The sequence below is a fragment of the Dendropsophus ebraccatus genome, chromosome 9 (assembly GCF_027789765.1).
Source record: "Dendropsophus ebraccatus isolate aDenEbr1 chromosome 9, aDenEbr1.pat, whole genome shotgun sequence".
Classification (NCBI taxonomy): domain Eukaryota; kingdom Metazoa; phylum Chordata; class Amphibia; order Anura; family Hylidae; genus Dendropsophus; species Dendropsophus ebraccatus.
The window spans coordinates 120,295,908-120,367,996 of record NC_091462.1 but is presented as its reverse complement, the minus strand read 5'-3'; the positions used below and the strand labels follow the sequence as shown (position 1 = coordinate 120,367,996).

Here is a 72,089-nt window from a genome sequence, read left to right as displayed (position 1 = left end):
TGCGGACGTGCCAGGTGTGTATTATACCGCGTGTGGGGCTAGGACGTGCCGGTGTGTATTATACCACATGTGGGGTCCGGACGTATCAGGTGTGTATTATACCGCGTGTCGGGTGCGGATGTTCCGGGTGTGTATTATACCGCGTGTGGGGCTAGGACGTGCCGGTGTGTATTATACCACATGTGGGGTCCGGATGTATCAGGTGTGTATTATACCGCGTGTCGGGTGCGGATGTCCTGGGTGTGTATTATACCGCGCGTGGGGCCAGGACGTGCCGGTGTGTATTATACCGCGTGTGAGGTCCAGACATGTTGGTGTGTATTATACCGCGTTTCGGGTGCGGACGTGCCGGAGTATATTATACCTCATGTGGGGCCAAGAGGTGCTGTGTGTATTATACCACATGTGGGATCCGGACGTATCAGGTGTGTATTATACCGCGTGTGGGAACAGGACGTGTCGGTGTGTATTATACCGCGTGTGGCGTCCAGACGTGTAGGTGTGTATTATACTGCGTGTGCGGTCCGGACATGCCGGTGTGTATTATATCGCGTGTCGGGTGTGGAAGTGCCACTGTGTATTATACCGCATGTGGGGCCAGGACGTGCCGGTGTTTATTATACCGTGTGTGGGGCAAGGACGTGCCGGTGTGTATTATACCACGTGTGAAATCAGGACGTGCTGGTGTGTTTTATACCATGTGTGGGGCCAGGACGTGCCGGGTGTATTATACCACATGTGGGGTCAGGACGTGCCAGTGTGTATTATACCGCGTGTGGGGCCAGGACGTGCCGGTGTGTATTATACCGCGTGTGGGGCCAGGACGTGTCGGTGTGTATTACACCGTGTGTGGGGCCAGGACCTGCTGGTGTGTATTATACCGCGTGAGGGGCCAGGACGTACCGGTGTGTATTATACCGCGTGTGGAATCAGGACGTGCTGGTGTGCATTATACCGCGTGAGGGGCCAGGACGTACCGGTGTGTATTATACCGCGTGTGGAATCAGGACGTGCTGGTGTGTATTATACCGCGTGTGGAATCAGGACGTGTCAGTGTGCATTATACCGTGTGTGGGATCAGGACATGTCGGTGTGTATTATACCTCGTGTGGGGTCAGGACGTGCCGGTGTGTATTATACCGCCTGTGGGGTCAGGACGTGCCGGTGTGTATTATACCACATGTGGGGCCAGGACGTGCCGATGTGTATTATACCGCGTGTGGGGCCAGGACCTGCCGGTGTGTATTATACCACATGTGGGGTCAGGACGTGTTGGTGTGTATTATACCACATGTGGGGTCAGGACGTGCCGATGTGTATTATACCGCGTGTGGGGCCAGGACCTGCCGGTGTGTATTATACCATGTGTGGGGTCAGGACGTGCCGATGTGTATTATACCGCGTGTGGGGCCAGGACCTGCCGGTGTGTATTATACCACATGTGGGGTCAGGACGTGTTGGTGTGTATTATACCACATGTGGGGTCAGGACGTCCCGGTGTGTATTATACCACATGTGGGGTCAGGACGTGTCGGTATGTATTATACCGCGTGAGGGGCCAGGACGTACCAGTGTGCATTATACCATGTGTGGGGTCAGGACATGCCGGTGTGTATTATACCGCGTGTGGGGTCAGGACGTGTCGGTGTGTATTATACCGCGTGTGGGGCCAGGACGTGCCCGATGTGTATTATACCGCGTGTGGGGTCAGGACGTACTGGGTGTGTATTATACCGCGTGTGGGGCCAGGACGTGTCGGTATGTATTATACCGCGTGTGGGGCCAGGACGTGTCGGTATGTATTATACCACATGTGGGGCCAGGACGTGTCGGTATGTATTATACCATGTGAGGGGTCAGGACGTGCCGGTGTGTATTATACCACATGTGGGGCCAGGACGTGCCGATGTGTATTATACCACATGTGGGGTCAGGACGTGCCGGTGTGTATTATACCGCATGTGGGGCCAGGACATGTCGGTATGTATTATACCATGTGAGGGGTCAGGACGTGCCGGTGTGTATTATACCACATGTGGGGTCAGGACGTGCCGGTGTGTATTATACCACATGTGGGGCCAGGACATGCCGGTGTGTATTATACCGCGTGTGGGGTCAGGATGTGCCGGTGTGTATTATACCATGTGTGGGGTCAGGACGTGCCGGTGTGTATTATACCACATGTGGGGCCAGGACGTTCCGGTGTGTATTATACCACATGTGGGGTCAGGACGTGCCAGTGTGTATTATACTGCGTGTGGGGCCAGGACGTGCCGGTGTGTATTATACCACATGTGGGGCCAGGACGAGCCGGTGTGTATTATACCGCGTGTGGGGTCAGGACGTACTGGGTGTGTATTATACCGCGTGTGTGGCCAGGACGTGTCGGTATGTATTATACCGCGTGTGGGGCCAGGACCTGTTGGTATGTATTATACCACATGTGGGGCCAGGACGTGTCGGTATGTATTATACCACATGTGGGGCCAGGACGTGCCGATGTGTATTATACCACATGTGGGGTCAGGACGTGCCGGTGTGTATTATACCGCGTGTGGGGCCAGGACATGTCGGTATGTATTATACCATGTGAGGGACGTGCCGGTGTGTATTATACCACATGTGGGGTCAGGACGTGCCGGTGTGTATTATACCACATGTGGGGCCAGGACATGCCGGTGTGTATTATACCGCGTGTGGGGTCAGGACGTGCCGGTGTGTATTATACCATGTGTGGGGTCAGGACGTGCCGGTGTGTATTATACCACATGTGGGGCCAGGACATGCCGGTGTGTATTATACCACATGTGGGGTCAGGACGTGCCAGTGTGTATTATACCATGTGTGGGGTCAGGACGTGCCGGTGTGTATTATACCGCGTGTGGGGTCTGGACGTGCCGGCGTGTATTATACCACATGTGGGGCCAGGACGTGCTGGTGTGTATTATACCACATGTGGGGCCAGGACATGCCGGTGTGTATTATACCGCGTGTGGGGCCAGGACGTGCCGGTGTGTATTATACCATGTGTGGGGTCAGGACGTGCCGGTGTGTATTATACCACATGTGGGGCCAGGACATGCCGGTGTGTATTATACCACATGTGGGGCCAGGACATGCCGGTGTGTATTATACCATGTGTGGGGTCAGGACGTGCCGGTGTGTATTATACCATGTGTGGGGTCTGGACGTGCCGGTGTGTATTATACCACATGTGGGGTCTGGACATGCCGGTGTGTATTATACCACATGTGGGGTCAGGACATGCCGGTGTGTATTATACCACATGTGGGGCCAGGACGTGCCGGTGTGTATTATACCACATGTGGGGCCAGGACATGCCGGTGTGTATTATACCGCGTGTGGGGCCAGGACGTGCCGGTGTGTATTATACCATGTGTGGGGTCAGGACGTGCCGGTGTGTATTATACCATGTGTGGGGTCAGGACGTGCAGGTGTGTATTATACCACATGTGGGGTCAGGACGTGCAGGTGTGTATTATACCACATGTGGGGTCAGGACGTGCAGGTGTGTATTATACCACATGTGGGGTCTGGACGTGCCGGTGTGTATTATACCACATGTGGGGTCAGGACATGCCGGTGTGTATTATACCACATGTGGGGTCAGGACGTGTCGGTGTGTATTATACCACATGTGGGGCCAGGACGTTCCGGTGTGTATTATACCACATGTGGGGCCAGGACATGCTGGTGTGTATTATACCAAATGTGGGGCCAGGATGTGCCGGTGTGTATTATACCACATGGGGGGCCAGGACGTGCCGGTGTGTATTATACCACATGTGGGGTCAGGACATGCCGGTGTGTATTATACCACATGTGGGGTCAGGACATGCCGGTGTGTATTATACCACATGTGGGGTCTGGACGTGCCGGTGTGTATTATACCACATGTGGGGTCAGGACATGCCGGTGTGTATTATACCACATGTGGGGTCAGGACGTGTCGGTGTGTATTATACCACATGTGGGGCCAGGACGTTCCGGTGTGTATTATACCACATGTGGGGCCAGGACATGCCGGTGTGTATTATACCACATGTGGGGCCAGGATGTGCCGGTGTGTATTATACCACATGGGGGGCCAGGACGTGCCGGTGTGTATTATACCACATGTGGGGTCAGGACATGCCGGTGTGTATTATACCACATGTGGGGTCAGGACATGCCGGTGTGTATTATACCACATGTGGGGTCTGGACGTGCCGGTGTGTATTATACCACATGTGGGGTCAGGACATGCCGGTGTGTATTATACCACATGTGGGGTCAGGACGTGTCGGTGTGTATTATACCACATGTGGGGCCAGGACGTTCCGGTGTGTATTATACCACATGTGGGGCCAGGACATGCCGGTGTGTATTATACCACATGTGGGGCCAGGATGTGCCGGTGTGTATTATACCACATGGGGGCCAGGACGTGCCGGTGTGTATTATACCACATGTGGGGTCAGGACATGCCGGTGTGTATTATACCACATGTGGGGTCAGGACGTGTCGGTGTGTATTATACCACTTGTGGGGTCAGGACGTGCCGGTGTGTATTATACCAATACTTCATAGTAAGATGTGTATAGCATACGAGAAATACCTTAATGTTGCAGCTCTTCAGTGCTCGCTCCAAGTAGTAGCAAGAACGTGTACTCACACAGATGCAGGCTTTACTTTCACTTATATTTCTTTAATCGGTATCTCGTACAGGACAAGATCAAATGCTCACTGGCTGGCGTGTTCTCCTCTCAGTCCAAACCATCCAACCTCGCGGCGGACGTTTCGGAGGACAGGCTCCTCCTTCCTCATGCGCGAGGACGTACAGGTAAGGAACGCCTTAAGACTCTGACAAAGATCACATGATCCAACATTACCAGGATCATCCAAGGTGAAATACCCAATATCTATATACAAACATTATATTGCACATAGTACAGACGCATGATGCACAATGGAAGAGAATACTCAACTATGTTAAATTCCCGCATACATACTATAGAAAGGCTCTGAAGCTGCAGACTTCATTCAGACCAATAGGACTGAGAGTCTCCAGCCTCATAATCCACCATGTTTCCCTCCGGAGTAATCGCTTGCGATTCTCCTCCACATCACTACATAACTCAAGCTGCTCCAATACTTGCCATCTAAGGTCACATACACTGTGGCGGTTTTCAAAAAAGTGGCGTGCCACTGTGGTTTCCCCGAATTCCTTCTTATCCTTATTTTCCTTATTGTCATTAAACTTCCTAATTGCCGACTTGTGTTCATTCAGGCGTATTTTAATTTGTCTGCTGGTTTGGCCGACATAGCCTAGCCCGCATGGACAATTCAACAGGTAAATGAGATTTTTGTCATTACATGTGTAGAATCCTCTTACATCCATTTTTGTCCCCTTACTTGGGTGATAGATCGTGTCTCCTTTAATTATATTGTGGCAATGCTGACAATTCATGCACGCAAATGTCCCTTTTCTACTTGATGCCAGAAAGGTCTGTCTATTTTGTTTCTTTTTCTGTATGTCGCTTTTAACTAGTAGGTTACCTATTGCTCTATTTTTCTTGTAACCGAAAATTGGACGTTCTTTGAAGATTTTACCATACTGGGGGTCACTAGCCAGCAAGCCCCAGTGCTTCAATATGGAATTTTTAATCAAATTTACATGTCTATCATATGTCGAGCTGAATAATAACTTATTATCCCTCTTACTTTCTTTCTTCTTTTGTTTTCTCACTTCACTTCTTTTCATTTTTCTAACTTCTCTTTCAACCGGTTTTAATTCCCGTTCCCTATAACCTCTCCGTGTGAATTTGTTTTTAAGTACCTTTGCGTTTTTTAGATACTCACTTTCTGTACTCGAAATCCTCTTAGCACGGATGAATTGAGATTTTGGAAGACTTTTAAACACATGTGGGGCATGATGACTGCTCCGAAACAATGTATTGTTCCTATCCGTGGGTTTCGAGTATAGAGTGGTATCAAAACCGCATTCACTTTTCCTCACCTCTACATCTAAAAAATGGATGACACTAGAGTGGTATTCAAGTGTAAATTGTATAGAAGGATGACAGGCATTCAGCCTGGACACAAATTGTGCCAAGGCACTCTCACTTTCTGTCCAAAACAAGCACACATCGTCCACATAGCGAACCCACGTGGACGATGTGGGCATGCCACACTCACCAATAAATTTTTCTTCAAATTCGTGCATAAAAATGTTAGCGAGACTTGGTGCTACCGACGAACCCATGGATACTCCATGTAACTGTAAGAAAAAATCATTATCAAACCTAAAATAGTTTCTGGTAAGCACCAAGTCTAGCAATCCCATGAGAAAATTAATCATCCTATTGTCCAATCGGGCATTCCTGCAAAGTTGCTGCCTGACACAGGCCATCCCCTCGTCCTGAGGAATGTTAGTATACAAACTTTGCACGTCTAACGTGCATATAAAATTCACCTCTTTAGAACTTACACTATCCAGGATGTCGAGAAAGTGTCCAGTGTCCCGCAAGCAACGTCCCAGGTTTTTAACTATGTCTTGGAGAAACGAGTCCACATACACCGATAAGGACTGCAGCAGCGACCCGGACCCCGAAACAATAGGGCGACCAGGTGGGCTGCTGGAGTCCTTATGGATTTTGGGAAGAAGATATAACACAGGGACTCTGGGATGATCTACTTGCAGCATTCTAGCGGTCCTTTCTGTAATTACTTCTGATATCAAGGCATCTTTCACATATGTGTCAACCTCTCCTTTAAATTTACCCGTGGGGTCCTGACTTAACTTGCGATATACTTTCTCGTCCGAAAGCTGACGTATGGCCTCAGCGACATAGGAGGTGCGATTCTGAACCACAATCGCACCCCCCTTGTCTGCCTTCTTGATAACTATGGAAGAATCATTTCTTAAATCCTGAAGGGCTTGCTGTTCTGCTCTAGTGAGATTACCATTACCTTTTGGGATTCCTTCCCACTTACTGTGTACTTCATTCAACACCATACGTTCAAACATCAACAAAGATTCATTGTTAACCATAGGATCAAAAGTGCTGTGTTTCTGCAAGGAGATGGGGACCACATCTAACGGAGATGGATAACATCTCTCGGATCTTTGTATGTCAAAAAAATGAACTTTGATCCTCATCTGCCTGCAGAATTTGTACAATTCAACGCGAAAGTCAAATTCAGTAATGTCCTTGGTGGGGACAAAACCTAACCCACGATCTAGAACCTGGAGTTCCATTTGGCTAAGTGGTCTGTCCGAAATGTTCACCACTAGGCTGTACCCTTTACACATATTTCCAGTTCTCTTCACTTTTTCTTTCTTTCTTTTCCTCGGGTTTTTACAACCTCTCTCTTTTCTTTTGTTGTGTTTTGTATCTCCACCTCCTCTGACTGTGAACTCGTCTCTGAATCTCCTGCAATGTCTTTCTGCTTTGTTGTTTTCTCTAAAAAACGCAGTTGTTTTTTCTGTGTTTTTCCTGAGCGACTATCAGCCCCACTTGAAGCCTCTGATAAATAATCTGTGGACTCTGAAGATCTTATATTTCTTTCTTTTTGTCTGTCCTGTCTAATACGCCTCCTCTCTTCCGCCCAGGTGTATATGCGGTTGAGAAGATAGTCTCTCGTGTCTCTTTCAAACTTGGAAATCTTCCCTTGCAATATCACATTCCTTAATTTATCAATGGATTCAGATAATTCATCCTTTATTTTCTGACATTCCTCAAGTGTCTTATTATGTTTGAGTTTTTCTTCAATCTCACAAATTTCAGCATCAACTTTTTTAATAGCTCCTTGTAAGTGCTGAACCGTCAGGAACATTAAGTCTAGCGAGTGTTGGTTATTTAATGCATACCATTTCTGGTGGTATAATGCATCATCATTGTTAGGAATGTGACTTTGCGCTCCTCGGTCTGTGCCAGGCGGCCGAGGAAGCGCTGAATTTTTGTCTGTGTTTGCATAGGAATTGTGTCTGAACTGTGTTTTACTTCAGCCACACCTGCCTTGCCTGTGAGACTTCTGGCAGTGCAGGGGTTACTGCACTGCTAGGTCTGTTCAGCTGAGCTTGGTGCTGGAATCAGGGCTGCTCCAATCAGCTGCTGGACCTAAGCTCTTACCCTGGATAAAAAGCAGTCAGATCCTCAGTTCCCCGCTGGCTATTAGTTGTCACTAGTCCCAGCTCCCCTACTCCTTTCCCAGCGTTCCCTGTCCTAATCCCCTTGCTATTGCTCTGCCCGTGTTCTGACCTCTTGCTTGACATTTGACTATCCGCTCTCCTTCTGATTTTGTACTGCGTTGTCTGTTTGGTTTTGACCCTGCTAGTTGACTATCCTCTATTGTGTTTTGTTTGTCTGTCTACGTTTTGTGTATTCACCTACGCAGTGTAGGGACCGACTCCGTGGTTGTCCGCGACCGTTTAGGGTCGACCGAGGCAAGTAGGCAGGTGACAGTGGGTGGGTTCAGATCTAGGGTCACTGTCTCTTGTCTTGTCTACGCCTGCCAGTCCTGACAGAATAGCCAGCCTTATAAAAAAAAAAAAAAAAAATTTTTTTTTTTGCAGTCACCTTGCATCATGGACGCCATGGAGGCTCTGGTTAACCAGATGCAAGGTCTGAACACGCTGGTTCAGAACCTTGCTGAGCGCGTCCAGGAGCAAGAGACTGCACCACGACAGGTGACCATGACCACCCCTCTACCTCTGGAACCTCCTGTGCAGCTCCCTGAAAAGTTTAAGGGAGACAGGAGGAGTTTCCGAACATTTAGAGAGGGGTGTAAGTTGTTTTTTCGTTTGCGCCCCTGCTCCTCTGGGGGCGAGGACCAAAGGGTGGGCATTATTATGTCCCTCTTGCAGGGTCCTCCTCAGGAGTGGGCTTTTTCATTGTCCCCTGGATCCATGGAGTTGACCTCCGTGAATCAATTTTTTGCTGCCCTAGGGCTATTATATGATGACCCAGACCAGGCGGCAGTAGCAGAGCATCAGCTTACTTCTCTGAGACAGGGTAAGAGACCTGTAGAAGAATATTGTGCTGAGTTCCGGCAGTGGTGTGTACCATCCGGCTGGAACGATCCAGCTCTGCGTTGCCAGTTCCGGATGGGGTTGTCGGATCAGCTTAAAGATCTATTGGTAGTGTACCCTACCCCTGATACTTTAGAGGGGACCATGACATTAGCCATACGGGTGGACAGACGACTCAGAGACAGACGCAGAGAGAAAGACACCCCTGAATCTTCTAAAACCCTGTCCTCTGCTGTTTCTACTCCTAAGTTAAGTCCTTCTTTTCCCCGATTGCAAGATGAACCCATGCAACTCGGGGTTGCGGATGCCAAGATTAGACGGGCTTACCGCCTACAACATAATCTCTGCTTGTACTGTGGAAAGGCCGGACACCGGGTGAGGGAATGTACCTCCAAACCAGAACCACCTCCGGAAAAACTCCAGCGCCTGAGTGACGATCGAGGGGGTCACTCAGGTGCCCAGGTACCTCTTGAAAAGAAAAACAAATTAATGTTGCCTATTTCTTTGTTTTTGGGAGACAAATCTGTTTCTGGTAACGCTCATGTGGATTCGGGGGCCTCGGCCAACTTCATTAATTCTGCATTCTGGTCAGCTCTGGGAATATGCCCGCTTCAGCTTAGATGTCCGTTGACTATTACTGGTGCTGATTTTACACCTCTGGCCCAGGGTAAAGTCAGGTACATTACTCCTTCTATGGAGGTGCAGGTTGGGTCAGTACACAAGGAGATTCTTGATTTTCTGGTCATGGATAACTTGTCTTCTGACATAATTTTGGGTTTGCCCTGGTTGGAACAACATAATCCTGTATTTGATTGGTCCACTAAGGAGTTGATTAAATGGGGTTCTAAGTGTTCTTCTCACTGTATTGCATTAAATGTCACAGACTGCTCTACTATGGAGGGAGAGATTCCTGAGTTTGTAGCTGACTTTGCTGATGTGTTTGATGAAAAATCTGTGGAAGTTCTGCCACCGCACCGTCCGTACGATTGTGCTATTGATTTGATTCCAGGGTCCAAATATCCTAAGGGGAGAATTTTTAATTTGTCCAGACCCGAGAGGGAGGCCATGCGAGAATACATCCAGGATAGTCTTCGCAAAGGTCATATTCGTCCCTCTTGCTCTCCATTAGGTGCTGGTTTCTTTTTTGTGGGGAAGAAAGATGGTGGACTTAGACCCTGCATAGATTACCGTGAACTTAATAAGATCACCATTAAGAATCAGCACCCCCTTCCTCTTATTCCGGATCTGTTTAATCAGATTGTGGGTGCTCAGTGGTTCTCCAAGATTGATCTTCGTGGGGCCTACAATCTGATTCGAATAAGAGAAGGGGATGAATGGAAAACTGCCTTCAATACCCCTGAAGGGCATTTTGAATACCTAGTCATGCCCTTTGGGTTAAGTAACGCGCCGGCAGTTTTTCAGCACTTTGTAAATGATGTCTTTCGTAAATATCTTGGTCAGTTTCTGGTAGTATACCTGGACGACATCTTAATTTTTTCACCAGATTGGTCCTCTCATGTTTGTCATGTCCGTAAGGTATTGGAGTTACTCCGACAGAATCACCTCTACGCTAAATTGTCCAAGTGCCAGTTCGGGATCCAGAAAGTCTCTTTTCTTGGTTATATTATCACCCCTAACTCTTTTTGTATGGACCCCCTTAAAGTGACCGCTATTGAGAAATGGGAACGCCCAACTAACCTCAAGGCCCTGCAACGGTTTTTGGGGTTTGCCAATTACTATAGAAAATTTATTAAGGGGTTCTCTGTCATTGCTAAACCATTAACTGATTTGACCAGAAAAGGGGCAGATCTGGTGAACTGGAGCCCCGAAGCCGTACAGGCATTTGGACAGTTGAAGAGGTGTTTCTCTGAAGCTCCAATCCTTATTCAGCCTGATCCTGAGCAACCATTTATCATTGAGGTGGATGCTTCGGAGGTAGGGGTTGGAGCAGTTCTCTCACAGGGTCCTGTGACACTGACTAACTTAAGCCCTGTAGCCTACTTTTCAAGAAAATTCTCTAAAACAGAGTGTAATTATGATATCGGCAACAGAGAACTACTGGCCATTAAGTGGGCCTTTGATGAATGGAGACATTTTCTTGAAGGGGCTAAGCATAAGATTAAGGTTATAACTGACCATAAGAACCTATTATACCTGGACAAGGCTAAACGCCTTACCCCCCGGCAAGCCAGGTGGGCATTATTCTTTACCCGGTTTAATTTTGAGATTACCTTTCGTCCTGGTTCTAAAAATGTCCGAGCTGATGCCCTGTCTCGCAGCTTTGATGTCAGCAGTGCCCCCAGGGAAGAACCTGAGACTATTTTAACACCAGGAGTGGTCATTGCCACTCTCCAACCTGAACTTGCAGCTCAGGTGGTAAACTCACAGTCCCTAGCACCCAGGAATACTCCAGATGGGAAACTCTTTGTACCTCCTAATCTTAGACTCAGGGTTCTTGAAGAGACCCATTGTTCTGTATTAGCAGGTCACCCGGGCATTGCTGGCACAAAGTATTTGCTCTCACGTTGTTATTGGTGGCCTACTTGGGCCAGAGATGTTAAACTGTTTGTTGAGGCCTGTGAGGTCTGTGCCAGGTCCAAGGTCCCTCGCAGATTACCCGAAGGTCTTTTACATCCTCTACCTTTACCTGAGAGACCTTGGACTCACCTTTCAATGGACTTCATCACTGACTTGCCGCCATCAAAAGGAAAGACTGTCATCTGGGTTGTTGTTGATAGATTCTCCAAAATGTGCCATCTCATTCCCCTTAAGAAACTTCCTAATTCACGTACTTTAGCATCTTTGTTTATCAATCATATTCTACGGCTACATGGGGTGCCAGAGAACATTGTATCTGATAGAGGGGTGCAGTTTGTGTCTAAGTTCTGGAGGGAGTTCTGTGGTCGATTGGGCACTTTATTATCATTTTCATCTGCCTTTCACCCTCAGAGCAATGGGCAAACTGAAAGAGTGAACCAGTCATTGGAACAATTTCTCAGATGCTTTGTTTCTGGTGCCCAGGACAAATGGAAGGAGTATTTGTCCTTGGCAGAATTTGCCCTCAATAATAGGGAAAATCAATCTATCAAAATGTCGCCGTTTTTCTGTAATTATGGTTTTCATCCAAGGTATTCATCTGCGCATGCTGCTGAATCTGTTAACCCGTCCGCTGAAAAGACCTATAGTAGACTGTGCACAGTCTGGGCTCGAGCTCTTGAGAGCTTGGTTAAAGCCCAAGAATCTTCTAAAAGACAAGCCAACAAAAGACGCATATCTGGCCCAGAGTATTGTGTGGGTGACAAAGTGTGGCTTTCCACCAAAAACTTGAAGCTTAGGGTTCCGTCCGGAAAGCTAGCACCTAAATATATTGGTCCATATGCCATTACTGAAATCATTAACCCTGTTTCTTTCAGGTTACAACTGCCAAGAACCATGCGCATTCATAATGTGTTTCACAAATCTTTATTAAAGATGTATGTTACTCCAGTGTTGCCATCTACTCCCCCTGCCCCTCTGGTCGTTCAGGGGGATCTTGAGTTTGAAGTGGAAAAGATTCTGGACTCTCGTCGGGTGCAGAACTCTGTCCAATACCTCATCCATTGGAAGGGGTTCGGCCCAGAAGAGCGAACTTGGGTGGCGAGCAAAGATATTCATGCTCCTCGTCTCATACGCCAGTTCCATGCTCGCAATCCCTCTAAGCCGAGTCCTTTGAAAGAGGGTCCGGAGGCCCCTCATAAGAGGGGGGGTACTGTTAGGAATGTGACTTTGCGCTCCTCGGTCTGTGCCAGGCGGCCGAGGAAGCGCTGAATTTTTGTCTGTGTTTGCATAGGAATTGTGTCTGAACTGTGTTTTACTTCAGCCACACCTGCCTTGCCTGTGAGACTTCTGGCAGTGCAGGGGTTACTGCACTGCTAGGTCTGTTCAGCTGAGCTTGGTGCTGGAATCAGGGCTGCTCCAATCAGCTGCTGGACCTAAGCTCTTACCCTGGATAAAAAGCAGTCAGATCCTCAGTTCCCCGCTGGCTATTAGTTGTCACTAGTCCCAGCTCCCCTACTCCTTTCCCAGCGTTCCCTGTCCTAATCCCCTTGCTATTGCTCTGCCCGTGTTCTGACCTCTTGCTTGACATTTGACTATCCGCTCTCCTTCTGATTTTGTACTGCGTTGTCTGTTTGGTTTTGACCCTGCTAGTTGACTATCCTCTATTGTGTTTTGTTTGTCTGTCTACGTTTTGTGTATTCACCTACGCAGTGTAGGGACCGACTCCGTGGTTGTCCGCGACCGTTTAGGGTCGACCGAGGCAAGTAGGCAGGTGACAGTGGGTGGGTTCAGATCTAGGGTCACTGTCTCTTGTCTTGTCTACGCCTGCCAGTCCTGACAATCATGCAATAGGATAGGGGATAGTTTGCATCTCAATCCCCGCGGAATTCTCTGCACCTTTAAATATTCTGTCAGTGTAGACGCATGCAATACAAGGCTAAGTTGTTTCTTTTTAATAGTCTCCAGATTTTTCACATAATCAATCTTGCATTGCTCTTTGGCTTTATCAAGTGTTAACCCAGCTGAAGTAGCTTGAGTCAGTATGCTTATGCAATCATCTTGAGAAAATGAGAACACGTCAGCCTTATTTTCTGTGAGCTTTGAAATCTCATCAAAGGACATATTCACACGTGCGTAAACCAGTCCAGGTCAAAGCCTTCAGTGGAAATAAGTCTAACAATAAATAACCAACACCGCACTCTCTAGGCAGTATATCAGTCCATGCACATCACAACGGATCCCACTCAATCCGCAATATTCCAGCAATACTTCATAGTAAGATGTGTATAGCATACGAGAAATACCTTAATGTTGCAGCTCTTCAGTGCTCGCTCCAAGTGGTAGCAAGAACGTGTACTCACACAGATGCAGGCTTTACTTTCACTTATATTCACACGGAGAGGTTATAGGGAACGGGAATTAAAACCGGTTGAAAGAGAAGTTAGAAAAATGAAAAGAAGTGAAGTGAGAAAACAAAAGAAGAAAGAAAGTAAGAGGGATAATAAGTTATTATTCAGCTCGACATATGATAGACATGCAAATTTGATTAAAAATTCCATATTGAAGCACTGGGGCTTGCTGGCTAGTGACCCCCAGTATGGTAAAATCTTCAAAGAACGTCCAATTTTCGGTTACAAGAAAAATAGAGCAATAGGTAACCTACTAGTTAAAAGCGACATACAGAAAAAGAAACAAAATAGACAGACCTTTCTGGCATCAAGTAGAAAAGGGACATTTGCGTGCATGAATTGTCAGCATTGCCACAATATAATTAAAGGAGACACGATCTATCACCCAAGTAAGGGGACAAAAATGGATGTAAGAGGATTCTACACATGTAATGACAAAAATCTCATTTACCTGTTGAATTGTCCATGCGGGCTAGGCTATGTCGGCCAAACCAGCAGACAAATTAAAATACGCCTGAATGAACACAAGTCGGCAATTAGGAAGTTTAATGACAATAAGGAAAATAAGGATAAGAAGGAATTCGGGGAAACCACAGTGGCACGCCACTTTTTTGAAAACCGCCACAGTGTATGTGACCTTAGATGGCAAGTATTGGAGCAGCTTGAGTTATGTAGTGATGTGGAGGAGAATCGCAAGCGATTACTCCGGAGGGAAACATGGTGGATTATGAGGCTGGAGACTCTCAGTCCTATTGGTCTGAATGAAGTCTGCAGCTTCAGAGCCTTTCTATAGTATGTATGCGGGAATTTAACATAGTTGAGTATTCTCTTCCATTGTGCATCATGCGTCTGTACTATGTGCAATATAATGTTTGTATATAGATATTGGGTATTTCACCTTGGATGATCCTGGTAATGTTGGATCATGTGATCTTTGTCAGAGTCTTAAGGCGTTCCTTACCTGTACGTCCTCGCGCATGAGGAAGGAGGAGCCTGTCCTCCGAAACGTCCGCCGCGAGGTTGGATGGTTTGGACTGAGAGGAGAACACGCCAGCCAGTGAGCATTTGATTTTGTCCTGTACGAGATACCGATTAAAGAAATATAAGTGAAAGTAAAGCCTGCATCTGTGTGAGTACACGTTCTTGCTACTACTTGGAGCGAGCACTGAAGAGCTGCAACATTAAGGTATTTCTCGTATGCTATACACATCTTACTATGAAGTATTGCTGGAATATTGCGGATTGAGTTGGATCCATTGTGATGTGCACGGACTGATATACTGCCTAGAGAGTGCGGTGTTGGTTATTTATTGTTAGGTGTGTATTATACCGCGTGTGGGGCCAGGACGTGTCGGTGTGTATTATACCGCGTGTGGGGCCAGGACGTGTCGGTGTGTAATATACCACATGTGGGGCCAGGACATGCCGGTGTGTATTATACCACATGTGGGGTCAGGACGTGCAGGTGTGTATTATACCACATGTGGGGCCAGGACATGCCGGTGTGTATTATACCACACGTGGGGCCAGGACATGCCGGTGTGTAATATACCACATGTGGGGCCAGGACATGCCGGTGTGTATTATACCACATGTGGGGTCAGGACGTGCAGGTGTGTATTATACCACATGTGGGGCCAGGACATGCCGGTGTGTATTATACCACATGTGGGGCCAGGACGTGCCGGTGTGTATTATACCACATGTGGGGCCAGGACATGCCGGTGTGTATTATACCATGTGTGGGGTCAGGACGTGTCGGTGAGTATTATACCACATGTGGGGCCAGGACATGCCGGTGTGTATTATACCATGTGTGGGGTCAGGACGTGTCGGTGAGTATTATACCACATGTGGGGCCAGGACATGCCGGTGTGTATTATACCACATGTGGGGCCAGGACGTGCCGGTGTGTATTATACCGCATGTGGGGCCAGGACATGCCGGTGTGTATTATACCACATGTGGGGCCAGGACGTGCCGGTGTGTATTATACCACATGTGGGGTCAGGACGTGCAGGTGTGTATTATACCACATGTGGGGCCAGGACATGCCGGTGTGTATTATACCACATGTGGGGCCAGGACGTGCCGGTGTGTATTATACCACATGTGGGGTCAGGACATGCCGGTGTGTATTATACCACATGTGGGGTCAGGACGTGTCGGTGTGTATTATACCACACGTGGGGCCAGGACTTGCCGGTGTGTATTATACCACATGTGGGGTCAGGACATGCCGGTGTGTATTATACCACATGTGGGGCCAGGACGTGCCGGTGTGTATTATACCACATGGGGGGCCAGGACATGCCGGTGTGTATTATACCACATGTGGGGCCAGGACCTGCCGGTGTGTATTATACCACATGTGGGGTCCGGACGTGCGGTGTGTATTATACCACATGTGGGGCCAGGACGTGTCGGTGTGTATTATACCATGTGTGGGGTCAGGACGTGCCGGTGTGTATTATACCACATGTGGGGTCTGGACGTGCCGGTGTGTATTATACCACATGTGGGGCCAGGACGTGTCGGTGTGTAATATACCACATGTGGGGTCCGGACATGCAGGTGTGTATTATACCACATGTGGGGTCAGGACGTGCAGGTGTGTATTATACCACATGTGGGGTCAGGACGTGTCGGTGTGTAATATACCACATGTGGGGTCAGGACGTGCAGGTGTGTATTATACCACATGTGGGGTCAGGACGTGTCGGTGTGTATTATACCACATGTGGGGTCCGGACGTGCGGTGTGTATTATACCACATGTGGGGTCAGGACGTGCGGTGAGTATTATACCACATGTGGGTCCGGACGTGCGGTGAGTATTATACCACATGTGGGTCCGGACGTGCAGGTGAGTATTATACCACATGTGGGTCCGGACGTGCGGTGAGTATTATACCACATGTGGGGTCCGGACGTGCGGTGAGTATTATACCACATGTGGGGTCAGGACGTGCGGTGAGTACTATACCACATGTGGGGCCAGGACGTGCGGTGAGTATTATACCACATGTGGGGTCAGGACGTGCAGGTGTGTATTATACCACATGTGGGGTCAGGACGTGTCGGTGTGTATTATACCACATGTGGGGTCCGGACGTGCGGTGTGTATTATACCACATGTGGGGTCAGGACGTGCGGTGAGTATTATACCACATGTGGGTCCGGACGTGCGGTGAGTATTATACCACATGTGGGTCCGGACGTGCAGGTGAGTATTATACCACATGTGGGTCCGGACGTGCGGTGAGTATTATACCACATGTGGGGTCCGGACGTGCGGTGAGTATTATACCACATGTGGGGTCAGGACGTGCGGTGAGTATTATACCACATGTGGGGCCAGGACGTCCCGGTGTGTATTATACCACATGTGGGGTCCGGACGTGCGGTGAGTATTATACCACATGTGGGTCCGGACGTGCGGTGAGTATTATACCACATGTGGGGCCAGGACATGCCGGTGTGTATTATACCACATGTGGGTCCGGACGTGCGGTGAGTATTATACCACATGTGGGGCCAGGACGTGCCGGTGTGTATTATACCACATGTGGGGCCAGGACGTGCCGGTGTGTATTATACCACATGTGGGTCCGGACGTGCGGTGAGTATTATACCACATGTGGGGTCAGGACGTGCGGTGAGTATTATACCACATGTGGGGTCCGGACGTGCGGTGAGTATTATACCACATGTGGGGTCAGGACGTGCAGGTGTGTATTATACCACATGTGGGGCCAGGACGTGTCGGTGTGTATTATACCACATGTGGGGTCAGGACGTGCGGTGAGTATTATACCACATGTGGGGTCAGGACGTGCCGGGTGTATTATACCACATGTGGGGTCAGGACGTGTCGGTGTGTATTATACCACATGTGGGGTCCGGACGTGCGGTGAGTATTATACCACATGTGGGTCCGGACGTGCGGTGAGTATTATACCACATGGGGGGCCAGGACGTGCTGTGTGTATTATACCATGTGTGGGGTCAGGACGTGTCGGTATTATAGCACATGTGGGTCCGGACGTGCGGTGAGTATTATACCACATGTGGGTCCGGACGTGCGGTGAGTATTATACCACATGTGGGGCCAGGACGTGTCGGTGTGTATTATACCACATGTGGGGTCAGGACGTGCGGTGAGTATTATACCACATGTGGGGTCAGGACGTGCCGGGTGTATTATACCACATGTGGGGTCAGGACGTGTCGGTGTGTATTATACCACATGTGGGGTCCGGACGTGCGGTGAGTATTATACCACATGTGGGTCCGGACGTGCGGTGAGTATTATACCACATGGGGGGCCAGGACGTGCGGTGTGTATTATACCATGTGTGGGGTCAGGACGTGTCGGTATTATACCACATGTGGGTCCGGACGTGCGGTGAGTATTATACCACATGTGGGTCCGGACGTGCGGTGAGTATTATACCACATGTGGGTCCGGACGTGCGGTGAGTATTATACCACATGTGGGTCCGGACGTGCGGTGAGTATTATACCACATGTGGGGCCAGGACGTTCCGGTGTGTATTATACCACATGTGGGTCCGGACGTGCGGTGAGTATTATACCACATGTGGGGTCCGGACGTGCGGTGAGTATTATACCACATGTGGGGTCAGGACGTGCGGTGAGTATTATACCACATGTGGGGTCAGGACGTGCAGGTGTGTATTATACCACATGTGGGGTCAGGACGTGCCGGTGAGTATTATACCACATGTGGGGTCAGGACGTGCAGGTGTGTATTATACCACATGTGGGGTCAGGACGTGCCGGTGAGTATTATACCACATGTGGGGTCAGGACGTGCAGGTGTGTATTATACCACATGTGGGGTCAGGACGTGCGGTGAGTATTATACCACATGTGGGGTCAGGACGTGCGGTGAGTATTATACCACATGTGGGGTCAGGACGTGCAGGTGTGTATTATACCACATGTGGGGTCAGGACGTGTCGGTGAGTATTATACCACATGTGGGGTCAGGACGTGCCGGTGAGTATTATACCACATGTGGGGTCAGGACGTGCAGGTGTGTATTATACCACATGTGGGGTCAGGACGTGCGGTGAGTATTATACCACATGTGGGGTCAGGACGTGCGGTGAGTATTATACCACATGTGGGGTCAGGACGTGCAGGTGTGTATTATACCACATGTGGGGTCAGGACGTGCCGGTGAGTATTATACCACATGTGGGGTCAGGACGTGCAGGTGTGTATTATACCACATGTGGGGTCAGGACGTGCGGTGAGTATTATACCACATGTGGGGTCAGGACGTGCGGTGAGTATTATACCACATGTGGGGTCAGGACGTGCAGGTGTGTATTATACCACATGTGGGGTCAGGACGTGCCGGTGAGTATTATACCACATGTGGGGTCAGGACGTGCCGGTGAGTATTATACCACATGTGGGGTCAGGACGTGCAGGTGTGTATTATACCACATGTGGGGTCAGGACGTGCGGTGAGTATTATACCACATGTGGGGTCAGGACGTGCGGTGTGTATTATACCACATGTGGGGTCAGGACGTGCAGGTGTGTATTATACCACATGTGGGGTCAGGACGTGCCGGTGAGTATTATACCACATGTGGGGTCAGGACGTGCCGGTGAGTATTATACCACATGTGGGGTCAGGACGTGCAGGTGTGTATTATACCACATGTGGGGTCAGGACGTGCGGTGAGTATTATACCACATGTGGGGTCAGGACGTGCGGTGAGTATTATACCACATGTGGGGTCAGGACGTGCGGTGAGTATTATACCACATGTGGGGTCAGGACGTGCAGGTGTGTATTATACCACATGTGGGGCCAGGACGTGCGGTGAGTATTATACCACATGTGGGGTCAGGACGTGCGGTGAGTATTATACCACATGTGGGGTCAGGACGTGCAGGTGTGTATTATACCACATGTGGGGCCAGGACATGCCGGTGTGTATTATACCACATGTGGGGCCAGGACGTGCCGGTGTGTATTATACCACATGGGGGGCCAGGACATGCCGGTGTGTATTATACCACATGGGGGGCCAGGACATGCCGGTGTGTATTATACCACATGTGGGGTCAGGACGTGCAGGTGTGTATTATACCACATGTGGGGCCAGGACATGCCGGTGTGTATTATACCACATGTGGGTCCAGACGTGCGGTGAGTATTATACCGTTATAACGTCGCGGTGTGGTATACAGGTGGTCTCCACAGTGTTGAACCACACATTACACATGGCGGCTAATCACCATGGTGACCGCATCATTACCACATGACCTGATAGGAAGAAATCTCGTCGTTCCTTCATCTCTATGTGCACTCCCGTTCCCGGATTGTGTACCTGTAGCTTACAGAGGACGTGCCCGGTGCTCGTGCCGCCCACAGCGGCCCAGCGGACTCCGCCCCCATTCCTAGCCGTTCTGTTCACTATTCACTTGTCTATAAAGTTATTGAGCGGAGTTTCACTTCCCCTCGCTGTCAGTCCCGCCTCCCTGCGGTGATTGGCTGCTCCCCGATGTACTGCACGCTGATTGGCTGAGGCTCCACCCTTACTTAGGAGACTATTGCTTCCTTTTCCTTGTTCCGGACACTACCCTAATGGAAGCCGGAAGGCTCTGGCTGCTGATTGGACGGCGGCTCTCTGCTCTGGCCAATCACATTCCTTATTATCCGTCCTTACTGGTTCAGGCATATATCGCACTCTCTGATTGGCTTTTGAGTACTCCAACTCCGTTTCCTTCCCGCCGCTGATTGGTTGTCCTTGTTCCAGTCTTGTCTTCCTATTGGTCCGCTGGCTTCCCTGTCAGACCAGGCCGGTGAGCGCCTCAGCCGCCGGCCTGTTCCGTTGAGCTGCACCGTAACATGGAGCCGCCTCCAGGGCCCTGCTCCTCGCCGCCGGGGCCCCGGCCAGTGCCGCCTCCCCGCAGGGGCTCCGTGGAGCGCCGGTCCCTGAGTCCCCTGAAGAGAGGAGGTGAGCAGCCGGGGGCCTGGGAAGCTGCCGGGGATGGCAGTGCCAGGGGGAGCACATCTGGGACCCCAGAGAGGGCTACAGTCACCCAAAGAGTGCTGATAGTGATGGAGAGCCATGCCAGTGCCCCACCTGCCGCTGTCACCAGCCATGGGCCCTCAGTGCCCAAGAACACCCCTACATCAAGCGGGGGGGCCCCATCGACATCAGCAGGTGGTCGGGGGGTCACACTAATATCCCAGACCACCCTGAGATCGGGAGCATCACCTGCAGCGTCCACCCGGACAGCAGGAGAGCCATCTGAGAACACCCCGACATCTGAGAGCACCCCGACATCAGGAGTGCCATCTGAGAACACCCCGACATCAGGAGTGATAACCGAGAACACCCCGACATCCGAGAGCACCCCGACATCAGGAGTGCCATCTGAGAACACCCCGACATCAGGAGTGATAACCGAGAGCACCCCGACATCAGGAGTGATAACCAAGAACACCCCGACATCAGGAGTGATAACCGAGAGCACCCTGACATCAGGAGTGATAACCGAGAGCACCCCGACATCAGGAGTGATAACCGAGAGCACCCCGACATCAGGAGTGATAACCAAGAACACCCCGACATCAGGAGTGATAACCGAGAGCACCCTGACATCAGGAGTGATAACCGAGAGCACCCCGACATCAGGAGTGATAACCGAGAACACCCCGACATCAGGAGTGATAACCGAGAGCACCCCGACATCAGGAGTGATAACCGAGAACACCCCGACATCAGGAGTGCCATCTGAGAACACCCCGACATCAGGAGTGATAACCAAGAACTCCCCGACATCAGGAGTGATAACCGAGAGCACCCTGACATCAGGAGTGATAACCGAGAGCACCCCGACATCAGGAGTGATAACCGAGAACACCCCGACATCAGGAGTGATAACCGAGAGCACCCCGACATCAGGAGTGATAACCGAGAGCACCCCGACATCAGGAGTGATAACCGAGAGCACCCCGACATTAAAGGCACTACCATCCGAGAGCACCCGAAGATCAGGTCTGACACAATGTGGGACCACTGAGAGATCAGAAGTGCCATTATTGGAGACCACCCGAAGATCAGGAGCACCACCATCAGGGATCACCCCGAGATTAGGAGCACCACTGCCTGAGACTACCCCAAGATCAGCAGCTACTGCGTTCCCAGTACAGAACCAGAACACCTCACAACTAATAATGACCCCAGAACAGAACCAAGGGGATTTACCTAGCGGGTCCGTGGGACACTCTAATATACAGAACACCCCCATCACAAGTATGAGGCTCTCATCCCATGCCATGCTACAGGACAGGGTGGTATCCTCACCTCCAAGTGTGCCAGTTCAGAACCAGCTGATGTCACCGCGACATGAGACAGAAAGTAGAGGGGCGTCACAGCTGACAGATGGGTTACGGCTCAGCTCAGAGGCTCCCTCTAACCCCGACAGTCCACTGCCCCAGCAAGGACAGGGCACACAAAAGCCTCTGCATCAGGATGTGGGGGTACAGGGGGGCTCTGTGTGTGGTATTGGTGTCACACTCACTGATGGAAGTGCCAAGAAGAGCCTCCCAGCCATTGTACATGAAGACGTGAAGAGCCTCCCAGCTATTGTACATGAAGGCGTGAAGAGCCTCCCAGCCATTGTACATGAAGACGTGAAGAGCCTCCCAGCCATTGTACATGAAGACATGAAGAGCCTCCCAGCCATCGGACTAGAAGACGTGAAGAGCCTCCCAGCCATCGGACAAGAAGACGTGAAGAGCCTCCCAGCCATCGGACAAGAAGACGTGAAGAGCCTCCCAGCCATCGGACAAGAAGACGTGAAGAGCCTCCCAGCCATCGGACAAGAAGACGTGAAGAGCCTCCCAGCCATCGGACAAGAAGACGTGAAGAGCCTCCCAGCCATCGGACAAGAAGACGTGAAGAGCCTCCCAGCCATCGGACAAGAAGACGTGAAGAGCCTCCCAGCCATCGGACAAGAAGACGTGAAGAGCCTCCCAGCCATCGGACAAGAAGACGTGAAGAGCCTCCCAGCCATCGGACAAGAAGACGTGAAGAGCCTCCCAGCCATCGGACATGAAGACGTGAAGAGCGCCATAGCAATAATTTCAGAAGACATGAAAAGCACTCCTACCATCATAATGGAAGATGGAAAAAGTGCCCCAGCTGTGGGACAAAAGATTGTGAAGAACACCCTGGCTGTAAGACCCGAAGAGGCAAAGAGTGTCCTGGCTGTGATACCAGAAGATGTAAGGGATGCTTCTGCCCATCAAAAGCAAGAGGAGAAGAAAACCACTGCTGTAAAACCAGAAGACGTGAAGATTACCCCGACCATAAAAACAGAAGAAGTGAAGAGTTCCTCAGCTGCACAGTCAGAAAATAGGAAGAGCGCCTTGGCTGTACGACCAGAAGCTCCGCAGAGCATTACCACAGTCTCGGCTAATTTAGTTACCCAACAGGAAGTTCAGAAGAAACAAGATAGTGGCCCTTTGCTGGGTAATATCACACAGACTCAGGTGAACCCTAATGCTCCGGCATCCAACCCGCTTCCACAGTCAAGCCTTGGGTGGTCATCGCTGTCCCCTGTTCGTGTCCTAGACCCTTCAAGCCCACATAGGAATATATCCTCAAAACCCCCTCTTCCAATCCCCCCTAAATCCAACCTATACCCTGGTCATCCACCCCGTGAACCAGAGACTTCCGCCAGTCATGAAACAGCCTCGCTCTCTAGTTTCAAGTCTAAGGCTCCAGCCCCAGACACCCTTAGCTATCTGGACTCTGTCAGTCTAATGTCTGGCACCATGGAGTCCCTCACCTTGCTAGATGATGCCAGCTCTTTAGGCTCTGATTCTGAAATTAATGGCATGACCTACAGGAAGACTGACAAATATGGCTTTCTGGGAGGAAATCAGTTCAGTGGTAACGGGTGAGTGGCACCCTCTCTAATCTTATCAGCTGGCTAATGGTGGTGCTGGGTGTGCTGGCAATGTGGGGGTGTATGGTGCGTCAGTGATGTGTGGAATGGGAGTTCTCTGTGTTAGTGGAGACCTGAGGAAAGAAGGATTTAGAGGCAGTGATTTCTGACACCATAAGTCACCAGTGCAGCCAGGCGGTACTGTGTCCATCAGAGTGGTGAGGGTGCCTATCTTAGCTTCAGCAAAGCATTTTATACAGTTCCCCATAAAAAGTGACATAGGAGAAGGTTTGGTAGGTAAGGATAGTGACATAGGAGAAGGTTTGGTAGGTAAGGATAGTGACATAGGAGAAGAGTTGGTAGGTAAGGATAGTGATATAGGAGAAGGGTTGGTAGGTAAGGATAGTGACATAGGAGAAGGGTTGGTGGGTAAGGATAGTGACATAGGAGAAGAGTTGGTAGGTAAGGATAGTGACATAGGAGAAGGTTTGGTAGGTAAGGATAGTGACATAGGAGAAGAGTTGGTAGGTAAGGATAGTGATATAGGAGAAGGGTTGGTAGGTAAGGATAGTGACATAGGAGAAGGGTTGGTGGGTAAGGATAGTGACATAGGAGAAGGGTTGGTGGGTAAGGATATTGACAGGAGAAGGGTTGGTAGGTAAGGATAGTGACATAGGAGAAGGGTTGGTGGGTAAGGATAGTGACATAGGAGAAGGGTTGGTGGGTAAGGATAGTGACATAGGAGAAGGGTTGGTGGGTAAGGATAGTGACATAGGAGAAGGGTTGGTGGGTAAGGATAGTGACATAGGAGAAGGGTTGGTAGGTAAGGATAGTGACATAGGAGAAGGGTTGGTAGGTAAGGATAGTGACAGGAATAGGGTTGGTAGGTAAGGATAGTGACAGGAGAAGGGTTGGTAGGTAAGGATAGTGACATAGGAGAAGGGTTGGTAGGTAAGGATAGTGACATAGGAGAAGGGTTGGTGGGTTAGGATAGTGACATAGGAGAAGGGTTGGTAGGTAAGGATAGTGACATAGGAGAAGGGTTGGTGGGTAAGGATAGTGACATAGGAGAAGGGTTGGTGGGTAAGGATAGTGATATAGGAGAAGGGTTGGTAGGTAAGGATAGTGACATAGGAGAAGGGTTGGTAGGTAAGGATAGTGACATAGGAGAAGGGTTGGTGGGTAAGGATAGTGACATAGGAGAAGGGTTGGTAGGTAAGGATAGTGACATAGGAGAAGAGTTGGTAGGTAAGGATAGTGATATAGGAGAAGGGTTGGTAGGTAAGGATAGTGACATAGGAGAAGGGTTGGTAGGTAAGGATAGTGGCATAGGAGAAGGTTTGGTAGGTAAGGATAGTGACATAGGAGAAGGTTTGGTAGGTAAGGATAGTGACATAGGAGAAGGGTTGGTAGGTAAGGATAGTGACATAGGAGAAGGGTTGGTAGGTAAGGATAGTGACATAGGAGAAGGGTTGGTGGGTAAGGATAGTGACATAGGAGAAGGGTTGGTGGGTAAGGATAGTGACATAGGAGAAGGGTTGGTGGGTAAGGATAGTGACATAGGAGAAGGGTTGGTAGGTAAGGATAGTGACAGGAATAGGGTTGGTAGGTAAGGATAGTGACAGGAGAAGGGTTGGTGGGTAAGGATAGTGACATAGGAGAAGGGTTGGTAGGTAAGGATAGTGACATAGGAGAAGGGTTGGTAGGTAAGTATAGTGACATAGGAGAAGGGTTGGTAGGTAAGGATAGTGACAGGAATAGGGTTGGTAGGTAAGAATAGTGATATAGGAGAAGGGTTGGTAGGTAAGGATAGTGACATAGGAGAAGGGTTGGTAGGTAAGGATAGTGACATAGGAGAAGGGTTGGTGGGTAAGGATAGTGACATAGGAGAAGGGTTGGTGGGTAAGGATAGTGACAGGAGAAGGGTTGGTAGGTAAGGATAGTGACATAGGAGAAGGGTTGGTAGGTAAGGATAGTGACATAGGAGAAGGGTTGGTTGGTCAGGATAGTGACATAGGAGAAGGGTTGGTAGGTCAGGATAGTGACATAGGAGAAGGGTTGGTAGGTAAGGATAGTGACATAGGAGACGGTTTGGTAGGTAAGGATAGTGACATAGGAGAAGGTTTGGTAGGTAAGGATAGTGACATAGGAGAAGGGTTGGTTGGTCAGGATAGTGACATAGGAGAAGGGTTGGTAGGTCAGGATAGTGACATAGGAGAAGGGTTGGTAGGTAAGGATAGTGACATAGGAGAAGGGTTGGTAGGTAAGGATAGTGACATAGGAGAAGGTTTGGTAGGTAAGGATAGTGACATAGGAGAAGGTTTGGTGGGTAAGGATAGTGACATAGGAGAAGGGTTGGTGGGTAAGGATAGTGACATAGGAGAAGGGTTGGTGGGTAAGGATAGTGACATAGGAGAAGGGTTGGTAGGTAAGGATAGTGACATAGGAGAAGGGTTGGTGGGTAAGGATAGTGACATAGGAGAAGGGTTGGTAGGTAAGGATAGTGACATAGGAGAAGGGTTGGTAGGTAAGGATAGTGACATAGGAGAAGGGTTGGTGGGTAAGGATAGTGACATAGGAGAAGGGTTGGTAGGTAAGGATAGTGACATAGGAGAAGGGTTGGTAGGTAAGGATAGTGACATAGGAGAAGGGTTGGTGGGTAAGGATAGTGATATAGGAGAAGGGTTGGTAGGTAAGGATAGTGACATAGGAGAAGGGTTGGTGGGTAAGGATAGTGACATAGGAGAAGGGTTGGTAGGTAAGGATAGTGACATAGGAGAAGGGTTGGTAGGTAAGTATAGTGACATAGGAGAAGGGTTGGTAGGTAAGGATAGTGACATAGGAGAAGTGTTGGTAGGTAAGGATAGTGACATAGGAGAAGGGTTGGTGGGTAAGGATAGTGACATAGGAGAAGGGTTGGTAGGTAAGGATAGTGACATAGAAGGGTTGGTGGGTAAGGATAGTGACATAGGAGAAGGGTTGGTAGGTAAGGATAGTGACATAGGAGAAGGGTTGGTGGGTAAGGATAGTGACATAGGAGAAGGGTTGGTAGGTAAGGATAGTGACAGGAGAAGGGTTGGTAGGTAAGGATAGTGACATAGGAGAAGGGTTGGTAGGTAAGGATAGTGACATAGGAGAAGGGTTGGTAGGTAAGGATAGTGACAGGAGAAGGGTTGGTAGGTAAGGATAGTGACATAGGAGAAGGGTTGGTGGGTAAGGATAGTGACATAGGAGAAGGGTTGGTAGGTAAGGATAGTGACATAGGAGAAGGGTTGGTGGGTAAGGATAGTGACATAGGAGGTTTGGTTGGTAGGTAAGGATAGTGACATAGGAGAAGGGTTGGTGGGTAAGGATAGTGACATAGGAGGTTTGGTTGGTAGGTAAGGATAGTGACATAGGAGAAGGGTTGGTGGGTTGATATACCTGGAGGTGTTAGTAATGTGGGGAATTATTTAGTGTTACTAGATATTTGTTCCAAACAATGGAAACTGCAGCTCATTGTTTTCACATGTATAATAATGCACTTTGGAAGGAGGAATCCTCTGTCTGAGTATCATAGCTGTGTTAGTAATGACTTCAGAAGAGAAGGATTTAGGGGCAGTGATTTCTGACACCTCACAGTGCAACCAGGTGATGTATGTATATGTATGATAGATATATATATATACAGCCCAGCATACCATTATATATGTACAACCCAGCATACCATTATATATATATATATACAGCCCATTATATTTATACAACCCAGCACAACTTTATATATACACAGCCCAGCATACCATTATATATATATATATATATATATATATATATACCACCCAGCATACTATTATATATACAGCCCAGCATACCATTATTTAAATAAATATATATATATATATACATATTTATTTATATATTTACAGCCCAGCATACCATTATTTATATATTTATACATATACAGCCCAGCATACCATTATTTATATATTTATACATATACAGCCCAGCATACCATTATATATTAACCCCTTAGCGACCCATGACGTATCTGATACGTCATGGTGCCGCTCGGGGTGTTCAGAGCGGGGTCCCGCCGGGACCCCGCTCTGAACAGTGCTGATCCCGGCTGACACGTGCAGCCGGGCAGTGCCTCTATTAGCCGGCGAGGGTCCTGTTGCCGCGCCGGCTAATTAAGCCTCTAAGTGCAGCTGTCAAACCTGACAGCTGCACTTAGAGGCTTCAGACCTCACGTCCCTGGTGTCTAGTGGGACGGATCTCCCCCCCGCGATGCGATTGCGGGGGGGAGATCCTTCTTTTGCCCGTGCCGGGCCTCAGCGTCGGAATGACGCTGATCCCGGCTCGGCAATAGATTGCTATGGCCTGCAGCAGGCCATAGTAATCTATGACCGATCTGATCGATCTTTGCTGTGTATATACACAGCATTGATCTCTATGAGAGATCAGTGCTGTCTATATACTAGTCCCCCAGGGGGATCAGTGCTGTGTATATACAAGTCCCCCAGGGGGATCAGTGCTGTGTATATACGAGTCCCCCAGGGGGGCTTCTAGTTACAGTAATAAAAAATCCCCTCCCCTAATAAAAGTCCAAATCACCCCCCTTTTCCCATTTTATAAATATAAATTAATAAATAAATAAACATATTTAGTATCGCCGCGTGCGTAATCGCCCGAACTATTAATTAATCACATTCCTGATCTCGTACGGTAAACGGCGTCAGCGCAAAAAAATTCCAAAGTGCAAAATTGCGCATTCTAATTGCGCTAATCTTCTTGCTTTATTGTAGCCAAAAATACAGGAATTCAATCCGACATTACAGACAGGTGAGGGAGGACGTACATATGGTGCATATCAGGCCATGGAGCTTTTCGTGCGCAAGCGCACTTAGTCACGGCTAACAGCTAACAGTAATAGCTCCCACTATAGATGGGACATGCTCTCTATATTCAGCTCCTGCTATTACTGTGTGATAGATGGGACATGCTCTCTATATTCAGCTCCCGCTATTACTGTGTGATAGATGGGACATGCTCTCTATATTCAGCACCCGCTATTACTGTGTGATAGATGGGACATGCTCTCTATATTCAGCTCCCGCTATTACTGTGTGATAGATGGGACATGCTCTCTATATTCAGCACCCGCTATTACTGTGTGATAGATGGGACATGCTCTCTATATTCAGCACCCGCTATTACTGTGTGATAGATGGGACATGCTCTCTATATTCAGCTCCCGCTATTACTGTGTGATAGATGGGACATGCTCTCTATATTCAGCACCCGCTATTACTGTGTGATAGATGGGACATGCTCTCTATATTCAGCACCCGCTATTACTGTGTGATAGATGGGACATGCTCTCTATATTCAGCTCCCGCTATTACTGTGTGATAGATGGGACATGCTCTCTATATTCAGCACCCGCTATTACTGTGTGATAGATGGGACATGCTCTCTATATTCAGCACCCGCTATTACTGTGTGATAGATGGGACATGCTCTCTATATTCAGCTCCCGCTATTACACTGTGTGATAGATGGGACATGCTCTCTATATTCAGCTCCCGCTATTACACTGTGTGATAGATGGGACATGCTCTCTATATTCAGCTCCTGCTATTACACTGTGTGATAGATGGGACATGCTCTCTATATTCAGCTCCCGCTATTACTGTGTGATAGATGGGACATGCTCTCTATATTCAGCTCCTGCTATTACACTGTGTGATAGATGGGACATGCTCTCTATATTCAGCTCCCGCTATTACTGTGTGATGGGACATGCTCTCTATATTCAGCTCCTGCTATTACTGTGTGATGGGACATGCTCTCTATATTCAGCTCCCACTATAGATGGGACATGCTCTCTATATTCAGCTCCTGCTATTACTGTGTGATAGATGGGACATGCTCTCTATATTCAGCTCCTGCTATTACTGTGTGATAGATGGGACATGCTCTCTATATTCAGCTCCCGCTATTACTGTGTGATGGGACATGCTCTCTATATTCAGCTCCTGCTATTACACCTTGTGATAGATGGGACATGCTCTCTATATTCAGCTCCTGCTATTACACTGTGTGATAGATGGGACATGCTCTCTATATTCAGCTCCCGCTATTACTGTGTGATAGATGGGACATGCTCTCTATATTCAGCACCCGCTATTACTGTGTGATAGATGGGACATGCTCTCTATATTCAGCTCCCGCTATTACACTGTGTGATAGATGGGACATGCTCTCTATATTCAGCTCCCACTATTACACTGTGTGATAGATGGGACATGCTCTCTATATTCAGCTCCTGCTATTACTGTGTGATAGATGGGACATGCTCTCTATATTCAGCACCCGCTATTACTGTGTGATAGATGGGACATGCTCTCTATATTCAGCTCCCGCTATTACTGTGTGATAGATGGGACATGCTCTCTATATTCAGCACCCGCTATTACTGTGTGATAGATGGGACATGCTCTCTATATTCAGCACCCGCTATTACTGTGTGATAGATGGGACATGCTCTCTATATTCAGCTCCTGCTATTACACTGTGTGATAGATGGGACATGCTCTCTATATTCAGCTCCCGCTATTACTGTGTGATAGATGGGACATGCTCTCTATATTCAGCTCCTGCTATTACACTGTGTGATAGATGGGACATGCTCTCTATATTCAGCTCCCGCTATTACTGTGTGATGGGACATGCTCTCTATATTCAGCTCCTGCTATTACTGTGTGATAGATGGGACATGCTCTCTATATTCAGCTCCTGCTATTACTGTGTGATAGATGGGACATGCTCTCTATATTCAGCTCCCGCTATTACTGTGTGATGGGACATGCTCTCTATATTCAGCTCCTGCTATTACACCTTGTGATAGATGGGACATGCTCTCTATATTCAGCTCCTGCTATTACACTGTGTGATAGATGGGACATGCTCTCTATATTCAGCTCCTGCTATTACACCTTGTGATAGATGGGACATGCTCTCTATATTCAGCTCCTGCTATTACACTGTGTGATAGATGGGACATGCTCTCTATATTCAGCTCCCGCTATTACTGTGTGATAGATGGGACATGCTCTCTATATTCAGCACCCGCTATTACTGTGTGATAGATGGGACATGCTCTCTATATTCAGCTCCCGCTATTACACTGTGTGATAGATGGGACATGCTCTCTATATTCAGCTCCTGCTATTACACTGTGTGATAGATGGGACATGCTCTCTATATTCAGCTCCCGCTATTACTGTGTGATGGGACATGCTCTCTATATTCAGCTCCTGCTATTACTGTGTGATGGGACATGCTCTCTATATTCAGCTCCTGCTATTACTGTGTGATGGGACATGCTCTCTATATTCAGCTCCCACTATAGATGGGACATGCTCTCTATATTCAGCTCCTGCTATTACTGTGTGATAGATGGGACATGCTCTCTATATTCAGCTCCCGCTATTACTGTGTGATAGATGGGACATGCTCTCTATATTCAGCTCCTGCTATTACTGTGTGATAGATGGGACATGCTCTCTATATTCAGCTCCTGCTATTACTGTGTGATAGATGGGATATGCTCTCTATATTCAGCTCCTGCTATTACTGTGTGATAGATGGGACATGCTCTCTATATTCAGCTCCTGCTATTACACCGTGTGATAGATGGGACATGCTCTCTATATTCAGCTCCCACTATTACTGTGTGATGGGACATGCTCTCTATATTCAGCTCCTGCTATTACTGTGTGATAGATGGGACATGCTCTCTATATTCAGCTCCTGCTATTACTGTGTGATAGATGGGACATGCTCTCTATATTCAGCTCCTGCTATTACTGTGTGATGGGACATGCTCTCTATATTCAGCTCCTGCTATTACACTCCAGCCCCCAGATAGAAGCAGATATGTTTATATAAAATTTGATAAAGCCCACAGGGCTCAGCAGACTTCAAACTTGTTCTAACACCTATATGTCTGTAGATAAATGTCCGCCCTGTGGACGTTGCAGGGCTTTTGTCTCTGCCTCTACATAATTAAATGGCTTCTAACAGGCTGAGGTCAACCACAGCTATGGCTACTGGTTAGTTAGAAGCCGTGCTTACAAATTCCTGTCCTCATGGGCCCCCAACAGGTCATGGTTTGAGGATTTCCCATACAAAGAACACCTGATGCACTGAGTATAATTATAGCACCTGTGGTGATACCTGATGCACGGAGTATAATTATAGCACCTGTGGTGATACCTGATGCACGGAGTATAATTATAGCACCTGTGGTGATACCTGATGCACTGAGTATAATTATAGCACCTGTGGTGATACCTGATGCACTGAGTATAATTATAGCACCTGTGGTGATACCTGATGCACTGAGTATAATTATAGTACCTGTGGTGATACCTGATGCACTGAGTATAATTATAGGACCTATGTTGATACCTGATGCACTGAGTATAATTATAGCACCTGTGGTGATACCTGATGCACGGAGTATAATTATAGCACCTGTGGTGATACCTGATGCACGGAGTATAATTATAGCACCTGTGGTGATACCTGATGCACGGAGTATAATTATAGCACCTGTGGTGATACCTGATGCACGGAGTATAATTATAGCACCTGTGGTGATACCTGATGCATGGAGTATAATTATAGCACCTGTGGTGATACCTGATGCACGGAGTATAATTATAGCACCTGTGGTGATACCTGATGCACTGAGTATAAAGTAAGATGTCAAATAAAGGCTGGAAACCAGACAGCCAGATGACCAGAAAATCTCACCCAAGTGTACCTGTCCTGGCGGCCTGTACTCCATTAGAGGCAAACATTTTCCTGAACAAAGGAAGTCTCCTGTGATGCGGCAGCGGGCCGTCATGATAGGTCCCTGGTAATAGCCTGGGGGGTCTGTTTTACATCTGCCCAGTTATGAGGATCTGATGATGATCAAGGTCCAGTTGGGTACAACCATAAGACCTTTGGGTATTGTGGTTATAACACGAATACTAAAGTGCCCCCATAATAATGCAATGTAAGCATGTCTCAGCTGCAGAGGATGTCTCATGTTACATTGTCTGTCTATGCAGAACAGGATGGAGAAGTACACAGTTTTGTTTTTCCCCCTAGCCCCAGTATAATTGTGATTTTTCATGGGACAAACCCTTTAATACGTAAATTGTGTTCCAAAATGTGAGCCTGTGCAGTGTGTTCTTTCTGTAGCATGCTATTGCCCTAGTCCTGCTGCTGGCTATGTGCAGCACAGTCAGGAAGGATTGGTGGCATCAGGGGGTAAGGAAGGACAGGAGGCATCAGGGGGTAAGGGAGGAGAGGAGGCATCAGGGGGTAAGGAAGGACAGGAGGCATCAGGGGGTAAGGAAGGAGAGGTGGCATCAGGGGGTAAGGAAGGACAGGAGGCATCAGGGGGTAAGGAAGGAGAGGAGGCATCAGGGGGTAAGGGAGGACAGGAGGCATCAGGGGGTAAGGAAGGACAGGAGGCATCAGGGGGTAAGGGAGGAGAGGTGGCATCAGGGGGTAAGGAAGGAGAGGAGGCATCAGGGGGTAAGGAAGGAGAGGAGGCATCAGGGGGTAAGGAAGGAGAGGAGGCATCAGGGGGTAAGGAAGGACAGGAGGCATCAGGGGGTAAGGAAGGAGAGGAGGCATCAGGGGGTAAGGGAGGAGAGGAGGCATCAGGGGGTAAGGGAGGAGAGGAGGCATCAGGGGGTAAGGGAGGACAGGAGGCATCAGGGGGTAAGGAAGGACAGGAGGCATCAGGGGGTAAGGGAGGAGAGGTGGCATCAGGGGGTAAGGAAGGAGAGGAGGCATCAGGGGGTAAGGAAGGAGAGGTGGCATCAGGGGGTAAGGAAGGACAGGAGGCATCAGGGGGTAAGGGAGGAGAGGAGGCATCAGGGGGTAAGGAAGGAGAGGAGGCATCAGGGGGTAAGGAAGGAGAGGAGGCATCAGGGGGTAAGGAAGGAGAGGAGGCATCAGGGGGTAAGGAAGGAGAGGTGGCATCAGGGGGTAAGGAAGGACAGGAGGCATCAGGGGGTAAGGAAGGAGAGGAGACATCAGGGGGAAAGGAAGGAGAGGAGAGGAGGCATCAGGGGGTAAGGGAGGACAGGAGGCATCAGGGGGTAAGGAAGGACAGGAGGCATCAGGGGGTAAGGGAGGAGAGGAGGCATCAGGGGGTAAGGAAGGAGAGTAGGCATCAGGGGGTAAGGGAGGAGAGGAGGCATCAGGGGGTAAGGAAGGAGAGGAGGCATCAGGGGGTAAGGAAGGAGAGGAGGCATCAGGGGGTAAGGAAGGAGAGGTGGCATCAGGGGGTAAGGAAGGAGAGGTGGCATCAGGGGGTAAGGGAGGAGAGGAGGCATCAGGGGGTAAGGAAGGAGAGGAGGCATCAGGGGGTAAGGAAGGAGAGGTGGCATCAGGGGGTAAGGAAGGAGAGGTGGCATCAGGGGGTAAGGAAGGAGAGGAGGCATCAGGGGGTAAGGAAGGAGAGGAGGCATCAGGGGGTAAGGGAGGACAGGAGGCATCAGGGGGTAAGGGAGGAGAGGAGGCATCAGGGGGTAAGGGAGGAGAGGAGGCATCAGGGGGTAAGGGAGGAGAGGAGGCATCAGGGGGTAAGGAAGGAGAGGTGGCATCAGGGGGTAAGGAAGGAGAGGTGGCATCAGGGGGTAAGGAAGGAGAGGTGGCATCAGGGGGTAAGGAAGGAGAGGAGGCATCAGGGGGTAAGGAAGGAGAGGAGGCATCAGGGGGTAAGGAAGGAGAGGAGGCATCAGGGGGTAAGGAAGGAGAGGAGGCATCAGGGGGTAAGAAAGGAGAGGAGGCATCAGGGGGTAAGGAAGGAGAGGAGGCATCAGGGGGTAAGGGAGGAGAGGAGGCATCAGGGGGTAAGGAAGGAGAGGAGGCATCAGGGGAAAAGGAAGGAGAGGAGGCATCAGGGGGTAAGGGAGGAGAGGAGGCATCAGGGGGTAAGGGAGGAGAGGAGGCATCAGGGGGTAAGGAAGGAGAGGAGGCATCAGGGGGTAAGGAAGGAAAGAAGGCATCGGGGTAAGGAAGGAGAGGAGGCATCAGGGGGTAAGGAAGGAGAGGAGGCATCAGGGGGTAAGGAAGGAGAGGAGGCATCAGGGGAAAAGGAAGGAGAGGAGGCATCAGGGGGTAAGGAAGGAGAGGTGGCATCAGGGGGTAAGGAAGGAGAGGTGGCATCGGGGTAAGGAAGGAGAGGAGGCATCAGGGGTAAGGAAGGAGAGGAGGCATCAGGAGGTAAGGAAGGAGAGGAGGCATCAGGGGGTAAGGAAGGAGAGGAGGCATCAGGGGGTAAGGAAGGAGAGGAGGCATCAGGGGGTAAGGAAGGAGAGGAGGCATCAGGGGGTAAGGAAGGAGAGGAGGCATCAGGGGGTAAGGAAGGAGAGGAGGCATCAGGGGGTAAGGAAGGAGAGGAGGCATCAGGGGGTAAGGAAGGAGAGGAGGCATCAGGGGGTAAGGAAGGAGAGGTGGCATCAGGGGGTAAGGAAGGAGAGGAGGCATCAGGGGGTAAGGAAGGAGAGGAGGCATCAGGGGGTAAGGAAGGAGAGGAGGCATCAGGGGGTAAGGAAGGAGAGGAGGCATCAGGGGGTAAGGAAGGAGAGGAGGCATCAGGGGGTAAGGAAGGAGAGGTGTCCCTGGGCAGGTCAGCAGCGGTGACCCCGGTAAGAGGCAGGCCGGCAGAGGTGACCGCGGTAAGAGGCAGGCCGGCAGCAGGACATGGTACGTGGTCTGGCATCCTGAGTGACCCAATGTCTGCGAGAGAGACAGACACAGGGAGCACATGGCAGGCGCTCGGCTAGCCGCCCGCTGTGTTCTCTGCACTATACTCTATGGTAAGCTGTGGAAATCCTGGTACCAAACCGTATTTTTGCCCTGAGAATCGATAGTAGTATTTTGATTTCGGTGCATCGTGCATCCCTACCTGGGAGCTCCGCATTCTGCAGCACATTGTCCATATACACCGACCGTATACACCCATAACATATATAGAGCAGGGAAAATAAGTATCTGATCTGCTACCGACCACCTGCACAGAATGGAGGGGGGGGGGTAATATTTCTGATCCCTGCCGACCACCTGCACAGAATGGAGAGGGGGGTAATATTTCTGATCCGCTGCCGACCACCTGCACAGAATGGAGAGGGGGGGGGGGTAATATTTCTGATTCCTGCCGACCACCTGCACAGAATGGAGGGGGGGGGGGGGGTAATGTTTCTGATTCCTGCCGACCACCTGCACAGAATGGAGAGGGGGGGGGGGGTAATGTTTCTGATTCCTGCCGACTACCTGCACAGGATGGAGGGGGGGGGGGGGTAATATTTCTGATTCCTGCCGACCACCTGCGCAGGATGGAGAAGTGGGGGGTAATATTTCTGATCCCTGCCGACCACCTGCACAGGATGGAGGGGGGGAGGGGGTAATATTTCTGATCCCTGCCGACCACCTGCACAGGATGGAGGGGGGGAGGGGGTAATAATCACCTGTGAGAGACATAATCTATAGAACATTGCAGATAATAACACTGTAGGATTTATAAAGAATTATTCACCATTTTATTCCATGAAATAAGGATTTGGTCGCCGACCAGCAGGACTTCTGCCGCTCACAGAGCTGTCAGTGTCTCTATAAGAAGCTCCTCCCCCTCTGCCCTCATTACCTGGACTACCTGCACAGCCAATGAGAAATATTACTCCCCCCCCCCCCCCCATCCTGTGCAGGTGGTCGGCAACGGATCAGAAATATTACCCACCTCTCCATTCTATGTAGGTGGTCGGCAGCAGATCAGAAATATTAGCCCCCTCTCCATTCTGTGCAGGTGGTCGGCAGCCAATGAGAAATATTACCCCCTCTCCATTCTGTGCAGGTGGTCGGCAGCCAATGAGAAATATTACCCCCCTCTCCATTCTGCGCAGGTGGTCGGCAGTGGATGAGAAATATTACTCTCCCCCCATCCTGTGCAGGTGGTCGGCAACGGATCAGAAATATTACCCACCTCTCCATTCTATGTAGGTGGTCGACCGCGGATGAGAAATATTACACCCCTCTCTGTTCTGTGTAGGTGGTCGGCAGCGGATGAAAAATATTAAGCCCCCCCCCCCCATTCTGTGCAGGTGGTCGGCAGCCAAGGAGAAATATTACTCCCCCCCATCCTGTGCAGGTGGTCGGCAACTGATCAGAAATATTACCCACCTCTCCATTCTATGTAGGTGGTCGACCGCGGATGAGAAATATTACACACCTCTCTGTTCTGGGTAGGTGGTCGGCAGCGGATCAGAAATATCACCCCCCCCCCCATTCTGTGCAGGTGGTCGGCAGCGGATGAGAAATATTACCCCCTCTCCATTCTGTGCAGGTGGTCGGCAGCGGATGAGAAATATTGCCCCCCTCTCTGTTCTGTGCAGGTGGTCGGCAGCGGATCAGAAATATTACCCCCCCCCCCTGCATTCTGTGCAGGTGGTCGGCAGCAGATCAGATACTTATTTTCCCTACTGTATATGTGTTATGGGGTAAATAAGGGTCAGGAGGGAGGTGTTTTTAGGAAGAACAAAAGGACAGTGAGAGGGGACTGAGGGATCAGAAGCAACGTGAGAAAATATTACTGTACTGAAAGAGTAGTAGATGCCTGGAGGAAACGTTTTGAGGGTCTCTCTCTTGCAGGGAGGACACCATCCCTGTGGAAATTGCCCGACAGCGAGAACTGAAGTGGTTGGATATGTTCAATAACTGGGACAAGTGGCTGACCAGGCGTTTCCAGAAGGTAAGCTGATGGCGGTGTGTGTGGGCACTGCCTGTACCTCAGCATTCTCCCTCCGCCATGTTTTCACTGTTTTTAGGAGTAGCGCCCCCTCGTGTCTCATTGACCATCTCTATCTGCAGGTGAAGTTGAGATGTAGAAAGGGGATCCCGTCCTCGCTGAGGGCCAAGGCCTGGCAGTTCCTCTCCAACAGCCACGAACTTCTATTGAAAAATCCCGGGAAATTTGAGGTAAGTGGTTTCCACCACCGTAGTGGTAGTAGTGGAGCGGTGGTGCTCGGCTCCTCCCAGGTTAACTCTTTGCCTTGTGACTTGTTTTAGGAAATGGAGCGGCAACATGGAGATCCCAAGTGGTTGGACGTGATTGAGAAAGACCTCCACCGCCAGTTTCCTTTCCATGAGATGTTTGCAGCACGGGGGGGACATGGGTAAGATAGTTGTGGGGAGTACGGTGGCAGAATAACGTGCGGAAGATATTCACCAGAATCCGCAGAAGAGAGAACACTCAGGTCCGCCTCACCTGCCCCGCACAGGTCCACCTCACCTGCCCCGGGAAATGCCAAAGCCAGGTCTCCATCCACAGACAACTGTTTCAGGATGTTGCCTCTCATCAGGGTGGAGTAGGTTTCGGGTTAGGTGGGAGCAATGAATAGTGGACAACAATGGCAAACAGATCACTGATCTCAGGGAGACCAGCTAAAGAAGACACTGTAGTTCACTAGTTAAAGTGTTCAACATAGTGAAAACCTAGGTGCATTGCCCCCTGGGAGATATAACTATGCAGAAGGGTCTGCAGGGCCTCAATTAAGGGTCTCAAAACATGGGACATAGGTACTAAGTACTAATACTGTCTTCCATCGCCTGCCTGTCACATTTCCGCTGTTATATAGGATATAGAGAGGTAGGTGTGTGACACTTGGAGGTTGATTCTAGTGTAGGATGTAGGGGTATAGGTGTGATACTTGGAGGACGTTCCTTGTGTAGGATGTAGGGGTATAGGTGTGATACTTGGAGGATGATCCTTGTGTAGGATGTAGAGATGTAGGTGTGATACTTGGAGGACGTTCCTTGTGTAGGATGTAGAGATGTAGGTGTGTGATACTTGGAGGACGTTCCTTGTGTAGGATGTAGAGATGTAGGTGTGTGACACTTGGAGGACGTTACTTGTGTAGGATGTAGGGATGTAGGTGTGTGACACTTGGAGGATGATCCTTGTGTAGGATGTAGAGATGTAGGTGTGTGACACTTGGAGGACGTTCCTTGTGTAGGATGTAGAGATGTAGGTGTGATACTTGGAGGATGATCCTTGTGTAGGATGTAGAGAGGTAGGTGTGTGACACTTGGAGGTTGATTCTAGTGTAGGATGTAGGGGTATAGGTGTGATACTTGGAGGACGTTCCTTGTGTAGGATGTAGAGATGTAGGTGTGATACTTGGAGGACGTTCCTTGTGTAGGATGTAGAGATGTAGGTGTGTGACACTTGGAGGACGATCCTTGTGTAGGATGTAGAGATGTAGGTGTGTGACACTTGGAGGACGTTCCTTGTGTAGGATGTAGAGATGTAGGTGTGACACTTGGAGGACGTTCCTTGTGTAGGATGTAGAGATGTAGGTGTGATACTTGGAGGATGATCCTTGTGTAGGATGTAGAGATGTAGGTGTGACACTTGGAGGACGTTCCTTGTGTAGAGATGTAGGTGTGTGACACTTGGAGGACGTTCCTTGTGTAGAGATGTAGAGATGTAGGTGTGTGACACTTGGAGGACGTTCCTTGTGTAGAGATGTAGGTGTGTGACACTTGGAGGATGTTCCTTGTGTAGGATGTAGAGATGTAGGTGTGACACTTGGAGGACGTTCCCTGTGTAGGATGTAGAGATGTAGGTGTGACACTTGGAGGACGTTCCTTGTGTAGGATGTAGAGATGTAGGTGTGTGATACTTGGAGGATGATCCTTGTGTAGGATGTAGAGATGTAGGTGTGTGATACTTGGAGGACGTTCCTTGTGTAGAGATGTAGGTGTGACACTTGGAGGACGTTCCTTGTGTAGGATGTAGAGATGTAGGTGTGACACTTGGAGGACGTTCCTTGTGTAGAGATGTAGGTGTGTGATACTTGGAGGACGTTCCTTGTGTAGGATGTAGAGATGTAGGTGTGACACTTGGAGGATGATCCTTGTGTAGGATGTAGAGATGTAGGTGTGATACTTGGAGGACGTTCCTTGTGTAGGATGTAGAGATGTAGGTGTGATACTTGGAGGACGTTCCTTGTGTAGGATGTAGGTGTGACACTTGGAGGACGTTCCCTGTGTAGGATGTAGAGATGTAGGTGTGACACTTGGAGGACGTTCCTTGTGTAGGATGTAGAGATGTAGGTGTGTGATACTTGGAGGACGTTCCTTGTGTAGGATGTAGAGATGTAGGTGTGTGATACTTGGAGGATGATCCTTGTGTAGGATGTAGAGATGTAGGTGTGTGATACTTGGAGGACGTTCCTTGTGTAGAGATGTAGGTGTGACACTTGGAGGACGTTCCTTGTGTAGAGATGTAGGTGTGTGACACTTGGAGGATGATCCTTGTGTAGGATGTAGAGATGTAGGTGTGATACTTGGAGGACGTTCCTTGTGTAGGATGTAGAGATGTAGGTGTGATACTTGGAGGACGTTCCTTGTGTAGAGATGTAGGTGTGTGACACTTGGAGGACGTTCCTTGTGTAGGATGTAGAGATGTAGGTGTGACACTTGGAGGACGTTCCCTGTGTAGGATGTAGAGATGTAGGTGTGACACTTGGAGGACGTTCCTTGTGTAGGATGTAGAGATGTAGGTGTGTGATACTTGGAGGATGTTCCTTGTGTAGGATGTAGAGATGTAGGTGTGTGATACTTGGAGGACGTTCCTTGTGTAGAATGTAGAGATGTAGGTGTGTGACACTTGGAGGACGTTCCTTGTGTAGGATGTAGAGATGTAGGTGTGTGACACTTGGAGGACGTTCTTTGTGTAGGATGTAGAGATGTAGGTGTGACACTTAGAGGACGATCCTTGTGTAGGATGTAGAGATGTAGGTGTGACACTTGGAGGACGTTCCTTGTGTAGGATGTAGAGATGTAGGTGTGTGACACTTGGAGGACGTTCCTTGTGTAGGATGTAGAGATGTAGGTGTGACACTTGGAGGACGTTCCTTGTGTAGAGATGTAGGTGTGTGACACTTGGAGGACGTTCCTTGTGTAGAGATGTAGGTGTGTGACACTTGGAGGATGTTCCTTGTGTAGGATGTAGAGATGTAGGTGTGACACTTGGAGGATGATCCTTGTGTAGGATGTAGAGATGTAGGTGTGATACTTGGAGGACGTTCCTTGTGTAGGATGTAGAGATGTAGGTGTGTGACATTTGGAGGACGTTCCTTGTGTAGAGATGTAGGTGTGTGACCCTTGGAGGACGTTCCCTGTGTAGGATGTAGAGATGTAGGTGTGTGATACTTGGAGGATGATCCTTGTGTAGGATGTAGAGATGTAGGTGTGTGACACTTGGAGGACGTTCCTTGTGTAGGATGTAGAGATGTAGGTGTGTGATACTTGGAGGACGTTCCTTGTGTAGGATGTAGAGATGTAGGTGTGTGACACTTGGAGGACGTTCCTTGTGTAGGATGTAGAGATGTAGGTGTGACACTTGGAGGACGTTCCTTGTGTAGGATGTAGAGATGTAGGTGTGTGACACTTGGAGGACGTTCCTTGTGTAGGATGTAGAGATGTAGGTGTGACACTTGGAGGACGTTCCTTGTGTAGGATGTAGAGATGTAGGTGTGACACTTGGAGGACGTTCCTTGTGTAGGATGTAGAGATGTAGGTGTGTGACACTTGGAGGACGTTCCTTGTGTAGGATGTAGAGATGTAGGTGTGATACTTGGAGGATGATCCTTGTGTAGGATGTAGAGATGTAGGTGTGATACTTGGAGGACGTTCCTTGTGTAGGATGTAGAGATGTAGGTGTGATACTTGGAGGACGTTCCTTGTGTAGGATGTAGAGATGTAGGTGTGTGACACTTGGAGGACGTTCCTTGTGTAGGATGTAGAGATGTAGGTGTGTGACACTTGGAGGATGTTCCTTGTGTAGGATGTAGAGATGTAGGTGTGATACTTGGAGGACGTTCCTTGTGTAGGATGTAGAGATGTAGGTGTGTGACACTTGGAGGATGATCCTTGTGTAGGATGTAGAGATGTAGGTGTGATACTTGGAGGACGTTCCTTGTGTAGGATGTAGAGATGTAGGTGTGACACTTGGAGGACGATCCTTGTGTAGGATGTAGAGATGTAGGTGTGATACTTGGAGGACGTTCCTTGTGTAGGATGTAGAGATGTACATGTGTGATACTTGGAGGATGATCCTTGTGTAGGATGTAGTGGTATAGGTGTGATACTTGGAGGACGTTCCTTGTGTAGGATGTAGAGATGTAGGTGTGACACTTGGAGGACGTTCCTTGTGTAGGATGTAGAGATGTAGGTGTGTGATACTTGGAGGATGATCCTTGTGTAGGATGTAGAGATGTAGGTGTGTGACACTTGGAGGACGTTCCTTGTGTAGAGATGTAGGTGTGTGACACTTGGAGGACGTTCCTTGTGTAGGATGTAGGTGTGACACTTGGAGGATGTTCCTTGTGTAGGATGTAGAGATGTAGGTGTGATACTTGGAGGACGTTCCTTGTGTAGGATGTAGAGATGTAGGTGTGTGACACTTGGAGGACGTTCCTTGTGTAGAGATGTAGGTGTGTGACACTTGGAGGACGTTCCTTGTGTAGGATGTAGAGATGTAGGTGTGATACTTGGAGGACGTTCCTTGTGTAGGATGTAGAGATGTAGGTGTGTGACTCTTGGAGGACGTTCCTTGTGTAGAGATGTAGGTGTGTGACACTTGGAGGACGTTCCTTGTGTAGAGATGTAGGTGTGACACTTGGAGGACGTTCCTTGTGTAGGATGTAGAGATGTAGGTGTGACACTTGGAGGATGATCCTTGTGTAGGATGTAGAGATGTAGGTGTGTGATACTTGGAGGACGTTCCTTGTGTAGGATGTAGAGATGTAGGTGTGTGATACTTGGAGGATGTTCCTTGTGTAGGATGTAGAGATGTAGGTGTGACACTTGGAGGACGTTCCTTGTGTAGGATGTAGAGATGTAGGTGTTTGACACTTGGAGGACGTTCCTTGTGTAGGATGTAGAGATGTAGGTGTGACACTTGGAGGACGTTCCTTGTGTAGGATGTAGAGATGTAGGTGTGATACTTGGAGGACGTTCCTTGTGTAGGATGTAGGGATGTAGGTGTGTGACACTTGGAGGACGTTCCTTGTGTAGGATGTAGAGATGTAGGTGTGTGACACTTGGAGGACGTTCCTTGTGTAGGATGTAGAGATGTAGGTGTGTGACACTTGGAGGACGTTCCTTGTGTAGGATGTAGAGATGTAGGTGTGTGACACTTGGAGGATGATCCTTGTGTAGGATGTAGAGATGTAGGTGTGACACTTGGAGGACGTTCCTTGTGTAGAGATGTAGGTGTGTGACACTTGGAGGATGATCCTTGTGTAGGATGTAGAGATGTAGGTGTGACACTTGGAGGACGTTCCTTGTGTAGGATGTAGAGATGTAGGTGTGTGACACTTGGAGGACGTTCCTTGTGTAGGATGTAGAGATGTAGGTGTGATACTTGGAGGACGTTCCTTGTGTAGAGATGTAGGTGTGTGACCCTTGGAGGACGTTCCCTGTGTAGGATGTAGAGATGTAGGTGTGTGATGCTTGGAGGATGATCCTTGTGTAGGATGTAGAGATGTAGGTGTGTGATACTTGGAGGACGTTCCTTGTGTAGGATGTAGAGATGTAGGTGTGACAGTTGGAGGATGATCCTTGTGTAGGATGTAGAGATGTAGGTGTGTGATACTTGGAGGACGTTCCTTGTGTAGGATGTAGAGATGTAGGTGTGTGATGCTTGGAGGATGATCCTTGTGTAGGATGTAGAGATGTAGGTGTGTGACACTTGGAGGACGTTCCTTGTGTAGGATGTAGAGATGTAGGTGTGATACTTGGAGGACGTTCCTTGTGTAGGATGTAGAGATGTAGGTGTGACACTTGGAGGACGTTCCTTGTGTAGAGATGTAGGTGTGTGACACTTGGAGGACGTTCCTTGTGTAGAGATGTAGGTGTGTGACACTTGGAGGATGTTCCTTGTGTAGGATGTAGAGATGTAGGTGTGATACTTGGAGGACGTTCCTTGTGTAGGATGTAGAGATGTAGGTGTGATACTTGGAGGACGTTCCTTGTGTAGGATGTAGAGATGTAGGTGTGATACTTGGAGGACGTTCCTTGTGTAGGATGTAGAGATGTAGGTGTGTGACACTTGGAGGACGTTCCTTGTGTAGGATGTAGAGATGTAGGTGTGACCCTTGGAGGACGTTCCTTGTGTAGGATGTAGAGATGTAGGTGTGATACTTGGAGGACTATACTTGTGTAGGATGTAGTGGTATAGGTGTGATACTTGGAGGACGTTCCTTGTGTAGGATGTAGAGATGTAGGTGTGTGATACTTGGAGGACGTTCCTTGTGTAGGATGTAGAGATGTAGGTGTGTGACACTTGGAGGACGTTCCTTGTGTAGGATGTAGAGATGTAGGTGTGTGATACTTGGAGGACGTTCCTTGTGTAGGATGTAGAGATGTAGTTGTGTGACACTTGGAGGACGTTCCTTGTGTAGGATGTAGAGATGTAGGTGTGTGACACTTGGAGGACGTTCCTTGTGTAGGATGTAGAGATGTAGGTGTGACACTTGGAGGACGTTCCTTGTGTAGAGATGTAGGTGTGTGACACTTGGAGGACGTTCCTTGTGTAGAGATGTAGGTGTGTGACACTTGGAGGATGTTCCTTGTGTAGGATGTAGAGATGTAGGTGTGTGACACTTGGAGGACGTTCCTTGTGTAGGATGTAGAGATGTAGGTGTGATACTTGGAGGACGTTCCTTGTGTAGGATGTAGAGATGTAGGTGTGTGACACTTGGAGGACGTTCCTTGTGTAGGATGTAGAGATGTAGGTGTGTGACACTTGGAGGACGTTCCTTGTGTAGAGATGTAGGTGTGTGACACTTGGAGGACGTTCCTTGTGTAGAGATGTAGGTGTGTGACACTTGGAGGATGTTCCTTGTGTAGGATGTAGAGATGTAGGTGTGATACTTGGAGGACGTTCCTTGTGTAGGATGTAGAGATGTAGGTGTGTGACACTTGGAGGACGTTCCTTGTGTAGGATGTAGAGATGTAGGTGTGACCCTTGGAGGACGTTCCTTGTGTAGGATGTAGAGATGTAGGTGTGATACTTGGAGGACGTTCCTTGTGTAGGATGTAGAGATGTAGGTGTGACCCTTGGAGGACGTTCCTTGTGTAGGATGTAGAGATGTAGGTGTGATACTTGGAGGACGTTCCTTGTGTAGGATGTAGAGATGTAGGTGTGTGACACTTGGAGGACGTTCCTTGTGTAGGATGTAGAGATGTAGGTGTGACCCTTGGAGGACGTTCCTTGTGTAGGATGTAGAGATGTAGGTGTGATACTTGGAGGACTATCCTTGTGTAGGATGTAGAGATGTAGGTGTGTGACACATGGAGGACGTTCCTTGTGTAGGATGTAGAGATGTAGGTGTGTGATACTTGGAGGACGTTCCTTGTGTAGGATGTAGAGATGTAGGTGTGACACTTGGAGGACGTTCCTTGTGTAGAGATGTAGGTGTGTGACACTTGGAGGACGTTCCTTGTGTAGAGATGTAGGTGTGTGACACTTGGAGGATGTTCCTTGTGTAGGATGTAGAGATGTAGGTGTGATACTTGGAGGACGTTCCTTGTGTAGGATGTAGAGATGTAGGTGTGTGACACTTGGAGGACGTTCCTTGTGTAGGATGTAAAGAAGTAGGTGTGTGACACTTGGAGGACGTTCCCTGTGTAGGATGTAGAGATGTAGGTGTGTGATACTTGGAGGATGATCCTTGTGTAGGATGTAGAGATGTAGGTGTGTGACACTTGGAGGACGTTCCTTGTGTAGAGATGTAGGTGTGTGACCCTTGGAGGACGTTCCCTGTGTAGGATGTAGAGATGTAGGTGTGTGACCCTTGGAGGATGATCCTTGTGTAGGATGTAGAGATGTAGGTGTGACACTTGGAGGACGTTCCTTGTGTAGGATGTAGAGATGTAGGTGTGATACTTGGAGGATGATCCTTGTGTAGGATGTAGAGATGTAGGTGTGTGATACTTGGAGGATGTTCCTTGTGTAGAGATGTAGGTGTGATACTTGGAGGACGTTCCTTGTGTAGGATGTAGAGATGTAGGTGTGTGACCCTTGGAGGACGTTCCTTGTGTAGAGATGTAGGTGTGTGACACTTGGAGGACGTTCCTTGTGTAGAGATGTAGGTGTGTGACACTTGGAGGATGTTCCTTGTGTAGGATGTAGAGATGTAGGTGTGATACTTGGAGGACGTTCCTTGTGTAGGATGTAGAGATGTAGGTGTGTGACACTTGGAGGACGTTCCTTGTGTAGGATGTAGAGATGTAGGTGTGTGACACTTGGAGGACGTTCCCTGTGTAGGATGTAGAGATGTAGGTGTGTGATACTTGGAGGATGATCCTTGTGTAGGATGTAGAGATGTAGGTGTGACACTTGGAGGACGTTCCCTGTGTAGGATGTAGAGATGTAGGTGTGTGACACTTGGAGGATGATCCTTGTGTAGGATGTAGAGATGTAGGTGTGTGACACTTGGAGGATGATCCCTGTGTAGGATGTAGAGATGTAGGTGTGTGACACTTGGAGGACGTTCCTTGTGTAGGATGTAGAGATGTAGGTGTGTGATACTTGGAGGACGTTCCTTGTGTAGGATGTAGAGATGTAGGTGTGTGACACTTGGAGGACGTTCCTTGTGTAGGATGTAGAGATGTAGGTGTGACACTTGGAGGACGTTCCCTGTGTAGGATGTAGAGATGTAGGTGTGTGACCCTTGGAGGATGATCCTTGTGTAGGATGTAGAGATGTAGGTGTGTGACACTTGGAGGACGTTCCTTGTGTAGGATGTAGAGATGTAGGTGTGACACTTGGAGGATGATCCTTGTGTAGGATGTAGAGATGTAGGTGTGTGACACTTGGAGGATGATCCTTGTGTAGGATGTAGAGATGTAGGTGTGATACTTGGAGGATGATCCTTGTGTAGGATGTAGAGATGTAGGTGTGATACTTGGAGGACGTTCCTTGTGTAGAGATGTAGGTGTGTGACACTTGGAGGACGTTCCTTGTGTAGGATGTAGAGATGTAGGTGTGTGACACTTGGAGGACGTTCCTTGTGTAGAGATGTAGGTGTGTGACACTTGGAGGACGTTCCTTGTGTAGGATGTAGAGATGTAGGTGTGTGATACTTGGAGGACGTTCCTTGTGTAGGATGTAGAGATGTAGGTGTGACACTTGGAGGACGTTTCTTGTGTAGGATGTAGAGATGTAGGTGTGTGACACTTGGAGGATGTTCCTTGTGTAGGATGTAGAGATGTAGGTGTGATACTTGGAGGACGTTCCTTGTGTAGGATGTAGAGATGTAGGTGTGACACTTGGAGGATGATCCTTGTGTAGGATGTAGAGATGTAGGTGTGTGATACTTGGAGGACGTTCCTTGTGTAGGATGTAGAGATGTAGGTGTGTGATACTTGGAGGACGTTCCTTGTGTAGGATGTAGAGATGTAGGCGTGTGATACTTGGAGGACGTTCCTTGTGTAGGATGTAGAGATGTAGGTGTGTGATACTTGGAGGACGTTCCTTGTGTAGGATGTAGAGATGTAGGTGTGTGACACTTGGAGGATGATCCTTGTGTAGGATGTAGAGATGTAGGTGTGATACTTGGAGGACGTTCCTTGTGTAGGATGTAGAGATGTAGGTGTGTGACCCTTGGAGGACGTTCCTTGTGTAGGATGTAGAGATGTAGGTGTGTGATACTTGGAGGATGATCCTTGTGTAGGATGTAGAGATGTAGGTGTGTGACACTTGGAGGATGATCCTTGTGTAGGATGTAGAGATGTAGGTGTGATACTTGGAGGACGTTCCTTGTGTAGGATGTAGAGATGTAGGTGTGTGACACTTGGAGGACGTTCCTTGTGTAGAGATGTAGGTGTGTGACACTTGGAGGATGATCCTTGTGTAGGATGTAGAGATGTAGGTGTGATACTTGGAGGATGATCCTTGTGTAGGATGTAGAGATGTAGGTGTGACACTTGGAGGACGTTCCTTGTGTAGGATGTAGAGATGTAGGTGTGATACTTGGAGGATGTTCCTTGTGTAGGATGTAGAGATGTAGGTGTGACACTTGGAGGACGTTCCTTGTGTAGGATGTAGAGATGTAGGTGTGACACTTGGAGGATGATCCTTGTGTAGGATGTAGAGATGTAGGTGTGTGATACTTGGAGGACGTTCCTTGTGTAGGATGTAGAGATGTAGGTGTGTGACACTTGGAGGACGTTCCTTGTGTAGGATGTAGAGATGTAGTTGTGTGACACTTGGAGGACGTTCCTTGTGTAGGATGTAGAGATGTAGGTGTGTGACACTTGGAGGACGTTACTTGTGTAGGATGTAGAGATGTAGGTGTGACACTTAGAGGACGATCCTTGTGTAGGATGTAGAGATGTAGGTGTGACACTTGGAGGACGTTCCTTGTGTAGGATGTAGAGATGTAGGTGTGATACTTGGAGGACGTTCCTTGTGTAGGATGTAGAGATGTAGGTGTGACACTTGGAGGATGTTCCTTGTGTAGGATGTAGAGATGTAGGTGTGTGACACTTGGAGGACGTTCCTTGTGTAGAGATGTAGGTGTGATACTTGGAGGACGTTCCTTGTGTAGGATGTAGAGATGTAGGTGTGATACTTGGAGGATGTTCCTTGTGTAGGATGTAGAGATGTAGGCGTGTGATACTTGGAGGACGTTCCTTGTGTAGGATGTAGAGATGTAGGTGTGTGATACTTGGAGGACGTTCCTTGTGTAGGATGTAGAGATGTAGGTGTGTGACACTTGGAGGATGATCCTTGTGTAGGATGTAGAGATGTAGGTGTGATACTTGGAGGACGTTCCTTGTGTAGGATGTAGAGATGTAGGTGTGTGACACTTGGAGGACGTTCCTTGTGTAGGATGTAGAGATGTAGGTGTGATACTTGGAGGATGATCCTTGTGTAGGATGTAGAGATGTAGGTGTGTGACACTTGGAGGACGTTCCTTGTGTAGAGATGTAGGTGTGTGACACTTGGAGGATGATCCTTGTGTAGGATGTAGAGATGTAGGTGTGATACTTGGAGGATGATCCTTGTGTAGGATGTAGAGATGTAGGTGTGACACTTGGAGGACGTTCCTTGTGTAGGATGTAGAGATGTAGGTGTGATACTTGGAGGACGTTCCTTGTGTAGGATGTAGAGATGTAGGTGTGACACTTGGAGGACGTTCCTTGTGTAGGATGTAGAGATGTAGGTGTGTGACACTTGGAGGACGTTCCTTGTGTAGGATGTAGAGATGTAGGTGTGATACTTGGAGGATGATCCTTGTGTAGGATGTAGAGATGTAGGTGTGTGATACTTGGAGGACGTTCCTTGTGTAGGATGTAGAGATGTAGGTGTGTGACACTTGGAGGACGTTCCCTGTGTAGGATGTAGAGATGTAGGTGTGTGATACTTGGAGGATGATCCTTGTGTAGGATGTAGAGATGTAGGTGTGATACTTGGAGGATGATCCTTGTGTAGGATGTAGAGATGTAGGTGTGTGACACTTGGAGGATGATCCTTGTGTAGGATGTAGAGATGTAGGTGTGTGATACTTGGAGGACGTTCCTTGTGTAGGATGTAGAGATGTAGGTGTGTGATACTTGGAGGACGTTCCTTGTGTAGGATGTAGAGATTTAGGTGATTTCTTTATCCAACGATTTCTTTATCCAAAATACCATCTTCCCTCCTTTCTTCCCAGAACATGTGCCGGAGTCCCTCGGTTTTAGCTGTAGATGTGCAAGATTTTTCTCACTAATATTGGTGTTTCCCCTGCAGGCAGCAGGATCTGTACCGCATCCTGAAGGCGTACACTGTATACCGGCCAGAGGAGGGATACTGCCAGGCCCAGGCTCCAGTAGCTGCAGTTTTGCTCATGCACATGCCAGCCGAGGTAACAACCATGTTTTTTCATGACGTTGGGGGTGGGGAGCTGTATGTAGAGGGCCCAGGTCAAGGCTGGATGTGCAGGTAGAGGGCCAAGGCTGGGTGTACAGGTAGGAGGACCCGGGCCAAGGCTGGATGTGCAGGTAGAGGGCTCGGGCCAAGGCTGGATGTGCAGGTAGAGGGCCAAGGCTGGATGTGGTGGTAGAGGGCCAAGGCTGAGTGTGGTGGTAGAGGGCCAAGGCTGGATGTGCAGTTAGAGGGCCAAGGCTGGATGTGCAGTTAGAGGGCCAAGGCTGAGTGTGGTGGTAGAGGGCCAAGGCTGAGTGTGGTGGTAGAGGGCCAAGGCTGAGTGTGGTGGTAGAGGGCCAAGGCCGAGTGTGGTGGTAGAGGGCCAAGGCCGAGTGTGGTGGTAGAGGGCCAAGGCCGGGTGTGGTGGTAGAGGGCCAAGGCCGGATGTGGTGGTAGAGGGCCAAGGCCGGGTGTGGTGGTAGAGGGCCAAGGCCAGGTGTGGTGGTAGAGGGCCAAGGCCGGGTGTGGTGGTAGAGGGCCAAGGCCGGGTGTGGTGGTAGAGGGCCAAGGCCGGGTGTGGTGGTAGAGGGCCAAGGCCGGGTTTGGTGGTAGAGGGCCAAGGCCGGGTTTGGTGGTAGAGGGCCAAGGCCGGGTGTGGTGGTAGAGGGCCAAGGCCGGGTGTGGTGGTAGAGGGCCAAGGCCGGGTGTGGTGGTAGAGGGCCAAGGCCGGGTGTGGTGGTAGAGGGCCAAGGCCGGGTGTGGTGGTAGAGGGCCAAGGCCGGGTGTGGTGGTAGAGGGCCAAGGCCGGGTGTGGTGGTAGAGGGCCAAGGCCGGGTGTGGTGGTAGAGGGCCAAGGCCGGGTGTGGTGGTAGAGGGCCAAGGCCGGGTGTGGTGGTAGAGGGCCAAGGCCGGGTGTGGTGGTAGAGGGCCAAGGCCGGGTGTGGTGGTAGAGGGCCAAGGCCGGGTGTGGTGGTAGAGGGCCAAGGCCGGGTGTGGTGGTAGAGGGCCAAGGCCGGGTGTGGTGGTAGAGGGCCAAGGCCGGGTGTGGTGGTAGAGGGCCAAGGCCGGGTGTGGTGGTAGAGGGCCAAGGCCGGGTGTGGTGGTAGAGGGCCAAGGCCGGGTGTGGTGGTAGAGGGCCAAGGCCGGGTGTGGTGGTAGAGGGCCAAGGCCGGGTGTGGTGGTAGAGGGCCAAGGCCGGGTGTGGTGGTAGAGGGCCAAGGCCGGGTGTGGTGGTAGAGGGCCAAGGCCGGGTGTGGTGGTAGAGGGCCAAGGCCGGGTGTGGTGGTAGAGGGCCAAGGCCGGGTGTGGTGGTAGAGGGCCAAGGCCGGGTGTGGTGGTAGAGGGCCAAGGCCGGGTGTGGTGGTAGAGGGCCAAGGCCGGGTGTGGTGGTAGAGGGCCAAGGCCGGGTGTGGTGGTAGAGGGCCAAGGCCGGGTGTGGTGGTAGAGGGCCATGGCCGGGTGTGGTGGTAGAGGGCCAAGGCCGGGTGTGGTGGTAGAGGGCCAAGGCCGAGTGTGGTGGTAGAGGGCCATGGCTGGGTGTGGTGGTAGAGGGCTATGGCTGGGTGTGGTGGTAGAGGGCCATGGCTGGGTGTGGTGGTAGAGGGCCAAGGCTGGGTGTGGTGGTAGAGGGCCATGGCTGGGTGTGGTGGTAGAGGGCCATGGCTGGGTGTGGTGGTAGAGGGCCAAGGCTGAGTGTGGTGGTAGAGGGCCAAGGCTGAGTGTGGTGGTAGTGGAGCCTAGGCCAAGGCTGGATGTGGTGGTAGAGGTCCTGGGCAAAGGCTGTACGTGCAGTTAGTGGGGTCTGGGTAGGGCTTGGCGATAATGGCCTAAATCAGTATCTCGGTTAATCTCACATGTAGCCGCGGTAACGATAACTGACTGATAATTAAGACACTCCCCTTTTTGCAAACCACTCCCACTTGCCTTGCCAAACTGGCGATATTTTGATTGAAAAAAGTAAGTTACTTAGTCTATTATCATTATTATTATTTTTTTATTATAAGGGGGTCTCAGCAGAGACCTGGACATGTGTATACAGGTATACAGCCTCTACAGGATGTGTATACACAGGGATTGGGGTGTATGACTATACGGTGGGGGGGGGGGGGGGACAGGTGTGTTTTGTATAGTAATAGGTACATAGGGATAGGGGTGTATGACTATACAAAAGGTACATAGGGATAGGGGTGTGTGACTATATGGGGGGATAGGGGTGTATGACTATACAAAAGGTACATAGGGATAGGGGTGTGTGACTATATGGGGGGGATAGGGGTGTATGACTATACAAAAGGTACATAGGGATAGGGGTGTGTGACTATATGGGGGGGATAGGGGTGTATGACTATACAAAAGGTACATAGGGATAGGGGTGTGTGACTATATGGGGGGGATAGGGGTGTATGACTATACAAAAGGTACATAGGGATAGGGGTGTGTGACTATATGGGGGGGATAGGGGTGTATGACTATACAAAAGGTACATAGGGATAGGGGTGTGTGACTATATGGGGGGATAGGGGTGTATGACTATACAAAAGGTACATAGGGATAGGGGTGTGTGACTATATGGGGGGGATAGGGGTGTATGACTATACAAAAGGTACATAGGGATAGGGGTGTGTGACTATATGGGGGGATAGGGGTGTATGACTATACAAAAGGTACATAGGGATAGGGGTGTGTGACTATATGGGGGGGATAGGGGTGTATGACTATACAAAAGGTACATAGGGATAGGGGTGTGTGACTATATGGGGGGGATAGGGGTGTATGACTATACAAAAGGTACATAGGGATAGGGGTGTGTGACTATATGGGGGGGATAGGGGTGTATGACTATACAAAAGGTACATAGGGATAGGGGTGTGTGACTATATGGGGGGGATAGGGGTGTATGACTATACAAAAGGTACATAGGGATAGGGGTGTATGACTATATGGGGGGGATAGGGGTGTATGACTATACAAAAGGTACATAGGGATAGGGGTGTGTGACTATATGGGGGGGATAGGGGTGTATGACTATATGGGGGGGATAGGGGTGTATGACTATACAAAAGGTACATAGGGATAGGGGTGTGTGACTATACAAAAGGTACATAGGGATAGGGGTGTATGACTATATGGGCAGCGCATGTGTGCGGCGGTGCTCTGACTGGACAGGTGTGGGGAGAGGGCGCTCTGAAAGGGAGATAGAAATACAAAGATACTTCAAATACCGTCCTGGCTGGGTCTGGGCCAGGGCTGAATGTGCAGTTAGTGGGGTCTGGACTAAGGCTGGATGTACAGTTATGGGGTCTGGGCCAAGGCTGGATATGGTGGCAGAGGGTCCGAGCCAAGGCTGTATGTGCAGGTAGAGGGCTCAGGGTCAAGTGAGTTATGTCTGCAGACCATAAACCCCCCCACTCCTAAATCATGTGACCTCTGTCTTCCTGCAGCAAGCGTTTTGGTGTCTGGTTCAGATCTGTGACAAATACCTGCCTGGATATTACAGCGCCGGCCTGGTGAGACCCCTGTCCTTCTCCTTTTCATGTCGTTTCCCCCCCCCCATTATTCCTCCGTAAATCCCACTCCACCTTCTACATGTCAGTACCTGTCAGTCCCCCGCTCCTCCTACATGTCAGTGCCTGTCAGTCCCCGCTCCTCCTACATGTCAGTACCTGTCAGTCCCCCGCTCCTCCTACATGTCAGTGCCTGTCAGTCCCTGCTCCTCCTACATGTCAGTGCCTGTCAGTCCCCTGCTCCTCCTACATGTCAGTGCCTGTCAGTCCCCTGCTCCTCCTACATGTCAGTACCTGTCAGTCCCTGCTCCTCCTACATGTCAGTGCCTGTCAGTCCCCTGCTCCTCCTACATGTCAGTGCCTGTCAGTCCCTGCTCCTCCTACATGTCAGTGCCTGTCAGTCCCTGCTCCTCCTACATGTCAGTCCCTGTCAGTCCCCCGCTCCTCCTACATGTCAGTGCCTGTCAGTCCCCCGCTCCTCCTACATGTCAGTACCTGTCAGTCCCCCGCTCCTCCTACATGTCAGTACCTGTCAGTCCCCCGCTCCTCCTACATGTCAGTACCTGTCAGTCTCTGCTCCTCCTACATGTCAGTGCCTGTCGTTCCCCCGTTCCTCCTCCTACATGTCAGTACCTGTCAGTCCCCCGCTCCTCCTACATGTCAGTGCCTGTCAGTCCCCTGCTCCTCCTACATGTCAGTGCCTGTCAGTCCCTTGCTCCTTTTACATGTCAGTGCCTGTCAGTCCCTGCTCCTCCTACATGTCAGTGCCTGTCGTTCCCCCGTTCCTCCTCCTACATGTCAGTGCCTGTCAGTCCCCGCTCCTCCTACATGTCAGTGCCTGTCAGTCCCTGCTCCTCCTACATGTCAGTGCCTGTCGTTCCCCCGTTCCTCCTCCTACATGTCAGTGCCTGTCAGTCCCTGCTCCTCCTACATGTCAGTGCCTGTCAGTCCCTGTTCCTCCTACATGTCAGTGCCTGTCGTTCCCCCGTTCCTCTTCCTACATGTCAGTGCCTGTTAGTCCCCCGCTCCTCCTACATGTCAGTACCTGTCAGTCTCTGCTCCTCCTACATGTCAGTGCCTGTCAGTCTCTGCTCCTCCATGTCAGTGCCTGTCAGTCTCTGCTCCTCCTACATGTCAGTGCCTGTCAGTCCCCCGCTCCTCCTACATGTCAGTGCCTGTCAGTCCCCCGCTCCTCCTACATGTCAGTACCTGTCAGTCCCCCGCTCCTCCTACATGTCAGTACCTGTCAGTCCCCCGCTCCTCCTACATGTCAGTACCTGTCAGTCCCCCGCTCCTCCTACATGTCAGTGCCTGTCAGTCCCTGCTCCTCCTACATGTCAGTGCCTGTCAGTCCCTGCTCCTCCTACATGTCAGTGCCTGTCAGTCCCTGCTCCTCCTACATGTCAGTGCCTGTCAGTCCCTGCTCCTCCTACATGTCAGTGCCTGTCAGTCCCTGCTCCTCCTACATGTCAGTTCCTGACAGTCCCTGCTCCTCCTACATGTCAGTGCCTGTCATCCCCGTTCCTCTTCCTACATGTCAGTACCTGTTAGTCCCCCGCTCCTCCTACATGTCAGTACCTGTCAGTCCCCCGCTCCTCCTACATGTCAGCGCCTGTCAGTCCCTGCTCCTCCTACATGTCAGTGCCTGTCGTTCCCCCGTTCCTCCTCCTACATGTCAGTACCTGTCAGTCCCCCGCTCCTCCTACATGTCAGTGCCTGTCAGTCCCCTGCTCCTCCTACATGTCAGTGCCTGTCAGTCCCTTGCTCCTTTTACATGTCAGTGCCTGTCAGTCCCTGCTCCTCCTACATGTCAGTGCCTGTCGTTCCCCCGTTCCTCCTCCTACATGTCAGTGCCTGTCAGTCCCCGCTCCTCCTACATGTCAGTGCCTGTCAGTCCCCGCTTATCCTACATGTCAGTGCCTGTCAGTCCCCGCTCCTCCTACATGTCAGTGCCTGTCAGTCCCTGCTCCTCCTACATGTCAGTGCCTGTCGTTCCCCCGTTCCTCCTCCTACATGTCAGTGCCTGTCAGTACCCGCTCCTCCAACATGTCAGTGCCTGTCAGTCCCTGCTCCTCCTACATGTCAGTGCCTGTCAGTCCCTGCTCCTCCTACATGTCAGTGCCTGTCGTTCCCCCGTTCCTCTTCCTACATGTCAGTACCTGTCAGTCCCTGCTCCTCCTACATGTCAGTACCTGTCAGTCTCTGCTCCTCCTACATGTCAGTGCCTGTCAGTCTCTGCTCCTCCTACATGTCAGTGCCTGTCAGTCTCTGCTCCTCCTACATGTCAGTGCCTGTCAGTCCCCCGCTCCTCCTACATGTCAGTGCCTGTCAGTCCCCCGCTCCTCCTACATGTCAGTACCTGTCAGTCCCCCGCTCCTCCTACATGTCAGTACCTGTCAGTCCCCCGCTCCTCCTACATGTCAGTGCCTGTCAGTCCCTGCTCCTCCTACATTTCAGTGCCTGTCAGTCCCTGCTCCTCCTACATGTCAGTGCCTGTCAGTCCCTGCTCCTCCTACATGTCAGTGCCTGCCAGTCCCCGCTTATCCTACATGTCAGTGCCTGTCAGTCCCCTGCTCCTCCTACATGTCAGTGCCTGTCAGTCCCTGCTCCTCCTACATTTCAGTGCCTGTCAGTCCCTGCTCCTCCTACATGTCAGTGCCTGTCAGTCCCTGCTCCTCCTACATGTCAGTGCCTGCCAGTCCCCGCTTATCCTACATGTCAGTGCCTGTCAATCCCCCGCTCCTCCTCCTGCATGTCAGTGCCTGTCATTCCCTGCTCCTCCTACATGTAAGTGCCTTCAGTCCCCTGCTCCTCCTACATGTCAGTGCCTGTCAGTCCCCCGCACCTCCTCCTGCATGTTAGTGCCTGTCAGTCCCCGCTCCTCCATGTCAGTGCCTGTCAGTACCTGTCATTCCCCACTTCTCCTACATGTCAGTACCTGTCAGTACCTGTCATTCCCCACTTCTCCTACATGTCAGTACCTGTCATTCCCCACTTCTCCTACATGTCAGTACCTGTCAGTACCTGTCATTCCCCACTTCTCCTACATGTCAGTACCTGTCAGTACCTGTCATTCCCCACTTCTCCTACATGTCAGTACCTGTCATTTCCCACTTCTCCTACATGTCAGTACCTGTCAGTACCTGTCATTCCCCACTTCTCCTACATGTCAGTACCTGTCAGTCCCCCGCTCCTCCTACATGTCAGTGCCTGTCAGTCCCCCGCTTCTCCTACATATCATTGCCTGTCAGTCCCCCGCTCCTCCTACATGTCAGTGCCTGTCAGTCCCCCGCTTCTCCTACATATCATTGCCTGTCAGTCCCCTGCTCCTCCTACATGTCAGTGCCTGTCAGTCCCTGCTCCTCCTACATATCATTGCCTGTCAGTCCCCCGCTCCCCTTAAGGAAAATCTTTATAAGGGTGCGTTCACACCTACAGGATCTGCAGCAGATTTGATGCTCAGTTCAGTTATTTAAATGAAATCTGCTGCAGAAAATCAGCTGCAGATCCTGTAGGTGTGAACGCACCATTAAAGTATTATATTGCCCCCCAAAAGTTATACAAATCCCCAATATACACTTATTACGGGAAATGCGTATAAAGGGCTTTTTTCCTGCACTTACTACTGCATCAAGGCTTCATGGTAACATGGTAATGTCCCTTCCTGGATAACATGGTGCTGTCACTTCCTGGATAACATGGCGCTGTCACTTCCTGGATAACATGGCGCTGTCACTTCCTGGATAACATGGCGCTGTCACTTCCTGGATAACATGGCGCTGTCACTTCCTGGATAACATGGCGCTGTCACTTCCTGGATAACATGGCGCTGTCACTTCCTGGATAACATGGTGATTTCACTTCCTGGATAACATGGTGATGTCACTTCCTGGATAACATGGCAACGTCACTTCCTGGATAACATGGCGCTGTCACTTCCTGGATAACATGGTGATGTCACTTCCTGGATAACATGGTAATGTCATTTCCTGGATAATATGGTAATGTCATTTCCTGGATAGCACGGTGACGTCACTTCCTGGATAGCACGGTGACGTCACTTCCTAGATAACATGGTGATGTCACGACTCCCAGAGCTGTGCTGGCTGTGGCTGCTGGAAAGGATGATGGCAGTGATGGAGTAATTTATCTATGTAACATCTTTATATGATTAACCAATATTTTCACTAATCTGATATAAGACCGCATGGAGAGGGGGTCTTGGTTACAGTATGCACACGACACCAGTTTTCTCACATACTAGGATCAGCATATGTCTTAGGCTAAAGCATGCTTCCTAACAAGCATATAAGATACTATGCCAGGTGCTAAAACCCATTACTATGTGCAAGTCTTTGTGACGTCCCCATGTTATCCAGGAAGTGACATTGCCATGTTATCCAGGAAGTGACATTGCCATATTATCCAGGAAGTGACCTCACCGTGCTATCCAGGAAGTGACCTCACCGTGTTATCCAGGAAGTGACATCACCATGTTATCCAGGAAGTGACATCATCGTGTTATCCAGGAAGTGACATCACTGTGTTATCCAGGAAGTGACATCATCGTGTTATCCAGGAAGTGACATCACCATGTTATCCAGGAAGTGACATCATCGTGTTATCCAGGAAGTGACATCACCGTGTTATCCAGGAAGTGACATCACCATGTTATCCAGGAAGTGACATCATCGTGTTATCCAGGAAGTGACATCACCATGTTACCCAGGAAGTGACATTGCCATGTTATCCAGGAAGTGACATCACCATATTATCCAGGAAGTGACATCACCATGTTATCCAGGAAGTGACATCATCGTGTTATCCAGGAAGTGACATCACCATGTTACCCAGGAAGTGACATTGCCATGTTATCCAGGAAGTGACATCACCATATTATCCAGGAAGTGACATCACCATGTTACCCAGGAAGTGACATTGCCATGTTATCCAGGAAGTGACATCACCATATTACCCAGGAAGTGACATTGCCATGTTATCCAGGAAGTGACATCACCATGTTATCCAGGAAGTGACATTGCCATGTTATCCAGGAAGTGACATCACCATGTTATCCAGGAAGTTGAAGCCTTGATGCAGTAGTAAGTGCAGGGAAAAAAGCACTTTGTAAGTATTTCCAGTAATAAGTCTATATTGGGGATTTGTTTAACTTTTGAGGGCCAATACAATACTTTAATAACATTTTTTGCCGGACTTGTTCTTTAACCCTTTCCCGCACAAGGACGTAACTGTACGTCCTCGCGCGGGTGTGGGCGTTCAGAGCGGGGCAGCGCGGCGGCCCCGCTCTGAACCGCCGTGGTCCCGGGTGCCTTATGTAGCCCAGGGCCGCGGCTATTAGCGGGCACGGTCCGATCGCTGTGCCCGCTAATAAGGTAATCAGATGTAGCTGTCAAAGATGACAGCTGCATCCGATTACCGGATCCAGCGCTTCCCTGGTGTCTAGTGGCGGAGATCGCTCCCCTGGGACGTTATCCCGGAGGAGCAATCTCCGTGTGTGGTGCCGGCCGGGGTCTCTGCCAAGATGGCGCTGATCCTGGCTCGGCACTCAGTTTTCAGTTTTCAGTTGCAGCAGCTGAAAGCAAATGAGTGTAAGTATATACAGCATAGATCAATGAGTGATCCGTGCACTCATACTAGAAGTCCCCCAGGGGGAATAACCCTAACCCCAGGGGAGGAATAACCCTAACCCCAGGGGAGGAATAACCCTAACCCCAAGGGAGGAATAACCCTAACCCCAGGGGAGGAATAACCCTAACCCCAGGGGGAATAACTCTAACCCCAGGGGGAGAATAACTCTAACCCCAGGGGGGAATAACCCTAACCCCAGGGGAGGAATAACCCTAACCCCAGGGGGGGAATAACCCTAACCCCAGGGGGGAATAACCCTAACCCCAGGGGGGGAATAACCCTAACCCCAGGGGGGAATAACCCTAACCCCAGGGGGGGAATAACCCTAACCCCAGGGGGGAATAACCCTAACCCCAGGGGGGAATAACTCTAACCCCAGGGGGAATAACCCTAACCCCAGGGGGGGAATAACTCTAACCCCAGGGGGAATAACCCTATTCCCAGGGGAGGAATAACTCTAACCCCAGGGGGAATAACTCTAACCCCAGGGGGGGAATAACTCTAACCCCAGGGGGGGAATAACTCTAACCTTAGGGGGGGAATAACCCTAACCCCAGGGGGGGAATAACTCTAACCCCAGGGGGGAATAACTCTAACCCCAGGGGGAATAACCCTAACCCCAGGGGGGGAATAACTCTAACCCCAGGGGGAATAACCCTATTCCCAGGGGAGGAATAACTCTAACCCCAGGGGGAATAACTCTAACCCCAGGGGGGGAATAACTCTAACCCCAGGGGGGGAATAACTCTAACCTTAGGGGGGGCTTCTAGTATAAGTGTAAAAGTAAAAAAAAAAAGTGATGTTATTAATAAAAATCCCCTCCCCTAATAAAAGTCAGAATCACCCCCCTTTTCCCAGGTTATTAATAAATAAACATGTTTGCTATCGCCGCGTGTGTAATCACCCGAACTATTAATCACATTCCTGATAAGCGCAAAAAAATTCCAAAGTGCAAAATTGCGCATTTTTGGTCGCATCAAATCCAGAAAAATTGTAATAAAAAGCGATCAAAAAGTCGTATATGCGCAATCAAGGTACCGATAGAAAGGACACATCATGGCGCAAACAATGACACCTGACACAGCCCCATAGACCAAAAGATAAAAGCGCTATAAGCCGGGGAATGGAGCGATTGCAAGGAACGTATATTCGGTAACGATGGTTTGAATTTTTTACCGGCCATCAGATGCAATATAAAAGTTATACATGTTACATATCGTTGTAATCGTACCGACTTGAGGAACATATATAACATGTCAGTTTTCCCATCGGACACACAGCGTAAAAACGATTTTATGCAAAAGTTCAGCCTGTCATTGCAAAGTACAATTAGTGACGCAAAAAATAAGGGCTCATGCGGGTCTGTAGGTGTAAAAATGCAAGTGCCATGGCCTTTTAAGCACAAGGAGGGAAAAATGAAAATGCAAAAACGAAAATTAGCCTGGTCCTGAAGGGGTTAATGTCAGTGCCTGTCTCCCCGTCTTGTCTGTCCATTGCCCCTCCTGTCAGTCCCTGCTTTTCCTCCTCCTGCATGTCAGTGTCTACCAGTCCCCTGCTCCTCCTACATGTCAATGCCTGTCAGTCCCCTGCTCCTCCTACATGTCAATGCCTGTCAGTCCCCTGCTCCTCCTACATGTCAATGCCTGTCAGTCCCCTGCTCCTCCTACATGTCAATGCCTGTCAGTCCCCTGCTCCTCCTACATGTCAATGCCTGTCAGTCCCCTGCTCCTCCTACATGTCAGAACCTGTCAGTCCCCTGCTCCTCCTACATGTCAGTGCCTGTCTTCCCCGTCTTGTCCATTGACGCTCCTGTCAGTTCTCGCTCCTGCTCCAAGTCAGTGCCTGTCAGTCGCCCTTCCTCTGTCAGTGTCTGTCAGTCCCAGCTCTTCCTCCATGTCAGTGCCTGTCAGTCCCAGCTCTTCCTCCATGTCAGTGCCTGTCAGTCCCAGCTCTTCCTCCATGTCAGTGCCTGTCAGTCCCAGCTCTTCCTCCATGTCAGTGCCTGTCAGTCCCAGCTCTTCCTCCATGTCAGTGCCTGTCCGTCCCAGCTCTTCCTCCATGTCAGTGCCTGTCAGTCCCAGCTCTTCCTCCATGTCAGTGCCTGTCAGTCCCTGCTCCTCCTCCACCTAAATGTCAGAGCCTGTCCGTCCCTGCTCCTCCTCCTCCTCCAAGTCGGTCACTGTCAGTCCCAGCTCTTCCTCCTCCATGTCAGTGCCTGTCAGTCCCTGCTCCTCCTCCATGTCAGTGCCTGTCAGTCCCTGCTCCTCCTCTATGTCAGTGCCTGTCAGTCCCTGCTCCTCCTGTCTGTCAGTCCCTGCTCCTCCTGTCTGTCAGTCCCTGCTCATCCTCCTTAATGTCAGTGCCTGTCAGTCCCTGCTCATCCTCCTTAATGTCAGTGCCTGTCAGTCCCTCCTCCTCCTCCTCTGTCAGTCACTGTCAGTCCCCGCTCCTCCTCCTCCATGTCAGTGCCTGTGAGTAACCCTTTCTTCTTCTCTTTAGGAAGCTATACAGCTGGATGGAGAGATTTTCTTTGCCCTGTTGCGCAGGGTTTGCCCCATGGCGTACAGACATCTGAAGAAATTTAAGATTGACCCCATCTTGTACATGACGGAGTGGTTTATGTGCATCTTCTCCCGCACATTACCCTGGGCCTCAGTGCTCCGTGTGTGGGATATGTTCTTCTGTGAAGGTATAAGGGGTCTGCACTATAGGGGGCTGTGTCATACCCTCATATACAACTGACTGACACCTTCTTCTCTTGCAGGAGTGAAGATTGTGTTTCGTGTGGGGCTGGTCTTACTGAAGCACACCCTGGGCTCCGTGGACAAACTGCGGAGCTGTCAGGGGATGTACGAGACAATGGAGAAGCTGCGGAGCCTCCCGGTACACTGTATGCAGGAGGACGTTCTGCTCCCTGAGGTGAGGGGTCTGCCCCACCCGTGGGTCCCCCAGCGAGGGGTCTGCCCCAGCCGTCGCTTTCCACACTGAGGGGTCTGCCCCAGCCGTCGCTCCCCACCGAGGGGTCTGCCCCAGCCGTCGCTCCCCACACCGAGGGGTCTGCCCCAGCCGTCGCTTTCCACACTGAGGGGTCTGCCCCAGCCGTCGCTCCCCACCGAGGGGTCTGCCCCAGCCGTCGCTCCCCACCGAGGGGTCTGCCCCAGCCGTCGCTCCCCACCGAGGGGTCTGCCCCAGCCGTCGCTCCCCACACCGAGGGGTCTGCCCCAGCCGTCGCTCCCCACACCGAGGGGTCTGCCCCAGCCGTCGCTCCCCACACCGAGGGGTCTGCCCCAGCCGTCGCTCCCCACACCGAGGGGTCTGCCCCAGCCGTCGCTCCCCACACCGAGGGGTCTGCCCCAGCCGTCGCTCCCCACACCGAGGGGTCTGCCCCAGCCGTCGCTCCCCACACCGAGGGGTCTGCCCCAGCCGTCGCTCCCCACACCGAGGGGTCTGCCCCAGCCGTCGCTCCCCACACCGAGGGGTCTGCCCCAGCCGTCGCTCCCCACACCGAGGGGTCTGCCCCAGCCGTCGCTCCCCACACCGAGGGGTCTGCCCCAGCCGTCGCTCCCCACACCGAGGGGTCTGCCCCAGCCGTCGCTCCCCACCGAGGGGTCTGCCCCAGCCGTCGCTCCCCACCGAGGGGTCTGCCCCAGCCGTCGCTCCCCACACCGAGGGGTCTGCCCCAGCCGTCGCTCCCCACACCGAGGGGTCTGCCCCAGCCGTCGCTCCCCACACCGAGGGGTCTGCCCCAGCCGTCGCTCCCCACACCGAGGGGTCTGCCCCAGCCGTCGCTCCCCACACCGAGGGGTCTGCCCCAGCCGTCGCTCCCCACACCGAGGGGTCTGCCCCAGCCGTCGCTCCCCACACCGAGGGGTCTGCCCCAGCCGTCGCTCCCCACACCGAGGGGTCTGCCCCAGCCGTCGCTCCCCACACCGAGGGGTCTGCCCCAGCCGTCGCTCCCCACACCGAGGGGTCTGCCCCAGCCGTCGCTCCCCACACCGAGGGGTCTGCCCCAGCCGTCGCTCCCCACACCGAGGGGTCTGCCCCAGCCGTCGCTCCCCACACCGAGGGGTCTGCCCCAGCCGTCGCTCCCCACACCGAGGGGTCTGCCCCAGCCGTCGCTCCCCACACCGAGGGGTCTGCCCCAGCCGTCGCTCCCCACACCGAGGGGTCTGCCCCAGCCGTCGCTCCCCACACCGAGGGGTCTGCCCCAGCCGTCGCTCCCCACACCGAGGGGTCTGCCCCAGCCGTCGCTCCCCACACCGAGGGGTCTGCCCCAGCCGTCGCTCCCCACACCGAGGGGTCTGCCCCAGCCGTCGCTCCCCACACCGAGGGGTCTGCCCCAGCCGTCGCTCCCCACACCGAGGGGTCTGCCCCAGCCGTCGCTCCCCACACCGAGGGGTCTGCCCCAGCCGTCGCTCCCCACACCGAGGGGTCTGCCCCAGCCGTCGCTCCCCACACCGAGGGGTCTGCCCCAGCCGTCGCTCCCCACACCGAGGGGTCTGCCCCAGCCGTCGCTCCCCACACCGAGGGGTCTGCCCCAGCCGTCGCTCCCCACACCGAGGGGTCTGCCCCAGCCGTCGCTCCCCACACCGAGGGGTCTGCCCCAGCCGTCGCTCCCCACACCGAGGGGTCTGCCCCAGCCGTCGCTCCCCACACCGAGGGGTCTGCCCCAGCCGTCGCTCCCCACACCGAGGGGTCTGCCCCAGCCGTCGCTCCCCACACCGAGGGGTCTGCCCCAGCCGTCGCTCCCCACACCGAGGGGTCTGCCCCAGCCGTCGCTCCCCACACCGAGGGGTCTGCCCCAGCCGTCGCTCCCCACACCGAGGGGTCTGCCCCAGCCGTCGCTCCCCACACCGAGGGGTCTGCCCCAGCCGTCGCTTTTCACACCGAGGGGTCTGCCCCACCCGCCGCTCTCCTACCGAGGGGTCTGCCCCACCCGCCGCTCCCCTACCGAGGGGTCTGCCCCACCCGCCGCTCCCCTACCGAGGGGTCTGCCCCACCCGCCGCTCCCCTACCGAGGGGTCTGCTCCACCCGCCGCTCCCCTACCGAGGGGTCTGCCCCACCCGCCGCTCCCCTACCGAGGGGTCTGCCCCACCCGCCGCTCCCCTACCGAGGGGTCTGCCCCACCCGCCGCTCCCCTACCGAGGGGTCTGCCCCACCCGTCGCTCCCCACCGAGAGGTCTGCCCCCCCCATCGCCTCTCATTGGACGTGAGGGGGGGAGGGGGCTCAATTTTCTGGGCAGGTCTTCACTGATCTTTGTTTCCACAGGTGAGTTCACTTCCTGTCACCGATGCTTTAATAGAGAGAGAGAGCAACACTCAATTACGGAAATGGAGGGAGAACCGAGGGGAGTTACAGTACCGACCCTCACGACGTCTACACGGAGCCAGACAGATCTATGAGGAGAAGTTACGTCTCAATCCCACCCTCAGTGGCAGTCGGCTAAGCCTGACGAGCCTCCGACGTCCGTCACCACCAGCGACACCAGCGCTCGCTGTCCAGCCTGAATCCATGGTGGTGTCTGAGGGACTTCACCCTGTGTTACCCTCACCCACCTCCAACAAGGCTCCTCTCGGACCACCCAAAGAGGTGAACAAGAAAGGCAAGGAGAAGCAAAGAGAGCAGGAGAAGAAAAGAGAGAAAGAAGAGCGTGAACGAGAAAAGAAAAGAGAGAAGGAGGAGCGAGAAGAACGGAGGAAGGAGAGAGAGCGGGAAAAACAGAAAGAGAAGGAGGAGAAGCGAGTGCAGAAAGAGAAGGAGAAAGCTGAGGTCAGACAGAAGAAGGAGAGGAAATTTTCCTTTAGGCGCAAAGAGTCTTCATCTACAGCAGACTCTCCACGTACCAGTGGCCCCGGGGCCGCCGACAGCAGTGCAGCCCATGACACCTATTTCTGATGGGCCACGAGAGTCATTCTAGAGTCTTATGGACTGTGTCAGATAGGACATGTGTGACCCTGTCTGTATCCTGTGACCATGTTTCCCTGCTGTGCCCTATATCCCAGGCAGGACCAGGGGACGCCAAAGCCCTTTTTGTTGTCATAGGAAATCTTCAAACTGGAAGCCTCCCCCCCCATCCCTCCTGGCCTATAGCTTCAGTCTCCCCCACTGCCCCTGGGGGCCCCTGTGGATAGTGGCCCTAACTTCATGGTCTTTTCAGGGGAGTAACACTGTTCATCGGCCTTTGACCTGTTATCTTTATTTTTTTGCTGCTGCATGCCCCTGCGGTGCCTCGTGGACGGACAAGAAGCAGCTGCTGTGTTCATCCTCCTGGTGTATGCGGGGCCCTGTGATATGCCCATGGCGGTTCCTCATGGACAGACAGGAAGCATCTGCTATTCATCCTCTTGGTGTATGCGGGGCCCTGTGTTGTGCCCATGGCGGTTCCTCACGGACAGACAGGAAGCAGTTGCTGCATTTTGCACTCCACATTGAAATGAATGGAAGGTCCATGTTTACAATTGTTTGAGGGATTGCACTTGAGTTCCTCTCCTGAGATGCCTGGTCCTCCTCCCTCGGTGCATGCCCCTCCCCCACATTTCACCTTTAGTTGTATATATTTTGGTTATGTCGCTTTCTGTTTTTAAGTGATTCTAAGATGGTTTTGTCTTCAAAGACTGAGCAATCCAAATACAGAACACGGGACTATATGGACCTAAGACTCTTGTACATACATGTATATTTATGTCGGTCTATAAGGCGAGACCTGATTTATGCTGAGAGGCTGATCTGTAATGTATTCATCACTGCATATCTTGAGCTTCCTCTGCTCCCCCCCCCCATTGTGAGTGACCACTCCCCTCCCCCCGTCTATTATGTTCTTCTTTCTGCCCCACCCCTTACTGTATGCTCCTCCTTCTGTCCCACCCCTTATAGTATGCTCCTCCTTCTGCCCCACCCCTTATACTATGCTCCTCCTTCCTATGCCCCACCCTTTGGACTTCTGCTCCTATCCCTTCACTATGAGCTGCTTCCACCTAATACCTTACAGTATTTTTCTGTGTGCTCAGTGCTTCATTTTGAGCATTCTCCCTTTTTCCCACCCCTTAGAACGAGATCCTCCCTGTGCTCCACCCCTTAGAACGAGATCTTCCCTGTGCTCCACCCCTTAGAACGAGATCCTCCCTGTGCTCCACCCCTTAGAATGAGCTCCTCCCTCTGTCCAACTCCTTAGAACGAGCTCCTCCCTCTGCCCCAACCCCTTAAAATGAACTCTTCTGCTGCCCCCATGAGCTTCTTTATCCGCTTCATCCATTATGAACTCCTTCCTCTGCCCCGCCCCTCTTATAACATTCCACCCCTTCTCTGCCCCCTTGTCAGGGATGGGCAGAGGGAGGAGCTCATAAGGTCCACCCCTCATGAGCTCCTCCCTCTTCCCTTATGAGTTCCTCCCCTTCCCCTGAGCTCCTCCCTCCGCTCCACCGTTTGTTTTCAGACGATGTTCCTCCCTGTATGTCCTGCATGATACATTTCGTTACAGCTCCACATCTCCGTTCTCTCCTGCACTGAAGATTGGAACTGGATTATATTTAATACTCTGAACCTGTGAGGATTTGGGGTTCCATGTGGAAATGGGGTGACTTGTGTCCCGCCTCATCCTCTGACATCATTACACAGTATAACCCAGAGCCGTGTGTCCTCTGTTGTGTTGTGAGGGTGGGCTGCCCCCGTGAGGTGGTCCACGTCTCCGACTAGTAGGGTAGGCTGGGGTCATGGCTGAATGCGGCCGCATGGAGGAGCAGCACATGCCTGATGGACACACGGCATGATGGGAGTCACAGGCTGCGGCTGAGATTGGACCTGATCTTTCCATGTTATGTTCCTGCACCTGGAATCTCTGCTGGAGGGTCTTGTTTTGGGGACCAGTGGGGTCCAAGGTCACAGACTTCATGTTATGTTACAAGGTTCTCTCCACCAGACGGTGTAAAATATGTAACCAACCTTGTACCTGTCCAGCAAGGGGAAGAAAGGTGGCCCACCCAGGACAGGAAGTCTTCATGTGTCATATGTTATTTTGCCCCTTGTCCCCATCATTCTTCATTGGCCCAGATGCCCCCGTGTACCGGACAGCTGTCTGTTCTCTATTAGCCCAGATGCCCCCAGTGTACCGGATAGCTGTCTGTTCTCTTATTAGCCCAGATGCCCCCCAGTGTACCGGACAGCTGTCTGTTCTCTATTAGCCCAGATGCCCCCAGTGTACCGGACAGCTGTCTGTTCTCTTATTAGCCCAGATGCCCCCCAGTGTACCGGACAGCTGTCTGTTCTCTATTAGCCCAGATGCCCCCAGTGTACCGGACAGCTGTCTGTTCTCTTATTAGCCCAGATGCCCCCCAGTGTACCGGACAGCTGTCTGTTCTCTATTAGCCCAGATGCCCCCCAGTGTACCGGACAGCTGTCTGTTCTCTATTAGCCCAGATGCCCCCAGTGTACCGGACAGCTGTCTGTTCTCTTATTAGCCCAGATGCCCCCAGTGTACCGGACAGCTGTCTATTCTCTTATTAGCCCAGATGCCCCCAGTGTACCGGATAGCTATCCTCGATCAGCCCTGCCCCTAATAACACTATACATTGTAGCTGGCCATACCTGTTGATTTGTGGGGGTAGACTGACCATGTGATGTGGGGCGGGGCTCCAGACATCATTGTTACCAGATCTCAGGGAAAGAATTAAAGGAGAAGTTTGGCTAAAATCTTTATTAAAGTATTGTATTGCCCCCCAAAAGTTATACAGATCCCCAATATACACTTATTACGGGAAATGCTTATAAAGGGCTTTCTCCCTGCACTTACTACTGCATCAAGGTCTCACTTCCTGGATAACGTGGGGACGTCACTTCCTGGATAACGTGGTGACGTCACTTCCTGGATAACGTGGTGACGTCACTTCCTGGGTAATATGGTAACATGGTGATGTCACTTCCTGGATAACGTGGTGACGTCACTTCCTGGATAACGTGGGGACGTCACTTCCTGGATAACGTGGTGACGTCACTTCCTGGATAACGTGGTGACGTCACTTCCTGGGTAACGTGGTGACGTCACTTCCTGGGTAACGTGGTGACGTCACTTCCTGGATAACGTGGTGACGTCACTTCCTGGATAACGTGGTGACGTCACTTCCTGGATAACGTGGTGACGTCACTTCCTGGATAACGTGGTGACGTCACTTCCTGGATAACGTGGTGACGTCACTTCCTGGATAACGTGATGACGTCACTTCCTGGATAAGTGAGACCTTGATGCAGTAGTCAGTGCAGGGAAAAAAGCACTTTCCTGTAGTAAGTGTATATTGGGGATTTGTATAACTTTTGGGCGGCAACACAACACAATACTTTCATATTACATTACATTTTGCCAGACTTCTCCTTTAATGTGCACAGTCATTTAAAGTGTGTGTGCATAGGAGGGGGAGCAGAAACACCAGCTGTAAGGAGGACTCTGTGAGATCTGCAACCTCGGACAAAACTACAACTCCCAGCATGCCCTGAAACACGCAGTGTAGGACCTGGAGAGCCACAGGTCAGAGGTCATGGCCTTGGGTGGCCTCCATTTACCCTGTAAGATGATGTGCCATGTTGGGGCCCTGATAATAGATTCCCATATATGGCTGTCATGCAATGGATGTCAGTGTGTGTAATGGACGCCCACCCCAGCCCTGTCAGTGTGTGTAATGGACGCCCACCCCGGCCCTGTCAGTGTGTGTGATAGATGCCTACCCCGGCCCTGTCATGTCAGTGTGTGTAATGGAAGCCCACCCCGGCCCTGTCAGTGTGTGTAATGGACGCCCACCCCGGCCCTGTCAGTGTGTGTGATAGATGCCTACCCCGGCCCTGTCAGTGTGTGTAATGGAAGCCCACCCCGGCCCTGTCAGTGTGTGTAATGGACGCCCACCCCGGCCCTGTCAGTGTGTGTGATAGATGCCTACCCCGGCCCTGTCAGTGTGTGTAATGGAAGCCCACCCCGGCCCTGTCAGTGTGTGTAATGGACGCCCACCCCGGCCCTGTCAGTGTGTGTGATAGATGCCTACCCCGGCCCTGTCATGTCAATGTGTGTAATGGAAGGCCACCCCGGCCCTGTCAGTGTGTGTAATGGACGCCCACCCCAGCCCTGTCAGTGTGTGTAATGGACGCCCACCCCGGCCCTGTCATGTCAGTGTGTGTGATAGATGCCCACCCCAGCCCTGTCATGTTAGTTTGGTCAGTGTGGGTAATGGATGATGGAGACTTATCTCCTGCAGGTTACACGGCTGCCCACCAAGCCTCAGGTGCAACATCTTTTATTTGTAAATATCTTAAGATTTCCGTATTAATTTCAGGATAAGTCTATAAGGTCGGTGTCTTGCAGCCGGGCCACCTCTTCTCCCAGCCATTGGTGGAGGACCCCAAACTCCGCTTCCCATTGGGGTTCCTCACAGGCCTCTTCTGTTTGGCTTTTAGAAGACGACTCAATGTGTCCCTTTGTGAGGCCCAAGTACTGAATGCGCATCTCTCCAAGAAGGGCCTTGGTATAGCCAAGGTTGGCGCTAAGTAACGCCCTTACCCACAGCTCCAGTTCCCGCTGGCTCTCGGCTGCCATCTTGTAAACACGAGAAACAGAGCAAAGAGAAAAGGCATATTCCAGTTTGGAGTTTCTAAGGGTCACGGTGCTACCCTCCAACAATACAAGACCAAGCGGATGGGGGTCTCCCTGCCTTTCCCAGTACAATAACAAGTTTCCGCACAGCATGAACCAGCGGCGGTGGTAGGATGCGGGGCGGCCTCCCTTCTTCAGCAGATAGCCTTCCTTCTCTGGGGTACAACAAGCAAGTCGGGAACTGGTTTCCAGCTTCATTGAAGCTCCTGAAAGGAACAATCTCGGCGTGAGAAAGACTGAGACTACTAAGCTACGAACTTAAAGGGGTTCTCTAAGATTAGAGAAAACACAGCTACTTTCTTTCAAAAACAGCACCCACCCTGTCCTTAGGCCATGCGTGGTATTACAGTTCAGCGCCATTCACTAGAACAGTGAAGGCCTGTTTCTGGAAGAAAGCAGACATGTTTTTCTAGTAATGTCTGTAGGTTGGTGGTCAGTATCACACACTGTGCGCTGAGGTCAGGATCACACACGGTGAGCTGAGGTCAGGATCATCCACCCATCGCTGAGGTCAGGATCATCCACCCATCGCTGAGGTCAGGATCATCCACCCATCGCTGAGGTCAGGATCACACACTGTGCGCTGAGGTCAGGATCATCCACCCATCGCTGAGGTCAGGATCATCCACCCATCGCTGAGGTCAGGATCATCCACCCATCGCTGAGGTCAGGATCATCCACCCATCGCTGAGGTCAGGATCACACACTGTGCGCTGAGGTCAGGATCATCCACCCATCGCTGAGGTCAGGATCATCCACCCATCGCTGAGGTCAGGATCATCCACCCATCGCTGAGGGCAGGATCATCCACCCATCGCTGAGGTCAGGATCATCCACCCATCACTGAGGTCCGGATCATATTTAGTTTCACTTAACAGGGCTCTGGATCATAAACCCGACACCAGACTCGGAACAGTACAGCCGGCGATGGGCTTGGGACGGTACAGGCGGCGATGGGCTCGGGACGGTACAGCCGGCGATGGGCTTGGGACGGTACAGGCGGCGATGGGCTCGGGACGGTACAGGCGGCGATGGGCTCGGGACGGTACAGGCGGCGATGGGCTCGGGACGGTATAGTTGGCGATGGGCTCGGGACGGTATAGTTGGCGATGGGCTCGGGACAGTACAGCTGGCGATGGGCTCGGGACGGTATAGTTGGCGATGGGCTCGGGACGGTACAGCTGGCGATGGGCTCGGGACGGTATAGTTGGCGATGGGCTCGGGACGGTACAGCTGGCGATGGGCTCGGGACGGTATAGTTAGCGATGGGCTCGGGACGGTATAGTTGGCGATGGGCTCGGGACGGTATAGTTGGCGATGGGCTCGGGACGGTATAGTTGGTGATGGGCTCGGGACGGTATCGTTGGCGATGGGCTCGGGACGGTATCGTTGGCGATGGGCTCGGGATGGTATAGTTGGCGATGGGCTCGGGACGGTACAGCTGGCGATGGGCTCGGGATGGTATAGTTGGCGATGGGCTTGGGACGGTATAGTTGGTGATGGGCTCGGGACGGTATAGTTGGCGATGGGCTCGGGACGGTATAGTTGGCGATGGGCTCGGGATGATATAGTTGGCGATGGGCTCTGGACGGTATAGTTGGTGATGGGCTCGGGACGGTATAGTTGGCGATGGGCTCGGGACGGTACAGCTGGCGATGGGCTCGGGATGGTATAGTTAGCGATGGGCTCGGGACGGTATAGTTGGTGATGGGCTCGGGACGGTACAGCTGGCGATGGGCTCGGGACGGTACAGCTGGCGATGGGCTCGGGATGGTATAGTTAGCGATGGGCTCGGGACGGTATAGTTGGCGATGGGCTCGGGACGGTACAGCTGGTGATGGGCTCGGGACGGTACAGCTGGTGATGGGCTCGGGACGGTATAGTTGGCGATGGGCTCGGGACGGTATAGTTGGCGATGGGCTCGGGACGGTATAGTTGGCGATGGGCTCGGGGCGGTACAGCTGGCAGTGGACCGGATGGTTTGTCATCATTATTATATGGTATTGTGGCCGTGTCCAGGGTCCCTGGTGCACCTAACAGTCTCTGTCCAGTTTCTACACTAGCACTCACTTACCTCTGTCTCAGGGTGTGATCTTTCCAACTGTCTTGTCTACTGCAGTCTCTCTTGTGGCTGCTCCCTTTCCAGCTGTCTCTCCTGTGGCTGCTCCCTTTCCAGCTGTCTATTCTGTAGCTGCTTTCTCCAGCTGTCTCTTGTACTGCAGTTTCTCTGGTGGCTGCTCCCTCTGCAGCTGTCTCTCCAGTCGCTGCTCCCTCTCCAGCTGTCTCTTGTACTGCAGTCTCTCCTGTGGCTGCTCTCTCCAGGTTTCTCTTGTATTGCAGTCTCTCCTCTGGCTGCTCCCTCTCTAGCTGTCTCTTGTATTGCAGTCTCTCCTCTGGCTGCTC

General features: G+C 51.0%; 1 protein-coding gene across 1 annotated transcript; it reads left to right on the top strand.

Moving 5' to 3' along the window:
- The first annotated feature begins 20,777 nt into the window (after positions 1–20,777).
- On the top strand, positions 20,778–66,684 carry TBC1D10B (TBC1 domain family member 10B). The gene is made up of 9 exons (XM_069984751.1): positions 20,778–23,942; positions 37,632–37,731; positions 37,851–37,958; positions 38,049–38,155; positions 49,789–49,903; positions 53,346–53,411; positions 61,557–61,746; positions 61,822–61,976; positions 64,328–66,684. Exons 1-9 carry the CDS (start codon positions 20,878–20,880, stop codon positions 64,952–64,954), a joined length of 4,533 nt encoding a protein of 1,510 aa, XP_069840852.1. The 5' UTR covers positions 20,778–20,877; the 3' UTR covers positions 64,955–66,684.
- Positions 66,685–72,089: the final 5,405 nt, after the last annotated feature.

Excerpts from the sequence above, each read along its gene's own strand:
- TBC1D10B (XM_069984751.1), top strand. The coding sequence starts at position 20,878 with ATGGAGCCGCCTCCAGGGCCCTGCTCCTCGCCGCCGGGGCCCCGGCCA. Across the intron at positions 37,959-38,048 it reads AAAATCCCGGGAAATTTGAG|GAAATGGAGCGGCAACATGG; the intron begins GTAAGTGGTTTC and ends GACTTGTTTTAG. Across the intron at positions 38,156-49,788 it reads GCAGCACGGGGGGGACATGG|GCAGCAGGATCTGTACCGCA; the intron begins GTAAGATAGTTG and ends TTTCCCCTGCAG.